Raw genomic sequence first — 59,361 nt, forward strand, 5'->3', positions numbered from 1 at the left:
CTAGGATCGAGTCCTGCCGCTGCAAAACCCCACCCGCATTCACCGTAGCCTACTCGCGAGCAAGCACGCGCGTGCGAGGTGCAGATCTCAGGAAGTCCGCGGGGTATGTAATGAGTGTTTCTGTGCGTGGTGCACGTTTACTCGGGAATAAGCCCCGTTTGGACTTCGGGTTATTATTATTTTCATTCTGGATTTTAGACGGGCTTGCAACTGAGACGGGAGCACGTTGCAAGCAGAACACCACTTACTCGCGAATAAACCGGCAGCCTCCCCGGGACTGTCCCACCGCGAGCGAATTACTTGCAAGCAAGTTTTCCCAAACTGCAATCAAGTAGCGCTTCACTCCCCAAAGCGGGGGTCCTTAGGGCGCCAGTGGATCCCCCACGGGGCTTGCTCCCGAGTAAACCCCTTGCCCGGCTCCCAACCGCCGCCCTGCGCCTTTAAGACCTCTCCCCGTCTTCCCCCCTCCGCCGGGGGTGGCACCGCCTCCCCGCCCCTCATTAGCGCTGACATCAGCCTTAAAAGTCCCAGCTTTGGGCGTGGAGGCGCAACGCAAGACGCGGCTTGATCGACCCGGTGTCTCGCTCGCAACAGCGCCTGCGACGCCCCGGTGGGAAGGTAAGGGGACGCTGCGGCAGAGAGGGGCCGGGGCTCAGCCTTAAGCTGCGCTCGCTCCGTCGGGGAGCTGTGGTCCAAGCCGCCGCGCTCTGCACATGTGCTGGTGAACTCTTTTCTCTCTCTCAGCGTGGTCTGTTCCGTGCCTGAGTTTCCAAGAGAGGCCTCGGTCCTGATTTCAGAGGAGGGGGATATATACTATGCGGTGCAGTTAATTGTGGTTCATTTACCGCGGCACCCAAATAGTTCCCATCCCGGTTTAAGGCGTGGGACGGGTCAGGGGTGGGTGCTTTGGGAGAACAAAAAAAAGGGGGGACTTGGAGCCCCCTTTTCGTGTGGGGAGAAAGAGGGTTGATATCGAGCTATTTCCCCTAATTATGTGCGGTCTTTTCAAATCGATCGCCACCCTTTCTGCTACAGGGGAGGTCTGGTCTGAAAGTAAAGAGTCCGGGTGCGTTTTCCGAAGTTTTAGGGTAAAGGGCGCTCCGGTTTAAGGGGACCCTGTGTAAACGATGTATTTCCCCCCCTCCCCGCCCAGTCTCCCTGTTCTGTTTGGGGAACGGCCAAAGCTCAGTGGCGGAATATTTGCTTTGCTTTCAGAAAGTTCTATTTCCCCGATAGGAGTGGCTCCTGTCTCTCGTCCTAGAGCGCTGCTGCCAGTCAGTGTAGACAATACTGAGCTAGGTGGGCAGCATCTAAGGCATCTTTCAAGGCCCTTTGGTTTGCCTTGCCCCGCATCTAAACGCCGGCCTGTGCGAACATGTGCGTTGCGGGATGATGTCACCTCCGCTTAGGCTCCTTTGCTTCATCAACCGGATTATAGGTATTCACTGCCATAACAGCAGAAACTAGGTGGCTGTGACCCTTAGTCTACTTGCTTGAAAGTGATGTCATAGAATTGTAGAGTGGGAAGGAACCCCGTGGGTCATCTAGTCCAGCCCCCCTGCAATGCAGGGATATTTTGCCCAATGCAGTACTCGAACCCAGAACCCTGAGATTGTGAGCCTCGTGCTCTACCGACTGAGCTGTTGCAGCTGTACGTGTCTTTAGATTACTCCTACACACGTGTTTGTTTGTTTGTGTGTGTGTGTGTGTGTGTGTGTACACTTGACAAAATTTAATCCAAAATAAATATGTTTAGGACAAGAGTGTTCATCCAGACTAAAGCCCATTTGAATTCAGTGGGACTTAATTTGTGAGTAGGCATGGCTGGGATCGGTGCCCAAACTTGGGAGCCAGCCCCACTGAAAGCAACAGGGCTTGCTACTGACTGTATGTAGGACTGCGTTATACGATTTTATTTTGGAGTTTTTAACTTGTTGGATGAAGTTTCTCCTGAGCGTACTTCCACCCCTCTTTGGCGCTTCTTTGCAACCCCCCCCCCCCCGCCAGCCCAATTTGCTACATCTCCCTTCCAATTTTGGGTATCTCTCTCTACTGGGTTTTTCAGTGGGGCCTGCCTCACCCGCGCCAAAATCTGTTATCAATGGGATAGAGCAGGCGGAGGGGGAATGTGGTTTCCTAACTCTGTGCAACTGCTTTTGAGTAATGAGGTCTGAATGAGTAATTGTCTCTATTTATGCAGGGGGGGGGAGAGGAGGGGGGAGAGAGAGGAATTTGAACCGCATCACTGAGCAGACCCTCTCCTGGAAATGAGACAATTTGGCAATGTCTCCTTGCAGACTGTCTTTTGCTTCTTTCAACTGAGGCACGTCCTCGACTGATCTCTGACGGAGGTCGGAATGTAGGGATGACGAAACTGGTGGGGCGGGCGGCGGGGGGCAGAGAAGTTTTCTTCGGAGCCCGCTTCCAGTCTACGCAGGAAAGGACTGAGTTGCCCTGATGATGACTCCTTAGGGAAGGATTTCAGCCGCCCCAGGGCTGTGGTCATGAAACGGAAGAAGTCTAGTTACTTTTCTAGTGGGAGATAACAAGGTGGGCAGAAAGGCATGTGTGGGTTCCGTTGTTACCTTGTGGAACTCCTTGCCACAGGAGAGAACAACTGCGGCGGCAGCTGCTCGGTTATGGCATTGGTATAGCACTGTGGCTGAGGATGAGCTTGAGATCAAGGAACCTTTTCTTTTCAAAACTCTCTCTTTGCCCCATGCTCACTAGGTGGTTTTAGGAGAGTGAAGTATCTTTCATACAATTGAAGCCCAGCCTTGTCCATGAATATTGTTTTCATGGGTTTTGACCCACAATAGAGCCTCCATTGCAAGGCCCAGTGTATCCTGGATTGCTAGGCACTGGCATAGGCCCTAACTCACGAACCTTTCATATCATGGGGAGGCTGTGCCCCTCTGGAAGTTGTTTGATTCCAACTCTCATCAGCCCCAGCTAGCAGGGCCAATGGTCAGGGCTAAGAGGAACCACGGAGTCCAGCAAAAGTTACATGTTGGCTGCTGTCATAGATGCCGTAGTTGAGATTCCTGCATTGCAGGGGGTTGGACTAGATGATCCTAGGGGTCCCTCCCAACTCTATGATTCTGTGACCCTCCCAAATACAGGGTAAGCAGGATGGGGGTGTGGCCCAAAGGTGACCCTCCTGTTTTGCATGCGGATGACCCCAGTTTTGAATTCTGACATGTCTTTTTCACAGATCAGCAGCAGATAATAAGGGAGAAGTTAGGTGGAACCTTGATCTGATTAACAACATTTCAAAAAGTGTTCAGGGCTTGCCTCTGCCTTAAAAACTTGCAAGGCCCTTGACACACTTTCAGATGTTGAAAGGTAAAAGTAATGTGTGGATGCAGCAGACCCGTGTAGAACTCCCCCGGTAGATTTTCATTTGGGAACAGCTACAGCTCTGTGTCTCACCTGGGAAGCAAACCTGGTTTTGTGTCTGTAATGTGGATACTGCTGACAACCTGATAAGACAGGTCAGAATTGCTTTGGGTGCTGGAAGAGAGTTATAAAACTCCAGATGCATATTGAATGTTCTATAGGTGCCCTGACTTTTGTAGTCTTTGATATGCTCACATTGAGGCTGAAGTGGGCTCCTTGTTTTGTGCAGCCTGAATAAGGAACTGGAGTTGGCACACCTCTGCACCCCAAAATAAGCTCTGGGCTAACTTACACCATAAACCTCCATGACCTGGAAGCTGCCTTCTTTCAGCTACACCCCCATTGTCTCCCAAAGCTATGCAAGCAATTGGCACACATATAGAGCTGGTAATTGATGCTTCATTGTTTGAAATGGGTGTGGAACACCCTGATAATAAGGGATAGGACCCGTTTTAATTTTAAGCAAAAGGAAACCGCCCTCTTTCTTGCCTGCCTTCTCTTCTCCAGTACACACACAGCTTCCTTTGTTAGACTTGGGTCAATTCTGCAATGGGATCCTTGGGCCCAGGAAGTCATAAACCAGGGGTGGGGAGCCTTGGGCCGAGGGGCCAATGGTGGCCCTCAAAGCCTCTCTATCCAGCCCTTGGCATTCTCCCCAGGCCATGCCCCTCACAAGGCCCTGAATATTTTTGCTGGCTGGAATGTGCCTGATAATGCTTCTTGCTTCAAGGCTGGGTTGCGGCTTCCCTTCAGGTGTTTTCCTTCAGGTTCTGGAGCCTGAGCTTCATCTAAAATCACTTGTAGTCATGCAGATCAAGGCTGGCTTTGGGTCTGAAGAGGCCTTTGGCAAAGCGTCCCGGGCGGGCAGAGGGCTCTTCCCTAGGTGGGCTTCCCTGTCGAGGGTCTTGGTGGTTGGCAATGAGCTTGGATACCCACAATGCCCTGCTAGGTAGTAGTGCTATTCCCAGGGCATTGTGGGGAATCTTGAAATGGCCGGTGGCACTCAAACCCAGCTGTCCAGTGATCCATACAGGTGACCACGAGGATGGAAACGGATGATTGACACAGCTGGGTGCCTGTGTGATTTATTAACTCGCCTTTTAACATGGGTGCGCATGTCTGTGTCTTGCACATTGGCCTATGTTGCTGTGGTTAGCGGTTGCCTGGTTGAGGCGTGTGTTGGGGGGGGGGCGTGTTGAACACAGCCTAAAAAGCACAGCTCTTGACAGGCTGAGTTGCTGATGGCATAAATCAATCAAGCAGTAAATCTCTGCCTGGGCTGTACCACCTGCAACTGCATTGCAGTCTCCACAGATGGTAGCAGCACTTCCTGTGTGGTGGAGAGGCTGTGAGGCCGAACGTTATCTCTGCTGTTAGATTTCTACATAACAGGCAACTCCCCATTTACGTGGGGGCTGATTTCTGAGCAACTGTATGTTTTAAATGAAATCGCATATATTGGGAACACCATTGGAAAAGCCTGCAAACACCCTCTAAACCTCTGGAAACCCTCAAAAGAACCATTTAAAAAGACCAAATCCCACCATGGTCGCTCCCTCCAAGTCCCCTTGCTCAAACTCCCAACTCTCCACAGGACTCAAAGGTCGATGCAAAGGCTTCTGGGATTGCGAGGTATAATTTTTGCCATTTCATGCTATTTTTAACGCCGTTTTTGCCCCCTTTTGTGCAGTGATATGTGCATGTGCTTGTCTGTACACAAGGACTACTGCTCCCTAACACCATCCCACCACCTGATGGGGCAGTGAAGCATTTAATACTGCCTGGTATACCAGAGCCAGCAAATGTGTGGGGGGGGCGGACACACACGTGGTGGGTGGGCGACAGGTGTGAGCTTTACTTTGCCTGCATTCCAGGGGCACGAAAATTAGAGGCTTGAGGTTTCCTACCTCTGCCTTGGAATGTACAACCTGAGTCTCTGCTTATCGCTTCTGGAGAGTGAGGAAGGGAATTAGCTAACTTGATTGCTACTTCCTGGAATTGGTGGAGCGGCTGAGTCCACCTCCAGAAATGGAGACGGGAGGGGTGGCTGAGAGCAGGCCTTGCGAGGCCTTGCTGTGAAATGGCAGAGGCCTGAATTCAGGAATCCCATGTTTATTAGGCACCTCTCCTTATTACCTTCCATGCAAATGGGGAAGCTTCCTTTCCCATGTCACTAGCAGGTCAGCATTTTTTTTTTAATTCTACTAAACTAAAATATGACTAGAGCTTGATTAAAATAATTAAAGTTGGCTGCAGCAGAGGAAGCCAGGAGCCGCAAGCTCTGCGTGTGTTATCTGTCCTCTTTCCAGGATCAGCGGTTTGGTTTGGTTTGTTTTGGAAAAAGGTGTGGCTCAGACACAAATCCTGGCTTTCTTTTCTTAAATAAACGTTTAACTGACTTTGCTGCCTTGGAGAGTGTGTAGGTCCTAGAGAATCTCAATTCCACCCCCCACCCCCGTCCGCACTCCATTATTATTGCCAAGGTGGGGTTTTAATCCGGTGCCTTTTAGATTCTAACAGCAACCAAACAGGTGGAAATGACCTCTGCAGAGCCCTTACTCAAGGTTTTGGCAAGTGGAACAAATTCCTTGCCTCCTAGGTACACGTGTGTGCAAAGTATGGGCAAAGTAAACTTTTCTAAACCCAGGCAGTGCTCCTGAGCATGTGTAAAGAACTGGGTTGCTTCCAGCTGACCTGTTTGCTGAGCATTCCCTCTGATTTGTTTGCGCAAATTTTGTGGGGAGGTTAGTAAATATCGGCTATATATTGAGCATTCATTATGGTTTGTTCTTGGCGAGCTTTCAATTGCGTCAATTTGCTCTTTCTTGTCCCATTTTCCCTTTCTCCTTTATTGAAAAAAAGTCTGTTTTTAAAAGTTGGGTTAAGCAGTTTTGTTGTGACAAATCAATTACTTGCACAACTTGAATTTGCTGGTGTGTGATTTGAACCCCGCCTGAAAATAGAGACCGTCTGGAAGCACCCTGGATCTCTAGCGTGAAGAACATGCTTGCACATCTACCCAGCACATGCTCTGGACGATTTTCTCCATCCTGAACTTGGGGGGGGGGGTCTTCCAGCGACTCAAGACAGACCTGCAGATGGCTGTGCTACTATGGGGTTTGAATTTTGAGGTATTGCTAAGAGGCTGCGGTCACAAAATAGTTGGCCATGGTGGCGGGGAGCGGGAGCATGAAATAGCGCAGATTAAAAGAGAGAGCTGATTCCGACAGCCTTGTGCACTTACCATGGGGTGCCAGCTGTGTCCTGCTGGTCCTGACTGTGGAGAACTCACAGTATTGATTTTACAGACATGCACACACAACAGCCAGCATCCTCGTTACCAGGAAAAACATATACAAGATATTTGTACCACTCTCTCATTTCGGAAACCGCTTGGAAAGTACCTGAACATTTTACCCCATGGCTTCCTTTCTGGGAGGGTTAAGGACCATTTGTAAAAAAGAAAATGAAAGCTTGAAATCTACAGCACCAGTGAAAGCCTTCCCTGTGTGGCAGATCCCTGATCGAAGGGATTGCAAGGCTGGATTTGCATGATGATCCCAGGTGGATCAAACTAAGGAGCATTCTTGGTAGCTGATCTCATCAGTAGCTAATCTGGGTCCCCTCTGGATAGATGTTCCTCCACTACAACTCCCATCAACCCATTTAGCGATTAGCTTACCTATCTGAGTTTCTGACACTGCAACCCTGACTGCTGTCCATGACGGGTAGAATTGCAGTTCAACATCTGGGGGTTGGGGGCAGGTTAAGATGCCCCTGATTAGACCTGTCGGCAGCTGAGCCTCTGTACTCAAGAGCAGTCTACCCCTGAATGCCAGAGAGCAGCTGCAGGGGAAGGCCACCGCTTTCTTGCTGCCCTGCTTGTGAACTTCCCACAGACACCTGGCTGGTTGCCTGAGGCTTGGTGGGGGTCGTGGGGGTGGGGGCACAAAGACGCTGGAGGAATAGGCCTGTATGAGACTGGCTGAGCCTGTCTGTGGCCTCTTCCACCCAAATTAGGCCTTACGGGACCGAGAGTGCAAGGAAAAGTTTGTATTGCTACAACAGTGCCTTGTATAAATATGAGGAAAGTGTTTGTTGTTTTTTCACACACACCCGGGACCCCATAAGCTGCAGCTCCTGACTTTGGCCTCTTCCACTGCCCTCCCTACTTTTGCAGAGAGAAAAAATGTGCCTTTTTTGGCAAGGGCTACTGTGGCTTCAGAAAAATCTGTACTGGAAGAGGAGGCAAGAGATGGGGTGAGCTGGGGTGTTGGCCGTGGTGCTTAATCACGCTTTTGAGAACTGCCACTTCCCTCGCCTCTTGCACATAAAAGGGAAAAGTAGCTGTTACTTGGAATGCGGGCGAAAAGAGATCTTCTTACTCCTCCGGCATCTGGGGCTAGGCCAGGTTCATGAAGGGGGGAAGAAAGAGGAGGAAACACAGGCTAATAAAATGTTCAAATACCCCTGACTCCTCAGGCTATCTCCTCTCTTCATCCTTCGGGAAGCTTGCGCTGTTAAGCGGCAATGGAGGAATGAAGCACAATCCTGCACCTTAAAAAATACTGTAATAATTGCAGAATTTTATTTATTATTCTTATATGTGCTGGAAGCTGCCCAGAGTGGCTGGAGTGTAAAAAGAATAATTAATGCATTTACACCCTACCTTTTTCTACAAGGAACTCAAGGTGGCATATATCATTCTTCCCCTTCCTCAGTGAAATTGGTCCAAGGTCACCCAGTGAGATTCATGGCAGCTTGGGAATTCGAACCCTGGTCTCCCAGGTCCTAGTCTGGTGCTCTAACCACTACACCACCCTGGCTCTGTGGTTCTCCAATGTGCCCTAGCCTGATGATTCCCCATGGGTTTTCTCCAGCCTGCATTTCTTAGAATGTCTAGGCGCCATTTATTTTGTTCCAGTGAGATTTGCTATTATTTTAATTCTTCATTTCATTTCTACACTGCTTTATATGTTAAAGAAATAAAATCACGAAAGTGGAGATGGAGACGTCGGTCACCAGCCTGGAATTCAGAGATCTACATGGTTGCAGTTTAGACCTGTACCAGGAGCAAAATGCACCTGGCTAATTTCTGACACTGCTTCCAATGGCCACATGACAGTTGTGAGCAGGGCTAGAGGCAAAAGCAGGTGGGATGCTGAATGCAGATTTTAAATTTCCTCAGTAGGCCTGTTCTGAGCCTTTCACACACGTTTGTCTCTCTTTCCTCTGCCATTGTCAGAGTTCAGGGACAGATTTCCAACCAGGCCCAAACCTTTGAGGAATGTACGAAGGTGGGGCAGGGAGGGGTCTGCCCTGGGGAAACGACATGTGAGCTGGGGAGAGCCTCAGGGGCCAGATGGAGAAGCATGGAGGGCCACATATAGCCCTTGGGTCTAAGGCCTCTCAGGTGGCGTGACCAGGGCCAGCCATGGCCTCTACATCCTTTTAAGGACCCGTGAAATGGGTTTTGTGTCAGCGGACCTTGCAGGATCTTTGAGAGCCTTTGAGTACGTAATGAGGCGTGGGCAAGGCTGGAAGAAGATGCTCTCTTCTTACCTCGGGGAGAAAAACCCAAACTGGCAGAGTCGGGAACGTGAGACAGTGTGCCAGGAGACATTCGTGGATGGAAAAGGAATGCTAGTGTGCAGATTAAAATTAAGGCCGTCCTCCTCAGGAGCCTGTCTGTTGCGTTAGTGTGATAAATTGTGCTGGCTTTAGGAACATGGGGATCTGCCTGGCACTGAGTCAGGCCAAGGACTGACATTGCCCACACGGACTGGCAGCGTCTCTTCAGCATCTCCTGCAGGAAGTCTTTCCCAACCCGAATTGGAGATGCCAAGGATTGAACCCAAGGCCTTCTGCAAGCAAAGGCAGATGTTCCGACGCTGAACCTTTCCTCCTGGGTAACTCAGAGGATGGGTAAAATAATTTTTTCCACTCTAAACACACACCAAAGCCAAGCTTCTTCTGGTTTTATAAGATATTTTAATTCAGAGAAAGTCTCTCCCATCAGATGTTTAACTGTCCTAGCTGGGAAGTATCCATATTGGAAAGGAAAAGTTACAATAAGACTTCCATCAAATCCTCTTTTTCTTTCAGAAGCCTGTTATTCAGCGACTTCATTGTTCTGCTGGGACATTTGTTTTGAAAGCACATCATGGCAGGATTTGTCGGCATCACCTGCCTTAGTTAGAGTTCCTTTGCGGTGTCTCTGCTCTGTCAGTTAAACTGGCCCCAGTTTTTCACCCATTTCACAGCTGAGAAAGCAGAGGCTGGCAAATGCCTTGTCAAAGGGTTCACACCTTTTGGGTACAGGCACACTCAGAAGTCAACAGTTGCCTAATAGATCTGTAAGCTGGACCTGACCAGAACACAACAGCAAATCTCCCCCACCTTGCTGTTCACAGGGCTGTGTTTACCTTAAAATTAAGCTGCTTTTCAGTGTAACTTGAAGCCCTTAGGGTGGCTATATATTAACCAAAGGTGTGTTTTTTAACCCCTCGCCAGTTTATTGGTTAAAAACCTGGACTAGTGCCACCACAAAGAATCCTGCCACAGTTGTGAATCTCACAACTCACAGTCTTAAATGACTCTTGCACTTTTTTCCCTGTTGCCACAATCTCCCTTACCTGGCACATCTTCCCACATCTTTTCCTACAGAGCTGGCGCTGCCAGATAATAAGCAACAATCTGAGACTAGGAGGCCCCTGGCATCATTCAGATTTAGCATGTCCAGGCTTGCTTGGTGTCTGTCGGGCTGACAGGTAAAGGACAGCTTAGTGCGGTCAGCAAATTCCAAGCAAGGCTGAAGGCCCGTAGCTTGGTGTTGCTAGCCTGTGCTTGATGCTCAGAAGGTTTCAGGTTCAAGTCCCGGAGTCTTGGAGTGGGCTGAGAAAGACCCCGTCCTTATTATTCAAATGGATGAACGGAATAAACAGCTGGGGCGGAGGCTGGCTGTTGGCTTCAAAACCTGAAATGGAGAGGTGGTTTGCCAGGGTGTTTTCAGTGGGCTCTTTCGCCTGGAAGAGACGCTGTCTGCATGATGCATCCATCCCTGCCTCGCTCATGTGTCACCGTATCAGGGCAGGGAAAACTGGGGTTGCAATATTATACTGCAGGTGGGGCAGCTTGTGGCTGCTGCAGGACACCCCATCTGGAGCCAGAGCAGGGACAAACCTTTCCTTCCTCAGCTGCTTCTGGGGCCAATATATATTTATATATTATCTTGGACTGTGCCGCTGAAATGGAGCAGGCTTGAACCAAACTGTAGCTTTACTGGCTTGGAACATCTATTTGAAAAGGAAGGAAGGCCTTGCAGCAACCTATTTACGAGCCATAATGACAGGCAGAGATCGGAGGCTGGGAGAGTTTTATAGGCAGCCGCAATTGAGACTGAATGGTGGATCTACATAAGTGTAACTGCCCAATAAAACGTCAGCAGCTGCAGCCTTTGTGCTTCATCCAGATGCCCCAAAGGTTTTGGGGAGGAGGTTCGTTCTCTCTCTCTCTCGTAATAGACTCTTCCTTGGCTGACCTACCCTGGATTAGACTTTTTAACATCTAAATCTGTGCATTTGAACATGAACCTGGCAGGGGGTTCTGACAGCTTGCTTTATTCTACTTATATTCCATGTTTCCTCCAAGGAGCTCAAGTTGGTCCAGCACACCGTTCTCCCCTCACAACAACCCTTCGAGGTAGCTTAGGCTGAGAGACAGTGAGGGGCACAAAGTCACCCAGCGAGTTTCAGGGTTGTGTGGGGATTCGAAACCTAGACTTGCCTGGTCCTTGTCTGGTGCTCTAAGCACTAGACTGGCTCTTTAACTCTTACCAGTATACAGTTAACTCCCTGTATTTCAGAAAATGAGAGGTGTGTTCCAGATGAGCCAGTGCAGGACAGTGTGGCCTGGCAGGAGAGTGGGGGGTAAAGAGGGGGATAGTCTGGAGAAAGTCCCAAGAGATAGAGAGATACCTGGGGGGCTGCATTTGGCCCCTAGAATCAAGATCACCCGCCCTCTGCTCTAGAGCAAAACTGTTCCCCTTGGCTCACGGTTGTTGGTATCCATCTGTCTCAAGAGATAATGGAGTCTGCCTCTAGGGGTGAAGTCAAACCGCTGGGGAATCACGGTGCCTGCTGTGGCTGCAGATACCGGTAACTTGTAACGGCTGCCTCCCGCATTGTTTTTGCTGCCTTGGCAGCACCAAAGTGACCTCTCTGGGCGCAAGCCTGGGCAGTGTGTATGGAGGTCGTGGGCTGGCATCTACAGAGGTTGGCTGGTGGGGCAGAAGGCAGGAGGGAGACCAAGGATAGGAGAAGCCGGAGCCAGTGACAGACAGAGGCAGCTCCTGATTGGTTGTAAGAAAGAAGGCAGACCGGTTGGTGGGTCAGCACACTGTTTGCCCTTGTGGACCAGCCTCCATGGGGCAGCTGCCTTCATGGATTGCAGGCTGCCTGCAGAAGCAAACAGTAGCTTTATAGCAGGTTTATGGATAAGTCCCTAAAAGTACTGGCGCATGCAAATCCTTGTCTACCTTGCACAGCCTGGTTGGTCACTCAAGTGGTCCAGATATCTACAGCGTTTCTCTAGCACCATCATCTCATGAACAAAGAACAGGAATAAATTAAAACCAGTGCTTTTTTTCTTTTAAAAAAATGTTTATTTTGGCTGAAGAAAACCACCACTTTATAGTTCAAATTGGGAAAAATAAATACAGTAAATGGACAAAAGGCCGCCATCGTGGGTATGCGTACCCCTGCATCCCCTCAGAAAAAAGCACTAACTAAAACCTTTAAAGTACTGTACAGTGGTACCTCGGGTTGAGAACTTAAATTGTTCTGGAGGTCCCTTCTTAACCTGAAACTGTTCTTAACCTGAAGCACCACTTTAGCTAACGGGGTTTCCTGCTGCCGTCGCACCGCCAGAGCACGATTTCTGTTCTCATCCTAAAGCAAAGTTCTTAACCTGAAGCACTATTTCTGGGTTAGCGAAGTCTGTAACCAGAAGCGTATGTAACCTGAGGTATAGTGATGTTAAACGAGCAATAGAAAGTGGTAGCAATTTTTTATTTTAAGCCTGGGCAACTAAAACATTTTCACCTTTTGCAAAAGCGCTGGAGCACAGGCCGTGAAATGTGGTCTTCCAAGGGCCAGACAGAGTGGCCTGGGGGGCTGCACTGGACCCCCGGCCTGAGGTTCCCCACCTCTGAATTAGGCACATAGGCTTTTTAAAAAAAAATCTACACCAGTTGAGTGGGAAACCTCTGGCCCTACACATGTTGCTGAACTACAATTCCCATTGGCCATGCTTGCTAGGGCTGATGGGAGTTATAGTACAGCAGCATTTGGGAGCCACTGGTTCTGCACTCCTGAGCTATGGGCAGTATAATGGCTAGAGCAACACAGCCTGCTTGGCATACAGACCTGTCCCCAGGTTGACCCCCCCCCCTTTCCTCCTTTCCCCTTCTTAATGGCTGGGAAGGAGAAAGGGTTTCCTGTTTCTTTCCTAAACGTTGTTCTTGCTCGCACACTTGATCTGGCTCCAGAGTGGTCTCTGCTGTAGGTTAACTGCAGGAAAAGCCTTGAGAGTCTCCTCTCCCTCCCCGCAAAGCCTTGCCGGTTCTAGGAATTGTCCCTATCTGAAACCTCCTTTGCTTCCTGATTGCTAACTTGGCCCTGTGCCTGCCTCTTCTAGGGTGGCTTCCGCTCTGAAATCCGGTGGGGCCTCTCGGCGCTCTCTAGATGATTGAGTCTGATCTTTGAGCATTCTGGCATTCTTTTTCCTCCGCTGCATGACCCTGCATTGCCCTCTGCTTGGCAAATGGTTGCTGCAAAAGGACAGGCAAACCTGGCACTTGGTAAAGGTAAAGGGACCCCTGACCATTAGGTCCAGTCGTGGCCGACTCTGGGGTTGCGGCGCTCATCTCGCTTTATTGGCCGAGGGAGCCGGTGTACAGCTTCTGGGTCGTGTGGCCAGCATGACGAAGCCGCTTCTGGCGAACCAGAGCAGCGCACGGAAATGCCGTTTACCTTCCTGCCGGAGTGGTACCTATTTATCTACTTGCACTTTGACATGCTTTTGAACTGCTAGGTTGACAGGAGCAGGAACCGAGCAACGGGAGCTCACCCCGTTGTGGGGATTCGAACCGCCGACCTTCTGATCGGCAAGCCCTAGGCTCTGTGGTTTAACCCACAGCGCCACCCAGACACTTTTTTCCTGATCGCTTGGGCTAAAGGGAAATTGCCTGCAGGTGATGATCAGATGGGGAGCGCTCTCTCTCTCTCTCTCTCTCTCTCTCTCTCTCTCTCTCTCTCTCTCTTTCTCTCTCTCTCTCTTTTGCTCAGCTTTGTTTCCCTTGCCTTCTAGGCTGGGGCTGGGAACTTGTTCAGTGGAAAGCCTCCATGGGCTTCCTTAATAGAAGCACCAAACAGACACACAGTACATGCCCTGAACATAGATGCGCACCAAGGACTGAGATGAGCTTTAGACAATGTATGCCAGGGTTAAATTGAGCTGGGCAGTAGCATACATGGAATCTGACTGTGAAGAGGGCCTTGGACAAATGTGCATTTCTTAACTGCCTCTTGCACACTCCCAACCATTATGCATCTACTCTTTTTGGCAATGCAAATTGCAGGCGTAGGCTGGGGGGGGGGCTACAGGGCTGCAGTGGAGGGCAAAGGGTTAAGCCCCCTCTAATGGGCTCGCAGGGTCCAATTCCCTATTGAAACCCCTTTAAGTAGGTAGCGAGCAGCATTTAACCTAGTGAATTTTGGTTAGAGGGTAGACTTGTTGCAACCATGCACAGAGATGCTGTTGTTTGTGGTAGGATCTGCATTAGGTGGATAGAAAAAAAGGTTTCTAGTACTAGTCTGGAGAAGAACAAGGCAGCCATGCTTGTTCTCTCATAGTTAAAGATAACCTCTAATTTTGAGGTCTAGGATAGAAGTGGGAGGAGGAGGAGGTTGTAAAAAAAGAAAAGCAAAAAGGATGCAACCTGAGTATCAGTCTAAACCACGACAGGTCAGCTGAAGTTAAAGATACGGGGACAGCCTGGGAGTCTTTAACTCTGTCTAACACCATGCAAAGCCCTCTTCTGCAAGCTGAGTTGCACCCTTCTATCCTCTCCATTCCTGGGACTGCATGGTGAAGGGTGGGCAACAAATTGAATAATAATCCAGACTCTGTCCACAACACCTGCGATTTGCTGCTTTCTCCCTCCCTCTTGACTTCAACATGAAGCCTTATTTGGCTACGGACCACCTCTCTCCATATGTGCCTCTTCTGAAGGAGGTTCCAAGGGTGGCAACACGAGAAGGGGCCTTTTCGGCGGTGGCTCCCCATTTGTGGAATGCTCTCCCCAGGGAACCTTCCCTGGCACCTTCATTACATATCTTTTTTAGGCGCCAGGCAAAAATGTTTCCATATAACCTTAGGCTGCTGAACATTCTGTGGCATTCTGTGTTTTCAAAAAGGGCCAGATTTGATGACGGGAACAGGTGTGAGGGACAACCAAAGTTGTTGAGCTTTTTTACAATTTTACCCCAAGGTGGTTGAGCTTTTTAGGATTGAAGTTGCTGAACTTTTTTTAGGGTTTTACCCCAGGATATATACTGCCAGCAGGCCAGATTAGTTCCCCAAAATGGACTTTGGACACGACTGTTCTATGGCCTTTAAAATGTTGGAAGGGAGTTTATTGGTTTGTTCTTGCTTTTATTTTATTATGTGTTTTGTGTTCTCATTTTAGAATTTTTATGTTGTGAGCCGCCCTGTGATCTTTGGATGAAGGGCGGTGTCTTGTGACGACACACTTTGCGGGCCCAGTCACCTAATATAGTGTTGGGCAAAATGAATTTGAACACCTGAATTCAGATTTGATCTGAACAAAGCAGTGTGTACTTATTTAATTGGTTTGAACAGACTTCAATGGGTTGTTAAGGCCCCAGTGTGCCTGCTTATAGCACTAGTGAAAAGGCTCAAAGAATAAACGGAGAGGTTTATTCTCTTTCCCTGAATCTTTAAGTGCAGTCCACCTACACACACATCTAATATGGGATGACAAGAATACCGGCCTACCTTGCAAGGGCGTTGTACCTGTCCCACTTTGATCCTTCACATCAGACCTAACTCTCAGTGCATCTATCCATGGTGCAAAACCCTGATAGATTATGGGTAAATTCTAGCAGAGTCTTAATTCCAGGAATGGGGAAGCCTCAGCCTGGGGGCCAAAGGTGGCCCTCAGGACTCCTCACAAACTTCACACCTCACAAACCCTGCTTTGCACCTCTTTTGAGTGTTTTTGCCTGGCTGAAATATGTCTTTGCAAGCTGATAATGCCTCTTCCTTGTGGGAAGAAAGGATAGAAAGGGCTGTGTGATTGTATACAGAATCTGGCCTGTCGTGCAAAGGCAAATTATATACGTTTCTTTGCCCTTTGCTTTTGCCTCTGAGAAAATGAGAGAATCCAGTGATTTAAGATGTTGCACATAACTTTCGTTGTGATACTACTCAACCTCTCCCTGTTTTCCTTTTTTTTTTTTTCAAAAAAAACAACCCTCCTGTTTATAAAAATAGAAATCAGTTCAGGTCTCAGACTTCCCCAACAAGTGTTCAAAAGTGGGGGAGTGAGGTGGGGGAGAGTTGTTTTATTTCCTAGAAGACTTTGGGGGGCATTAGAAGGTGCCAGGGAGAGAGATTCACATCAGTATGGAAAGCCTGGCTTCAGTCTTGAGTGTGTGAAGAGGAGGAATCTGTGACCTTTCGGTTTAATCCTGTTTCATAACTCCCCTCCCCTTTTTTCCCTGAATTGATGGGTCCCTGAATGCTGCCTCCTGGTGGAGTTTGGGGGCTCAAGGCGAATTTGCTTAAAACTTCCTTAATATTATTGTGCTTCTGGAAGCAAGTCTGGCTGAGTGTGTTGAGGCTTCCTCCTACGTAAGTACGCATAGAATTGCAGCCTGCTCTGTGTTTTTCTCGTCGTGGAACCGCAGTGTTGGAAGGGCACCCCCAAAGGTCCTCTAGTCCAACCCCCTGCAGTGCAGGAGTCGCAACTAAAGAATCCCTGACAGACAGCCACCCGACCGCTATTTAAAACTCTCCACTGTCTCTAACTCCCACCACTTCAGGCCTTCTGTGAAAGGGGTTTGGGGGAACCATATTTTGTTGCAGTAGCCCATAGCTATTAGCTTCACCTGGCTTCACCAGCCTGCTGTTCCATGAGTGTCTTACCTCTTTGCAGAGTAGACTAGGACTGTAGACTCAGGCTCCTGTCCACTCTCCATTTACTGCATTCCTAGTGCTCAGGTTTTAATCTTGCCTTCACACAACCGTTATCTGAAATGCCTGTGTACCCTGTGTAAAATGCTACTATTTGATGCTGTTAGTCAAACCATGTTCCCTCCATTTTGAGTCCTTAAGCCATTTCTAGTTCAGCTCTAGCTCAGGTGTGGACATCTCTGCATATAGGGGTAAAGGCGCCCCAGCGCTTTCTGATGTGGACACGAGCAGAAGTGAATCTGACACTACTGAAGCTATGCTGATCTGAACAGCTTGGGCTGGGGAGGGGCAGCCCTGTGAAACACACTAAGAAAACAGCAGCTTCACAGCACTCTTAAGGCAGTGGTGTGAACATGCCCATGGATCCCACCCCACAGAAATCAAGAGGATTCTGCACACACGGAGCACATGCTTCTCGATTCTCTAATCTGGCAAGCAAGAGGCCCTATCACAGTTCCAAAGACAAAGCACTCAAAGGCTGGGGGTTGGACTAGATGACCCTTGGTGCCCCCTTCCAACCCGACAATTCTATGAGAGGCCTGGCTTTGGGAGCAGGGTCAGATAAAGAAGCCCTGGGGGTCATGTCCCGTCCTTGGGCCTGAGGCAGACAGTGCCAAGCAAGATGGCCTAACGGTGTTAAGATTGCCTCCAATACAAAAACATTTATGCATTGTAGAGGGTTTGGGCTAGATGACCCCGTCCAACTCCACAATTCTGCTTACCTCAGAACCACAGTAGCAAAGTGGTTTGCGCTGGGGGTTGGAGCTTGGTTCCTCGCTCACAGGGCTGTTGTGAGGATGAAATGCAACGGGGTGATAGCATGGGATGAACTATATACAGAGGTACCTCAGTTTTCAAATGTCTCAGAAGTCGAACGTTTCGGTTTTCAGATGCCGAAAACCCAGAAGTAAATCCTTCTGTTTTTGAACACTCCTCAGAAGTCGAACGGCTTCTGCTGAGTGTTTCTCAATTAAATTTGCAGACTGCCCTTTGCACCTCAGTTTTTGAACGTTTCGGAAGTCAAACGGTCTTCTGGAACGGATTACGTTCGAAAACCGAGGTGCCACTGTATATGCTCTTATTTTGAGGGAGGATGCTTTTTAAAAAATAAAATAAATCAGCACTGAGAGTGACCTTGCCACTCCTTTTTTAAAAAATGAGGGTTTGGGGGGAGGCACACTGCACATGCTCAGAGGCCTGAGGTTCCACGTGTTTAAAAACGTGGCAGCCCCTAAGATGTACTGTCAGCCCAGTGTGGTTTGAGAAGGCCTCAGGCGCTCCTCCTTGGCCAGCTTGTGGCTGGCTCCAAATTTCAGGCCTCCTGCGGAGCAGCTGGGGGGCAACCTTCTCTTCCTTTCTCTCCTCCCCCACTCCAGTTTCCCAGACTGTGGCGGGTGGGGGGCACGGAGGGTCTGGAGAGAGCAAGAGACAATGGCTGGCAGTGTTGTCTGGAGAGGGTCGGACAATGGGCTACGGTGGGTGGTTCTGTAAGCTTTTGAGAATTGCTGGGGGATTTGAGGCAGGGAGGCCTGTGAGAATCTGCTGGAGTGTAAAACTGGCTCCTTGGCAGAACAGCCGTTCCCATTTTCAGGGCGCTGTTCCTGGAAGGAGGCTTCTGTTCTGACTACCACCTCCCCAGTCGATCTTGGGTTTTCTTGCAAAATGAAGCTTCTGGCCCAGTGTTCTTTTCAAAGTGTTCTTGCTCTTTCCTGAATCGAATCCTGAAGGCTCAGTTACCGTATACTCAAAAAGGCCTGCACATGCTCTTTTTTTAAAAAAATAAAAATTGTCGGGATATCTGGCTGCAGAATGAACAAGAGTCCGCTGCCTCTTGAGGGAGTCCGTTCCACAGTCAAGCAGCTTTTACTGTCAGAAAGTTCTTGCTGATACTCAATTGGAATCTCCTTTCTTGTACAGTGGTACCTCGGGTTACATACGCTTCAGGTTACATACGCTTCAGGTTACAGACTCCGCTAACCCAGAAATAGTGCTTCAGGTTAAGAACTTTGCTTCAGAATGAGAACAGAAATTGTGTCCCGGCAGCGTGGCGGCAGCAGGAGGCCCCATTAGCTAAAGTGGTGCTTCAGGTTAAGAACAGTTTCAGGTTAAGAACGGACCTCTGGAACAAATTAAGTACTTAACCCGAGGTACCACTGTACTGTAATCTGAATTGTTGGTTTGGGTCCTCCCCTCTGGAGCAGCAGAAAACAAGCTTGCTCCCATCATCCCTGTGGCAGCACTTCAGATCACTTGAATATGGGGAAGAAGATGCTGTAGCTCAGGGACAGAGCATTTGCTTTGCATGCAGAAGGTTCTGGGTTCGATCCCCATTGCTAGTCACTGCGGACCATAAAACGCTAGATGGACCAATAGCTTGACCCTCTCACACCGTTTCCCTTGTTCCTAGTTTGGATAGTGCATGTAAAAAACAACAACGGTAAGACATGGGAATTTGTGACCCAATAGGAGGCAGGGGGAGTTGCAGGTTGGGGTTTTGGTGTGTGTTTTCTTTTAACATGTTCTCTCTGATCACTTGAAAGCAACTTCTGATCACCCCAGGCGAGTTGTCTGTTTACAAGCCTGATCTAACCACTCAGGCCTTGCCCTTGCTTTGCATCTTGGCACAGATCCTGCCCTGCAGGCAAAGGCAAACTGGGGTGTGCCTGGCCTCTGAGCAAGCAGAGATTCCCCACCTACTTGTAAAACAGCATCCCTTGAAAGGGAACTCTCCAAAGCCCCAGGAGAAGGGATTTAACCGCCTCCGCCCCCATACAACTGCCATTCTCCCCCTCCTCTTGCAAAACAATATAGCCTTTGGGCTGGGTGCTGTAATGGTTTATAAAGGGCCTGTGTGCTCTCCAGGGATTTATTGAGGTATGCAGTAGCTGGCATTGCTAATCCTCAATGGTGGACCATAGAGTATCTGCCATGCATACCAAAAGTCCCAGGTTCAGCTGGGAGAGACTCATGTCTGAAATCCTGGAGAGCTGCTGCCGATCAGTGTGGACAATACTGAACTAGATGGACCAATGATCTGGCTTGGCATCAGTGTTCAAAATACGCCAGGCGCTTTTTGCACCAGGCTGTCGACCAGGTGAAGATGCCTGAGTGCCAGGGTGGTGCCTGACGTCTCCACCATCTGGAGGTGCATGCCTGAGGATCCTTGGATCTGAACTGTTTACACACACTAACAACACATCCTGTAGAATTCTACCAGTTATACTTCTATCTGCACAATCAGAATGAATTTCAGGAACCAAAATGCTTCGGCTGGGCAGCCTGAGCAGGAGCTGTCGCCATTCAGAAAAAGAGGTCGGATTAGGCCAGTTTATATGTGGACTGGTCCTGGATCAAGGGACTTTCATTCTTTAAGTTCTCAAATTTCTTAACCTAGGCTCATGGCTGTCATCTGAACTAGCCAGATGTTTAACTGAGAAACCCATCATTTGAAAAAGACGACTTTAGAGCCGCCTGGTTGAAAAAAGGGCAACTAGACATTGGAGCCTAACACTGCTTGTTTTAAAGCAGACTCCGTGTTCCTATTTAAAGCCGGCCTTTATTTAAAGCCATGAGGACTGGAATCTTTATTTTTAAAGGAAGAGCCGTAGCTCAGTCATAGAGTGCCTGCTTTGCATGCATACGGTTCCATCTTTGGTGTCCACAGGTAGGGCTAAGGACATCTTCTGTCTGAAATCCTGGGAGGCTGCTGCAAATCTCAGTGGGCATTTCTGAGCTCAATAGGCCCAGGGGTATAAGGCAGGTTCCTTTGCCCTTCCTATGGAAACGCTTCTCCGTTCTGCAGTTACTTGGGTCATCCGCCGCCTCCTTCCTTCCTGCCGGTGCCAGTTTGCTTACTGAGCTTCCTGTTTTGAGCATGATGGCTCTGCGCTCTGCCTGCACAGTCACAATGCTTCTGAATGCTCCTTGCTGGAAACGGCAAGAGGGGAGAACGGGTTCTTGTGCTCAGAGGTCCTGCTTTTGGGTTTTCCACCCCGGGCATCTGGTGGGCCACTGCGAGAAAAGGATGATGGACTCGATGGGCCACATGTCTGATCCAGCAAGCTCCTCTTTATATCATTATGTTTTGTGGGTTGTTTTCATGGTCTGGCATACTTAAAACTTTTTCTGGCTTTTCTAGCAACCCAACGACTTGTGGGTGCCAGGGCTGTTGCAGTCTTCTATTCCATTCCTGCAAACCCTTGTCTAGGGATGCTTAAGGTTCTTGTAAAGCCACATTCTTTGTGTGTGTGTGTGTGTGTGTGTGTGTGTGTTTAAACCAACCTACCTGATTTGCCTTACCAGAATGATAAGAGTCAACCGGGGTTGGTTGAAGCAGTGGCGTAGCGTGGGTTGTCAGCACCCGGGGCAAGGCAAGTAATTTGCGCCCCCTAACCCGTGGATTTGCGCCCCCTAACCCTAACCCCCAGATGTTGCGCCCAGTGCGGCCGCCCCCCCTGCACCCCCCACGCTACGCCACTGGGTTGAAGACTTAGCTGGCTTGTGTCAGTGTTAAAAAAAACTGCTGGAACAGGAGCTGCGCTAGGATGCGTTTGGGAACGGCCACCACTCTTTTGTCTCCACCTAACCATCTCTGGGCCAAGGAAGACGGCCCGAGAATTCCCGTGTAGTTTGCTAAATGCTCACTACCGCCTGCTCTGCTTGTTCTGCAGCAGCTCATCCTACTTGCTCCTCCGCTGGTGCAGCTTGTTCCTGGGAAGGGCAATTTCTAAAAACCACCTATAATGGGTAATTAGCACAAGCCGTACGCCACAGAGTGTGTCCAGGGTTCATTGCAGGCAGGCATTTACATGCAAGTGTTCTGGAAGTGCAAAACAGCACACACACACACACACACACACACACACCCCACTCCAATTTATTGCATGGGGCTGCAGCTCAGATACAGATATGAGATCACGGTCTTCTCCAACTGAATGCATGTCCTTGGCTGAGACATTAGAGGGTTAGTGCCCGTTTCATAAGAGAAAGATTCTCCCCTGACTTTTTGTCTGTTGTGTTTATATTATTTCAGAAAAGTCTCTATTTTTCTGGTTATGATAGGATTATATTGCCTTGACGTTTAATAAAATAGTTTTGATTTTTTTTCTTTTTAAAGAAACCACTTTTATTTCAAGCTTTCGCTTTTGTCTTTATATTTTTTTTTTCTAAAAACCTCTTAAAGTCTAGAGAAAAATGAGTACTATAAGTTGTACGCTGATGTTAATCTTTCCTCAGAGTAAACCCACTGGAATTAATCAACGTGACCAACCTGGGCTCATTAATTCCAGTGGGTCTACTCTTAAGTAGAACTTAGCTGTCTGCCAAAAAAAGCACTTCAAACAAACCGAGCGATTTGTAAGAACCTTCAGCATATGGATTTCTCTGTAACGTTAAAATTTTAACAAAAAAAGGAGGCAGCAACATGGTACCTATGGTATTTTTGGGAGTTCAAATTCAGCATGTGCTCCTGAGGTTTCCCAGGCTGATGCTCCTCCCTCATGTTCCCTTCCAGCACTACAGATCTATGATTCTATGATTCTCTTTCTTTAGGTCTGTGTGTCTTTGCTCTATCTAGCCTTCCGAGGTACACGAAACCCCCCCACAGCCGCCATGGCAAACAGAGGCCCCGCTTACGGACTCAGCAGGGAGGTTCAGAACAAGATCGACAAGCAGTATGACGACGAACTGGAGCAGATTTTAATCCAGTGGATCGTTGCCCAGTGTGGGCCGGAAGTTGGGCAGCCCCAGCCAGGCAAAAAGAACTTCCAAGAGTGGCTGAAAGATGGAACGGTAAAGAGTTTGGTGTGGCTTCGTTCAGCCTAGAAGGTTTGGGGTCCCTCTGTCGTTACAAAAAGGCAATCTAAGTCATGCAGTGCCTTTGAGGAGAGGCTGCAGGTATTCATTGGTGTGGGCTCCCATGGGCTAGAGCAGGCAAGCTTCAGGTTTGCCTGATCTATTCCATTTCGTACAAGATCTACTAACTGGAGCCTAGTGCTGCCGCTCAGAGCAGCGTTCGAAATTCGCCAGGCACATTTTGCATCTAACTATTGGCCACTTGCGGCCAAGCGTTGCCAGGATGGCGTCTAACGGCTCCACCATCTGGAGGTGCCTGCCTGGGGATCCTTGGATCTTGACTGCTTTCACGACACTCGCAACATGCCCTTTAGAATTCTGCCTGATATATTTTATCTGCACACAATCGGAACGAAAGGTCGTATTGAAAAATACAACTTCCGAGCTTCCTGGCCCCCAAAAATGACAGCTGAACATTTCGTTTTGGCAGCAGTAACCCTGGTTTAAGAAACCATTTGGTGCCTAGCTTATTTATCCGAGTTTCTAACACTGACTCAGAGTGTTAGACCTTTGAAGCCCTAAACAGCCGCGGTCCAGTATACCTGAAGGAGCAACTCCACCCCCATCGTTCAGCCCGGACACTGAGGTTCAGCGGCGAGGGCCTTCTGGTGGTTCCCTCACTGCGAGAAGTGAGGTTACAGGGAATCGGGCAGAGGGCCTTCTCAGTGGTGGCGCCTGCCCTGTGGAACGCCCTCCCATCAGATGTCAAGGAAATAAGCTACGATCAGACTTTTAGAAAACGTCTGAAGGGCAGCACTGTTTAGGGAAGTTTTTAATGTTTGATGTTTTATCGTGTTTCTAATATTCTGTTGGGAACTGCCCAGAGTGGCTGGGGAAACCCAGCCAGATGGACATGGTATAAATAAATTATTATTATTATTATTATTATTATTATTATTATTATTATTATTATTATTATAACAGACTCCATTTTCTTCCTGGCCCCTGATTAGGTGTTATGCCACCTCATCAACAGCCTTTGCCCCAAGGGACAGAAGCTGGTGGCGAAGATCCAGAGTTCTAGTATGGCTTTCAAACAGATGGAGCAGATTTCTCAGTTCCTGCGTGCAGCCGAGCAGTATGGCATCCAGGCCACAGACATATTCCAGACGGTGGACCTCTGGGAAGGTACAAAGTATTTGCGGCGGAGGGCAGGGAGAAGGAGGGAGGGCAGAGGGAGCATCTCTGAGGGGAAACCACGTGTGATCTAAAGCAGGTGTGGGGAGCCCATAGGCCCCCTCACCTGGCTCCCAGCCTTCCCAAGCCTAGCCTTGCCCAACTCCTCCCTGACTGCAGTTAGGGTTGAAGGCTGTCCCTCAAAGCCTGCCTGCTATGGGGCGGCAGTCTTCCAGAGGAGCGCATCAGGGCTCTGCAGTGTTAATGCTCCCTCCCACAGCTGCAGTCTCCAGGAAAGTCTCCCCATTCCCTCTTGGCAATTAGGGATGGAAAGGAAAAGAAACCTAGATTGCTTTTTTCAGCAAGTAAAGGGCAGGCATGAAGTCGCCTCACCACTTTGACTTGGGGGGCTGGCATTCTGCTTGGAAATGACATTTCTGATTTGAGCTGGTATCTGGATCATTGAATTCTCCATTTCTAAAGGGTCGAGGGCAGAAAAACAGAAGCAAGGCCAAGGAAGTGTCTCTTTTGGCACAACTTTTAAAAACAACGCAGATCTCTGCCAAATCGGTCCACTTTATAAAATAAGCTCCTGGACGTTTGGAGAAGTTAAGATCAGAGCTTCCATTTTTGCCTAACCTGCATTGCGGGATGAGGGTGGATTCTTAATGGCCTGTTTGGTGTTTGGTAGAGTGCTTTTACTTAGCAACATTTCTATCTCACCTTTCCTCCAAGGAGCTCAAGGTTGTGTAGATTGTTCCCCCCCTTCATTTTATCCTCACAACAACCCTGTGAGGTAGGCTGTGAGACTAAGAGGTCTCCCAGTGAACTTCTTTGCTAAGTGGGGATTTGAACCCAGGTCTTCCTAGTCCAAAACTCTAGCCACTACATTACACTGCCTCTTGCTTTAGGTAAAGGTAAAGGGATCCCTGACCATTAGGTCCAGTCGTGACCGACTCTGGGGTTGCAGTGCTCATCTCGCTTTATTGGCTGAGGGAGCCGGCATACAGCTTCCGGGTCATGTGGCCAGCATGATTAAGCCGCTTCTGGCGAACCAGAGCAGCGCACAGAAACGCCGTTTACCTTCCCACCAGAGCGGTACCTATTTATCTACTTGCACTTTGACGTGCTTTCAAACTGCTAGGTTGGCAGGAGCAGGAACCAAGCAACGGGCGCTCATCCCGTCACGGGAATTTGAACCGCTGACCTTCTGATCGGCAAGTCCTAGGCTCTGTGGTTTAACCCACAGCGCCACCCACGTCCCAGACTCTTTCTTTACCCAGGATTAATTCCCAGCCATCTCCAATCAAAAGGGCCTTGGGTGTAGAAAGTAGTGTGGAAAAACTCCCCCTCCCCCAGAGAGCTGCTGCCAGTCTGTGCTGAGCAGACTGCGCTGGACTTGGTGGTTTCACCCTTCTTGCAAAGCAGCTTTTTGTGTAACTGTTGCTGCTTCTTGGTGATGGTGAGCCGAAACAGGAAAAAATTGTGGGGAAACGATGCAAGATCGCCTTGCCTAACTTGTAAAAGGGAGTGGCCTTTTGCAGTCCTTGGCTTCAGCACTTTAGGGTCTCTGCCAGACTGTAAAAGAGCACAGTGCTCCTGCTTGATCTTGAGAATGGGCTTAAGGTTGGACATGGTGCATATATTTGATCACTTTCTGAATTCTTCCAACCCACAGCTAAACACATGGCCAGCGTGCAGAGAACCTTGATGAACCTGGGAGGCTTGGCGGTCTCTAAAGGAGACGGCCTCTTCGTTGGGGACCCCAACTGGTTTCCTAAGTAAGTGCTGTGGCAAGAGGTGTGTGTGTGTGTGTGTGTGTGTGTACTAACTCCATATTGAGTTCAAATTTGTAAGGGAAGAAAATAAGGGAAGAAAATCACTGTTCACCGTAGGGTTGTTCTGTAACAATCCCAGAAGTTGTTGCATTATAATGCTTCCAAAAAGCACTCTGTAACATTACAGTGGTACCTTGGTTGTTGAAGTTAATCCGTTCCAGGAGTCCATTTGACTCCCGAAAACCAAGGAGTGGCTTCCGATTGGCTGCAGGAGCTTCCTGCACTCAATCAGAAGCCCCGTTGGACGTTCGGCTTCCGGAAAAAGTGCACAAACCGGAACACTTGCTTCCAGGTTTGTGGCATTTGGGAGCCAATTTGTTCTGGATCCAATCCATTCGACAACCAAGGTACCACTGTATTCAGTCATCACTGGGACAACCTTGTTGGGTAAGCCAGTATTATTCCCATTTAGCTACTGTGAGAAGAGGAAGGTTGAGTGACAATGGCAGGAGATGAGAGGCTGTTGCTGCACATTAAAAACATTTTAAAACTTCCCAATACACGGCTGCATAACGTCATTTATCCATTGCACTTCAGCTGGCGGCTCGGAGTCTGCTGCTGCACAGGTGATGAACTTGTGGTCCTCTAGACCACAGCATATCTGGCCCTATGCCTTCCAGATTTAACTCCTAGCTCCCAGCCTCTGTGGCGAATGATTGGGTATGATGGGATTTGTAGTCCCCAACATGCAGAGAGCACCACATTGGCCATCCCTGCTCTGGATATTGTTGGACTCAGCCAGCATGGCCAGTGGTAGGGGATGCTGGGAGGTACAGACCAGAAACATCGGGGGGGGGGCGGTCTGACAGGTCAGATTTCCCCCCTCCCCAGGCACACGCTGCAATGCTGGATCACAACCGAATTTGGACGGCGGGGGATTACAGGGGGGTGTTTTAACTATTATCAATTTTCATATGCTATTGAATAACCATAAAACACCTGGGAGCCAAGAATGAAATTGCTCCATAATGAAAGTCTCAGGCAAAACCACTATTTTACAAGAAAATTAGGTCCTATGATACAGCCTTTTGTCTTCCTTGAGGACCTAGTGAGGAGAGGAATGTAGATATTACTGTAATGTCACCTTTTCAGTTTCTGTAAGCTTGGCTTGCAGAAAAATTACAAATAAACAATTCATGGTAAAAGCAGCATAAAAACAAAAGTCAGAATGGACTTTCCAAATGGTCATAAAACTGTGTTAAGTTTCTTGAGCGGAAAGGTCTGGAGAAAACAGTTGCATGTTTTTGAAATCTGGTGCTCAAAAAATTGTTGCTGGAATAAAGCCCACTGGGGTTCAGTCCTCAGGATCTGCAGGGAGGGAGACCTGAGAGAGACTCCCGTATCCAACCCCAGAGAGACTAATGGTCTGATTCAGCGTAAAGCAGCTTCATATGTGATTGGATGGTGCTTTAGCTATCTAGATCCTCTAAGCCACGGTTTCCCAAACTTGGGTCTCCTGCTGTTTCTGGACTACAATTCCCATCATCCATGAACACTTGTCCTGCTAACTAGGAATGATGGGAGTTGTAGTCCCAAAGCGGCTGGAGACCCAAATTTGGGAAACCCTGTTCTAAGCCAAACAAAGATAAGCAATACGAATGGACCGAGTTATAATTTTTTAGAATATCCTGTTTTAAAAAAACAAAACTTCCTAGGCTATGTTCTCTGCAATGATGTGTGTGCTTGTTTCTAACCCTCACTTCCTGCCTCCCCCCCCCCCGGACAGGAAGTCCCAGGAGAACCGCCGTGCCTTCCCAGAGGACAAGCTCAAGGAAGGGCAGAGCGTCATCGGTCTGCAGATGGGCACCAACCGGGGAGCATCACAAGCGGGCATGACGGGCTACGGCATGCCACGCCAGATCCTTTGAGCCGGGCTGCCCCACCAAGCGATGGCTCCTTGCTTTCTGACACCTCATATCCCCAAGAATATCTCTCTCTCTGTCTCTCTCCAAATTGTGCTACCACGAGAAGCCTTAAAGGCAGACCAGGAGGAGAGGGGCCTTATGGTGCCCACTTTCCCCCTGTGCCAGCCCTGGTCTGTAACCTCCTCTCTTTTTTACTGCCCCCCTTTTTTTACCCATATTTTTCCTCTTAAGCACACACGACTGGAGTGAGTACACTTTCTTTCCTTCTCCCTGCCTACTCTTGATCTCATTTCTCAAGAGCTCTTCAACCCCCCTCCGGGGGGGGTGTCCTCCATACAACACCTCCCCTCTTCCCCCCCCCTAAATATAATGCTGGGGCCAACCAACCACTCATCTGGAGAATACAGGGACCAAAAAAAAAAGGTGTGTGTGTCTCCTTTTTCTCCCCACCACCCGTCATAATGCCAATGTGGTTTTTCTAGTGGCCAAATGCCCCTCCTACTGCAACATTTTATTATTATTATTTTTATTAAACTCACTATTCACATTCCAGAATCTGGCCCCTTAAACCCCGCTTTCCTTTTACACTTAACTGGACCAAAACAAAAAGTAAATAAATGCCCGTTTCTTTTTTGGACACTGTTTTTGGCAGTCTTAACTCAGCAACTTGCCAGCAAAGCAGTCCTGGATAATATCTAGAATCTCAGCACTCTGCACTGCAATGTCTTTTTTTTTCCCCTTGGTGCGCGTGTGAGGGGAGCAGGGCAGCTAACCTCTTCCTGTGGTGTCTACCTAGCAAATAACACTCACACCCACAGGGTAGGAGGATCTCTTTGGCTGGCACAACCTCCAGAGATCACAAGGTGACCATTCCTGGTGCTGGGTTCAGATTCTCTACAACTACATTCCTGGGTAGCTGTTTCATTTGGGGTGCTTTTAAGGGGGCAAAGGGGGGATTTTTAACTTTTCAGCCAGTCTCTCCCCACCCTGGAAATCCTCTCATTTTTGTCTTGCAGTGGAAAACCTCATTCTCTGCTGCTAATTCCTACCCATTTGGGTGCTCCTGCTTGCCTGCCAGGCTTTCTTTCTTTTTCTTTTTTTTTACTTCGGGGGGGGGGGGCTGGTCAGAGCTGTCTTGCCATTCCAAATTTGCCTCTTCTCCAGGGCAAAAAGGCACAGGGCTGAGTCTGAACTCTTAAAACTGTGTGGCATTCTTAACTGTGGAATGTACTCTGCCTCAAGATCACTGATAAGGAATAAACATTGCTCAGTCCTTTGTTTATAACCCCTGCCTATTTCTTATCTGGGTTGGGATGGGTGGAAAGGGCGGGGCGTTTTGTTTTGTTTCTTGAGGGGGTAGAGCTTTTTAGCAAGCACAACTGGATCAGGAAGACCCAGCTGTCACAAAGCCTCTCTACCTGTGCTGCAGCCCGACAGCAGTTTGCCGGGGCTTCGAAGCGCCGCACACACTTAGAATCATAGAATCATAGAGTTGGAAGAGACCACAAGGGCCGTCGAGTCCAACCCCCTGCCAAGCAGGAAACTTCTCTGCAAGCCCCGATGATCCCGTGATGTTCTAAGTCTTGCAAAAGAGCCGCACATCGACCTTTGCAGCAGTCCATTTCCAGGTTCTGCTGATGGGCCACTTGGCAGTGCCTGAAAACTTGTTTGTAGCCCAGCTGTGTCTCCATCTGCCCCACACCTAAGATCTTGTAGACAGGTGAGCAGGTGGCTGCTTGACCAAATCAATCTCAGGGGTCAAAATGGGGAGGCCTGACAGGACTAATTAGGCTTGTGGGGCCACAGGCTCCCCACAGCTGCTTTAGTCCAGCTCTAGGGCCTTTTGTCCTGTTCCCCACCTGGTTATAAAACGGGAGCAGAACACGAAAAGCGCTGCAGGGGAGATCTTCAGGGTCAAAGACATGATGTGTTTTGGGAGGGAGTGCGGTACCAGGTTGGACAATGCCATGGATTTTTAAACTAGGCCATGTAGAAAAGAAGTATTCATAGTCTGCACCTCCCCACTCCTGCCCACCCCCAGCGGATCTTGAGAAATTCTGCCTGAGTGGACCCAAGCAGCAGCCAGGGCACAATTCCAGCTTCTGGGCTGTTCCAAGAAACTCTGTCCTCCTCAACCAGGAACCAGAGGTTAATTTCTGTTAGCATAACTCCGGCCGCTGTTTCCTTGGCAACAGAGATCTTTTGTTGTCAAGCGGGCTCTCCTCTGCCAAAAGTCCACGGAGAAATCGCAGCATGTTTCATGCCAAACTTTTTGCCCACAGGGCAAACCTTTTCCACCCAAGTGTGTCTTTATCATGGAAACTTGCCTGCCCCACAAAGAGGATTCTGGGTAATGTTCTGAGGTGCACACCTCTGGCTCTTGTGAAGCCCAAACTGGGACCGTTTTGCCACTCATCCAGGGAGTGTACAGCGCAAGGGCGCACAGAGGTTTCCTACATCACGTGGGAATCCTGTTTCTTCCCAAGGAAGCTTATCTGCCACTTATTAGCCTTATCGTTGAGAAAGCGACGCCTAGGGTGCCTCGCTAAAGTTAGAAGCGGGACCTGCCGCAGCGTTGCGAGGTGTAGCCTTCCTGTTTACTGTCTGAGTCAGCCATGCATTTCTCCATAACAGCCCACGCCAACTCCTTCCTAATTTTCCATTCTCCCCACCCAAAAGCCAGCCAGCATTTTGTTGCCTCCACGGAGCATGCTCAGCCCTCATTAAATGCAGGTAACATTAAGTTCCGGTAACAAGTCAACAGCTTTTGTCCCAGACACAGGAGCCAACTCCTAAACTGAGGTCTATTTGCCACCTGCCCAATAAAATATTTGATGTGGCAGGGGGCCCCCAAAGCCGATGGGCATTGTTATTCAAATGGTGTGCTTCGAGGGTGGGGCTTACCTGTCCCCCATCCCCCATATTATATTCAAGTTGGCACCCCTGGTCCCTGGGGATCAGGTTGAAAATGCCTTTTTTGTGGGAGTTCACGCAATGTAAGTCTACTTTTGAGTATAACTTGGTTGGATGCAAACTGCAGTTTTAGCAGTCAGTCTCTCTTCCCAGGGAACTCTGGAAATTGTAGCTTGGTGTGGAGAATAGGGGGTCTCCTAACATCACTCGGCGCTCGGCGCCTTTATAAACCACAGTTCCCAGGCTTCTTTGCGGAGAAGCCATGACAAAGTGACGCAATACTGCTTTAAATGCAAGGTGCAGATTGGGCCAAAAATTTGGCTGCCACTATGCCTTTTCTGGGACGCGGGTGGCGCTGTGGGTTAAACCAGAGCCTAGGACTTGCTGATCAGAAGGTCAGCGGTTCGAATCCCCGTGACAGAGTGAGCTCCCATTGCTCTGTCCCTGCTCCTGCCAACCTAGCAGTTTGAAAGCACGTCAAAGTGCAAGTAGATAAATAGGTACCGCTCCAGCGGGAAGGTAAATAGCGTTTCCGTGTGCTGCTCTGGTTCGCCAGAAGCGGCTTAGTTATGCTGGCCACATGACCTGGAAGCTGTACGCCGGCTCCCTCGGCCAATAAAGTGAGATGAGCGCCGCAACTCCAGAGTCAGCCACGACTGGACCTAACGGTCAGGGGTCCCTTTACCCTTATGCCTTCTCTACATGGAATGGGGGGGGGCACCACCTTGTCCTTTGCCAAATTGTTTAGGGCCAGCCCTGAAGGGGAGAAAAAGAAAGAACTGTTTCGAGGAGGGTGAAAGTAGCTCCTAGCAATTCCAAGTGGAGCATTACGCTTACGCCCACCTGACATTTGTGCTACTTCCACGTTGCCGTGTATGTGTGTGTCTGCCCCCTAAGGGTGTGTCGGTATTTGCTCTTAGTCTGTGTGTGTGTGTGTGTGTGTGTGTGTGTGAGCTGGGCTGGGCTGGGCCTCTGTACTTGCAGCAAGACCCAAGCTCCCTATGTTTAAATGTGGGGCGTACACCCTTATTTCTGTCATCTTCCATGCATTCCAAAGAGACTGTTGCATCCTGGGCCGTAGTCCTCAGCCAAAGTTTCAGCCACTGAACCAATGGCACAGTCAGGTAATTTTTAGACTTGGGGACTGGAGGTGGAGGAGAAATTCGAGTCCGTCTGCATTTAAAGAGCCACTGTGATGTGGTGGTTAGTGTGTCAGATGAGGACCCAGGAGACATCAGTTCAAATCCCCACTGGGCCATGAAACTCATGGGGTGACCTGGGGCCAGTGCCCTCTCAGCCTAACCTAACACTCAGGGTTGTTTGAGGAGGGGAAGAACTATGTATGCCACCTTAAGCTCCTCAGATAAAAAGGTGGGATATTATGCCATTAGGGACGTGGGTGGCACTGTGGGTTAAACCAACAGAGCCTAGGACTTGCCGATCAGAAGGTCAGCGGTTCGAATCCCCGCGACAGGGTGAGCTCCCGTTGCTTGGTCCCTGCTCCTGCCAACCTAGCAGTTCGAAAGCACGTCAAAGTGCAAGTAGATAAATAGGTACCGCTCCGGCGGGAAGGTAAACGGCGTTTCCGTGCACTGCTCTGGTTCGCCAGAAGCGGCTTAGTCATGCTGGCCACCTGACCCGAAAAACTGTCTGCAGACAAATGTTGGCTCCTTCGGCCAGTAAAGCAAGATGAGTGTCACAACCCCAGAGTTGTTCGCGACTGGACTTAACTGTCAGGGGTCCCTTTAGCTAAATGGCATTAAGAAGCAATAATAATAACAGCAAACTTAATTAATTCACATGTTCTAAAACAATAAGCGAACCAAAGCACAGCTATGCTTCAAAATTTGCACTTTTCTGAATTTTGCAATGCAGTTCTCCCAAGTACTGTGTACAAAAATGTACCTGCTGTGTTAAGTTGTACATATAAATACAAAGATCAATGAAAACAATGGGCACAATACATTCAGTAGGGCAAAATTGCATACATTAAGCCTGAAACGTACATGGGAGTTACATTCCAGGGATTGATCCTAAAGCCAAAACTGTGTATAAGTCAAAACATTTAAGGTATATATATGCCAAGCATGTGAAGCTGAATGTGCACAAGTTAAATGCAGAGTAAGTTGTGGGCTTGCTGAATATTAGGATATATTATTATAATTCCGTTTATTACCCTTTCTTCACCAGCAGGTCCCAGGGCAGGTTATAGCAATTCAAGTATTAAAACCAGATAAAATAAAGTTGCAGTCACAGGAATAGGGTGGGTCCTGGAAATTAACACCGAGGGCCATATTTCCTTCTGGGCCACATTCCAGTGGCATGCAGGGCCAGAGGCAAAAGTGGGCAAAAGAAAACGAATGTAAATTTTACAAGCAAACTTGAAAGCCTTGTTATTGCCTCATCCGCATGCTGGAGCAAAGGTGAGGTCTGTCATTTCTACTGCTGCCCTGGCACATGACGTCATTGCTCCTGCCCTGGGGCGGGGGAGTGCTGTACCCATACTCCTTTTCCGCTGCCCCAAGGTGTTGGGTAGGTGAAGGAAAACCTTTCGCATAATCTGATACTTCTAGCTCATGGTTAGAGAACATCTGGGCCTCTAGATCAGGGTTTCCCAAACTCAGGTCTCCAGCTTGTTTTAGGACTACAACTCCCATCATCCCTGGCTAACAGGGCAAGTGGTCAGGGATGGTGGGAATTGTAGTCCAAAAAAAAAAAACACAGCTGAGTTGGGAAACCCTGCTCTAGATGCTTGGCAGGGGGTTGGACTCGATGGCCCTTGTGGTCTCTTCCAACTCTATGATTCTATGTTGCTGGATTTCTTCTGCCTCCTATCAGCCCCAGCCAGCATGGCAAATGGTCAGTGGGGATGATAGGAGTTGTAGTCCAACAACTATAACTGAAGGGTCACAAGTCCCTTGTTCCTAGGAATACAGGAGTTGTATTATGACAGGTTTATCTATTTTGACTGATTTGAGCTCTCCAGGGTCTCATGCAGAAAAGGGGTCTTTCCCACAACTTGCTTCCTGATCCTTTTAACTGGAGACGCCAGGGATTGAAGCTGGAACCTTCTGCTCTCCTGCTGAGCTGCAGTCTCTGCCCAGCCTCTCATTCCTGCAGAGCTTGGCAGTTAAGAGTTTGTGGGTGCTTTGACTCTCCTGAATTCCTGGGTCTGATGAGTGTTGAAGTTAAATCAGTGCTTGGAGTATTGGAATGGGGCTGCCAGACGCTGGATTTAGCAAAGTGCTGAAATACAGGCCAGACCAGTTCTTCTGTGATCAGGAAATCATCTGGGAGAAGACCATTAAAAGAGGAGAAAAGCCATTAGGAAGGTATAGGCTGTGCCAAAAGGCAAGCAGGTGGCGCCCCTCCTTCTACTGAGAGATAGCAGAGAAAAATCAGTGTTGGGTTTAGGATTGCAATGGGGATGATATGACCTGGGGGAAAAGAGGTTGCAGTTTGTTAAATGCGGCAAGCTGGCGACGGGCGTCAGAGCACAATGTGGGCTGACAGTTGGAATCAGAGGCTGCAGGTAGAGGATAAATGGAACCCTCTTGGAGCGTAATGCTGGGAGTCCATCCATCGTAAACTGAGGTTGTACATAAGTCTAAAGAAATCATATGTCATAAAGACACGACAGTCTCTGCTGTGCCTCAATGCCCAAAGGCAAATACAGACCCTGGGTAAGTGCCTGGAACTTCCCGGAATCTCACAATCTGCTTTTGGGGTGTAAGCCGCCTTAAACTGAGTCTGACTGCCGTTCTTCTGTCTTGCTCTGTACTGCCAGTACACCAGGTTTGCTCAAAACTGTTGACCTCAATTCAAATTCTTAGGAATGCAAATGAAATATGAATACTGTATGTCATCAACATTTGATCCATTATTAGGAAGCATAAAATATATAAAAAATAAGGCTTACAAGTGAAAATAATTATGATATCATGCAGAGGTTCTGCAGTGGCAAGGGAGGTGCACTCTGTACATGCCCATGCTCTTTATTTTTGAGGATCATAGTTCCAAATTAAAAATTTCACACTATACCCCATAAATCTATTTTCCACCCTTAGGCCCTTTTTGATCCCCAGGTTTTTATTCAGCCCCCCGCTCCCAGACCCACTGATACTAGGGGGTTGATATAAACCACTTCCTCCATGCAGCTGAGGACCATCTAATTCAGTACTGTCTACACAGGCTGGCAGCGGCTCTCCAGGCTGAGGCTTTTTTCCAGCCCTATCTAGGGACGTTGCCAGGGATTGAGCCCGGAAGCTTCTGCATGCAAAGCAGATGCTTTGTTGTTGAGCCAAAGGAAGGGTGAGAGTACCACTGAGCATGTGCGGTGAGCTTTTTCCTCACCTCACCCCACACTCCTGGCATTCGGGGGGGGGCGGGGGGTGATGTTGTCATCCTGCCGGAGGATGTTGCTTTAGCCTCTGTGCTTTCCCCTCTCTCTGTCAAGTACATCAAAGGAAACGCTCGTTAGCTTAATGGAGAATCCAGCAGCCCAGTGGCTTGAGGCCAAGATGGCTGTCACACACCACCAGAAAAGGAGATTGGCAGGGGAGCCAGTGCAGAGCCTCTAAATGAGTCACTTCCCGCCATTTGTATAGTGGAAAATCACAAGGCAGTGGGGAGGGGGGATATGATGGGGGGCGGGATGAGAAAGAGGGGCTGCTTTGCTGAGAAAATGCTGCATTGCTGGAAAAGTGTGAGAAATTGGACATGCTGGCTAAATTTCACTTGCTTGTGGTATTCTCAGAGTAAGTGGAAGGAAGGGGGAATATGAGGTGGACTTTTTAGAAATTGCCCAGTCAGAACCTCAGAGCATTTTTCTCCCAGTTTCTCAATAGGCTAGAGCCCAGTCTGGATTTGTTAGAAGTCTTGATTTAACCCAAGTTTTGTTTTGTTTTTAGAAGAGAGGTTATGAAAAGCTTTGCTTTTTTTTTTGGGTGGGGAAACCCAAGGGCCACATTCCTTTCTGAGTGATCTTCTGGGAGCCACATGGTAGGCAGAGCCAGAGGCTAAAATGGGCGGAGCAATGGATGCAGATTTTATGCTTGTGCATAGACAAATTTCTACAGACACTCAAGCACCCCTCTCTACCATCCAACTTAGCAAGCACAAGACATTAATCAGTATTCAAGTCCACATTCAGGACAGGCAAAATAATTAAGGTGCAAAACAGGGCTGAAGGGGCGGTCTGGGGAGAGTTTTGAGGGCCAAAAATAGAGGACTGGAGGTCCATATTCAGCCCCCAGGCCTGAGGTTCCCTACCTCTGGTTTGTATCTCTTAACTGTACTGCAATCTCATACTTCCTCAAGCGGCAAGAGAAGAAGAAGAAGAGTTTGGATTTGATATCCCGCTTTAAACTCCGAAGGAGTCTCAAAGAGGCTAACAATCTCCTTTCCCTTCCTCCCCCACAACAAACACTCTGTGAGGTGAGTGAGGCTGAGAGACTTCAGAGAAGTGTGACTAGCCCAAGATCACCCAGCAGCTGCATGTGGAGGAGCGGGAAAGCGAACCTGGTTCACCAGATTACGAGTCCACTGCTCTTAACCACTACATCACACTGGCTCCCAGTGGAGGTTCCAGTGGCAAGATATGGAGCAGTTTCCTTTGAAAGGAGAGTCTGTCCACTGGTTCTTTGTGATTTGGTTTATTCTTGCAAAACCTGCCTCTTTGTTTTAGGCCTGCTGACCAGTTGGAAGGGTGTGCTTGTTCACACAGCTGATCACCTGCGTTGGAGCATTTGACTGGCAGCTCCTTCTTATCCCTGTTGACCTGGCAACTTTCCCTTTTCTGTTCCAGTGCCAAAAGAACGCCCTTCAGCCCAGAAAGAAAACAAGAAGCTGAGCTTTCAGCCCCCCTCGAGGCAGGCTATGGAGCTGGACTTGGCTTGCTGTCCCAAGCAGCTGTAAAATATCTGGCAAAACTGTGACAAGCTGACATGAAAGTTGTTTTTCCACTTCTTATTTGGGATCTCCATTGCGGATATGAAAGAGCAAATTTAACCCACCCAGTTGCTGAAGCAGCCTAAAACCTGGTGCCCTCCGGATGTTCAGGACTAAAACTCCCATCAGCTCCAACCAGCATGATGGGAATTGTAGTCTGAAACGGTTAGTGAAGGCTGTGCCAACGAGAAAGAACTGGCACTTCACCTTTCTAGATAACTCCCTCTGATGCAATGACGTGTCCCTCTTAATGCTAGCGCTGCCAAACAAGGATTGCAACGACTTGGTGACAAAAGGCACTCTGCACATGTTCTATGATGCTCTTTTGTCTTGTGGGTACATGCTCCCACAGACTGAGCCTTGGAACTCTGGACAAAGATTCTAGGGTTCAAGTTAATCCACCCCCCAACCCCTGCATGACTTTTATTCTCCCTCACCCCCACCCCCGAGGGGGAAATGGTTTCCTTGGTGGGGAGGAATTTCCCGCAGATGCCTCCTTCAGCTCCTGGGGAACGGCAGCTGTGAGCCACTGCTGTGAGAACCCAAGAGGAATGTGGCAGGCAGCTGTGCCAGACAAGGCTGCTATGGTTTCATAATCTCTCAACTATCCTTTGCGCTCAATTGTGTTGTTGCCGTAGCTAGAGAGTTGCACCCCCTCCCTCACTTCTGATTTCTTTTCTAACCGCTCCTTGCAGCTTCACAATGGAGAGGCCTGACCCTAGGAGGGCGGGAAGCAGGGAAGCGGGTGGTGGCATAACTGATTTGTTTGGCAGGGCTCCCAAAAACAATGTTCAGTAGTAGCAGGCCAGGGGGGCTACCTCTGTCTAGCTTTTGTGGCGGATTCAGCCGGCAGCCTCTCCCTCTTCTGGCTAGCTGGGCACTGTGCCATGCACATAGCAATGGTCAGGACTATGGCAAGAACAAGCTGGGCCGTACGTTAAAAAAAAAATGTGAAAAATAAACTTTCTGTGACCTCATTGAACTCTCAATTGAAGTCGCTTAAGAAACAAATAGCCCTGCTTTCTTTTTCAGCTTTCAGGCCTACCCTGCAGTTTTCTAACCAGTTCGGTGTTGCTGTTCTTGTCGTTCTGATTCCATTTCAGCTGCCAGGGTTTGCCAACCCTCCACCCATGGGCGCCAGGGGGCTCTCCAGGAACTCCTGTGGCGCCCGCGAAAGGTCCCTGTAAATATCCCCTCAAAAATTGACAGTGCAGAAGCGACTGTTTGCTCCTCCTGCTCAGTCCCTGTTCACGCTGGCTCAGCTTCACCGTGAAACGGAAGCCTTTAAACATTGCCCACATTTCACTGGGTGTCAGGATTGGACCCCCTCCCTCCCTCCCTCCAGTTCTGAACAGAGGAGACACACAAAGAACTTCTCTCTGTCAGCAAATGCAGCAAAGACTGATGTAGGCACCTTTTCTTCCCTTGGTGTGAGGGGGCAGGCCAGCACCATTTTGTGCCCCTTTCTCTTTCTCTCAAACGTCATGGCCATATTGGGCTACGCCATGCATCTGTGCTTGTCATTTTGTTATGCCAAAGACGTTATGGCTGCCATTTTGTGACTGGCGCCCTCATCACTTTTTCAGATTTCCAAATGTGTCCACTGGCCCACAAAGGTTGGCTGCCCCTCAGCTATAGAATGGGTGCTGCTCCAAACATGAATTTCCTATACAGGAAGTCACAGATCTGCAAGACAACTTCCGTCTCACCCCCTACTTGATATAATTGAGTGTGAACTACATAGCGCTGTCCGAAAAGCGTACAAATTTTGTTAAGAAGGCTCCCAGTTGCACAGACATATTTCCTATTACCTTGTGTCCATTTATTCAATTGATAAACTCGCATGGGCAAGAAAGAAGACCCCAAACCATAACTCAAAAGTTATGGTTGGACTCAAGGGGCCACTGAGCACCGAGACAGAATTTTTTCAACCTTCTTTTATTGCAAAATTATTATCTATACAGAAGGCATCATGTAGACCTCTATGTTGTTCTGTTTGGTTTCCATTTACATGTTACAGTGGTACCTCAAGTTACAGACTCCGCTAACCCAGAAATAGTACCTCAGGTTAAGAACTTTGCTTCAGGATGAGAACAGAAATCGTGCTCTGGTGGCACGGTGGCAGCAGGAGGCCCCATTAGCTAAAGTGGTACCTCAGGTTAAGAACGGACCTCCAGAACGAATTAAGTTCTTAACACGAGGTACCACTGTACTTGTCTTTATATATATATATATATTGCTGGTAAAAATAAAAAAAATCTTCCACGTGTTTTAGAAAGCTGTTTGTTTGCAGTGCATTTGGACCTTTCTGAAGATGTTGCTACCAAATTTTGCAGGGTGGTTCCTGAGATCAAACCAGCAGGCTTTATGTCTATGCTTGGATACAATGAGGCGCCATGATGAATCAAGAATCAAGAACTTGTCAAAACGGCACCGATTTTGACCGCTGCTTTCAAAACAGCAATGATTTTTTTCATTTCTTAGACTTCCTTATTAACTGTGGGTACAAGGCTGTTGGTATGATGATGACGGTGATGATAAAAATACAAGTTAAGAGCACTCTCCAAAGTTTGGCCACACTGCTTTGTATCCAGCTATCCACACTGCCTTCAGAAACTGCTGAACATGTCAGGAAAGGGTCCAGACTATTGCAATGGGGATGGAGGATATTACCATTGCTTTTCAGCCCCCAGCACCTCCTCAGTAAGCACACATCCAGCAGTTTCATGCATTCCAACTTCCTGGCACTGGATACGCTGAGGAAAACTTAGTAAGGCCACCTCAGTGATTCAACAGCCCTGGTCTACATGGTGAGCAGGGGGATGGAATATTTTGACAGGTAGAGGAAGAATAATATCCTTCATACAAACACCCTTTCTCCTCACCAAAACCTTTAGGTATGTGCTCTTCATTAAAAGGTACTGTACTGCAAATATATTTGTGTCGGGTTGTGGTGTCCATGTGCCACCTTGTGGCCACTGCATATGGGAACAGGAGAATAATAATTGGTACTGTATAGCGTTTTTGAGAGTTCGAAAGCCCATCACATGCATTGACTAGTTATCCTGTAAGGCAGGGAAACCCTTTTTGGGGCTGGGGGCCACATTACCCTGGTGGAAAGCTGTTAGGGGCCACATTCCATATGTGAATGAGGCCACACACACACACACTGAAAACATAGATACTTAGCCAAGGCTGCATACACACCATACATTTAAAGCACTACCACCCCAGCAAGAATAATGGGAAACGTAATTTACCCCTCAAACAGACTGTATTATTAATGGATTGCTATTTTAATTTTCTGTTATTTTCTGTTATTTTCTGTTATTTATTGAATTTATAAACCACCCTATGCTTGCTTATTTATTGAATTTATAAACCACCCTATACCCGGTATTATTAATTAAGCACTTGGCATTGTCAGAGTATTTTTATTATTTCATATTTATTTCCTGTATAGGTACAGTGTTTTTTTCTGGGGGGACACAGGGGTACACATACCCCTAAACATTTTGTGAATCTAAGTTTGGCCTCATTGAGGGGCAGTATTTCAATGTGAGTAGGAAAATGAGAGTACCCCTAAACATTTTTTTTAGAAAAGAAAAGCACTGAGTATAGTTATAGATATCATGCCATCCCAAAGGCTCTGCACAATACAAAAGGCCCACTACACATGCTTTGCTCCGATGGCATGGGCATCTCTGACTGGCCTCTAGGCGTCACTAGACTCCCATCACAAATGGCCTTGCTGGCTTGGGGATGATGGGAATTGGAGTCCCGCAATTCCCTTCCTACTCCACAGCATATTTCTGCTGACTCTTCTTTAGGAAAAGCCGAAGCTCAAGGACACCACCGGCAGGCAGCCACCTCCGCAGTGCCATAGGGCCAGGGCCCGCTTTGCAGGCAGAAGGTCCCAGGTTCAAATCCCCGATGGGGCAACTCCGGGCAGAACAGGGAATGTGACCCTGCAGAGCAGCTGCCAGTCAGTGCGGACAATGCTGAGCTAAGTGATGGGTTTGATTCAGGGGGAAGTCGTTTTCCTGCGTTCCTCGTTAAGTAGGTACATTGCATTAAGTAAAACGACCCCTGGAAAAAGCGCCCCCCCCCCCCTCAGCCGGGGCTGACTTCTGAGCAGGTCGCTCGTGACGTCACTTCCCCGCCCCGGGGAACCCCGCGCTCCTCCCTTGACGACATTCCCGTTGCCAAGGTGAGACGTGGCGGGCAGGGGAAGGAGGAGGGTTCGGCTGTTTCCATGGCGACGGCTAAACAGGAGGCGGAGCTTCCCGGAGCCGGCGGCGGAGGGCGAGATGGTGAGCGCGGGGCTGAATCTGACCCAAAAAGGGTGCCGGGGCGCAGGGAAGCCCTGAGCCCCCTAAGGTTATGTCAGCGTGGCCACTTGATCGGGAGGCGGAGGGGGGAGATGCCTGTTGCTCTAGAGAGGCCTCGTTGGAGGGGTTTTAAAATACTTTTATTAAGGCTAGTTTATTTACACGGCAAATAATGCAACAGCAGTGTCCTGGCTGCTTAAGGAAGTTTAACTGGGTTTTTTAAAAAATAAAAACCCCCAGTTGAAATGGTTTTTATGAATATAGAAATATATCTCACGTTTAAGCCAACTAATATATTTGTTTAGGTGTCTGCAGAGGGTATATCCTTTTACTGTTTTTCCAAGACATTTGCTTTTATTTTCCATGCTGTTTTTAACGGGTTTGATTGTGTTGTGTACATCACCTTGAGACGTATAGGTGGAAGGCAATACATTCATCATCATCAAGTGATAAATAAATAAATTTAAAAATGTAAGTGACTAGCCAGACGGGCTGTGGCTCTGCGCTCCACAGTTGGAGGCAATTATTATCATCATTATTAGTAGTAGTAGTAGTAGTATACTGCCCTTCATCCAAAGATCAAAGAGCAGTTCACAACATAAAAAATACAAAATGAGAAGACAAAATCAAGTACATGATAAAAACAAAACAAAAAATCCCCCCTCCCACAATACATTTAAAAGGGCATTGGATGTCCATCAGCCAGAGGCCTGGTTGAAGAGGAATGCTTTTGCCTGGTGCCTAAAAGTATGCTATGAGGGTGCCAGGCAAGCCTCCCTGGGGAGAGCATTCCACAAATGGGGAGCCAGCACAGAAAAGGCCCGTTCTTGTGTTGCCGCCCTCTGGATCTCTTGTGGAAGAGGCGCATGAAAAAGGGCCTCAGATGATGTCTGTGGGCCTGGGTCAATACATATGGGGAGAGTCGATCCTTGAGGCATTGTGGTCCTGAGCTGTTTAAGGTCAAAACCAGCACTTTGAATTGGGCTCAGAAACTAACTGGCCGCCAGTGCAGTCAGGCCAGGCTCAGTGTAATATGCTTAAACCATCTTACCCCCGTGAGCAACCCGGCTGCCGAATTCTGCACCAACTGAAGTTTCCAAACCATCTACAGAGGCAGCCCTACGTTTTTGGCCAGCTAAATTCAGTTTAGGATCTCGCAGTTTCTTAAGAATGATCTTTCTGAATGGGAAAGGCCTGCAAATCATCACACACGAATCCCTTGCATCATTCCTTTCAGCTCCCCAGCACGTATAACTCCAAAAATCTGCCTCTCTTTCCTTCCTGCAGCCGGGCAGTGTATGCTCCTTGGGTGCTACCTCCACCAGCTCCTCGGGCCGGTCCCGCTCACGCTCCCACACCCGCTACAGAACCAAGGCTGCCAGCTCAGAAGTGGACGAGAGCCTCTTTGGGCTTGCCAAGGTGAGGACAGAAGGGAGCAGTGGCTGCTTTGGGCTAAGAGCATCGGCCTGGCATGCAGAAGGTCCCAGACCTTCAATCCCTGACACCTCCATTTAGGGCTGGGAATATCCCCAGCCCGAAACACTGGAAAGCTGCTGCCACTATACTGAACTAATGGTCTGACTCAGTAGAAGGCAGATTCCAATGTTCCTCTTTAAATCAGACCTGTGTTTAGAACCAGGAGGACTGAAATAACACTTTATTTTTAGAGGGAAAACATTAAAGCACCTGTTTAGCCTGCAGATGCTCTAGGTTTCATCTCCAGAATCTCTGGAGCTGCTTCCAATCTGTGTAGACCAGGTGTTATGTACTGAGTTGAATAGGATCCAAAATGCAGCAGTCTGATTGGTCCTAGAACAATAGGATTCAGAATGCAGCAGTCTGATTGGTCCTAGGACAATGCAGCAGTATCTGCAGGAGCCACCCAATCCAGCTCCAGATGGAAGTGAATCCACAACCTGATTGGCCTACAGGAGAAGTCCGGAATTAGCCAATCAAGTGCAGCCCATTGTGTAAATAATGTATATAAAGCAGATACTTTGAGGGGACTTCAATTCCTCCTCACCACTATGAGCTGAATAAAGAGCCTGAAATCCACTCTCGACTCTGAGTATATTTCACCAGGGATAGCCAATGTGTTGCTCCTCAGAGGTTGCTGGACAACAGCTACCATCATCCCTCACTACTGGCCATGTTGGCTGGGGCTGGTGGGAATTGTAGGCCAAGACGTACAGAAGGCACCGTGTTGTTTACTGCTGATGTAGATAATTCTGAGCTAGATAGACCAATGGTCTGACTTGTTAAAAGGCAGCTTCTTTGTTCTCTGCAAAATCTCTCCTTTTTAAAATCTTGAATGATGCTCTTCTTGCTCTGAAATCTCCCCTAACAGCTTAAGCAAAACAACCTTGTATAAAACAGTAGCAATCAGCCATAGAAAAGGGAACAGTGCCAACACAAAGTGGGAACAGTAGCATACAAAGCATCACAATGGTTCATATCCAGTGTTGGCACTACTCAGAGTAGCATTGAAATTAATGGGCAACCCCAGCTTAGTGCCATCAATTTCAGTAGGTCTACTTTGAGTGGAACGAACAGTGAGTTGTATTCAGCTGAATCCTACTCAAAGTAAACCCACTGAAATTAATGAACCTAAGTTAGATATGTCCCTTAACTCCAGTGTCTAGTCTGAGGAGGACAAACATGGAATACCACTCAGTGTACCTGTATCCAATATTTACTGGAGGATTTTGAGAAATATGATATTGTAGTTATTGGGGTTTTCTATATTTTCATGTGTGGAATCTGCCTTGTGGTTACCCTGAAGGTGGTTTATAAATATTTTAAATAAAATCAAATAAAGGAAGACTTAATGGTTGGTTTGCTCACGATAGAAGGAACTTGGTTGCTGCTAAAAGACTCATCCATATCTTGGCTTTTAAACTGGATTATGATTGTCCAAGCACCGCCAGAAGAAGGAAGCCAAAGCGGGAGGGAGAGGGAGGCTGGTAGCATTCCTGCCAAGCATCCGTGAATATTTCTGATGCCACCTTCCTTCTTGCAGAATGTTAACCTGTCCCGCACTGGCAGCCCCATTGTGGTCCTTCGAGATGTGGACTCGGCCAGGAAGTCCCTGGGCTGGGGCCACAAGCCGGAGACGATCCGTCTCATCACTCGGGACCTCATCCGGGACCTCATGTAAGCTCTCTAGAACAAGGGCTAGGCACTCCCCTCCACAGTTGAAGGCCCTGCCCCTCTGAACGGCAGTTGCCAGGAATTCACTAAATATCACATGGGGTGCAGTCTCTACTGTCTTTCCAGTACCTGCTGAAGACCTTCTTCTTCCAACAAGCCTTTGATGTTGAGTTCTTCCCCAGCCTGCATCTGTATTGGAATCCTTTAAAAAATGTTATTTCAAAGACGTTTTATCACCTGTTCTTTGCTGCCCTGGGATCCTTTGGGAGGAAGGGTGGGATATATGTTGAATAAACAAATACACTGGTAGGGTGGAAGGCAGGGAGATCAGCAGTGGATGGAGCCAGTGGATGAAGTTAATAATAGGCAGAGTCACTCCCTGATTGGTTGTAAGTCAGACAGGTAGGGACTTGCTGAGAGCAGACAGGTTGGTGGGGCAGTGCCCTTTAACCCTAACAGACCAGCCTTCAGTGGCATAAAGCAGGGCCCGTTCAGTGGCATAAAGCAGCCCCATCGTTCAGCCTGGACACTGAGGTCCAGCTCTGAGGGCCTTCTGGCGGTTCCCTCACTGCGAGAAGTGCAGTTACAGGGAACTAGGCAGAGGGTCTTCTCGGTGGTGGCACCCTCCTGTGGAACACCCATCAGATGTCAAGGAAATAAAGAATTATATGACCTTCAGTAGACATCTGAAGGCACTCCTGTATCAGGAAGTTTTTAACATCTGATGTTCTATTGTGTCTTTGTATATTCTGTTGGAATCTGCCTGAAGTGGGTGGGGCAGCCCAGTCAGATGGGAGGGGAACCAAAATTATTATTATTATTATTATTATTGACCAAAGGGTGCTTGGGGTGAGGCTAAGAGCTCCTCCCCCTTTTCCTTTTTTAAAATGAAAGATGAAATTATTTACCCGGTATCAGATTTGGCAGTTCTGTGGAATCCTGGTCTAGTCCAGCTTGCGATCACCCTTCCAAATGTAGAGATGAAATCACCATCTTCTTCCTTTCTCTCTCTCACATGCCCAGTGTGCCCAAACTCGACCCGTCTGGAGAGTCCCTGATCATAAGCCCCGAGGACTTCCAGCGCATCAAAGACTCGTCCCGTGTCTTCACCAAGGAGGAGCGCGAAGCTCAGAAAGCAGCCCTCAAGGCAGAGCGAGAAGCCACCATCGTACGTAAGGCTGTCCTCGTCATGGCAGAGAATGTTGTTCTTTTTTAATTGCATTTATCTCCGGCCTTTCTTCTAGGGAGCTCAGAGCAGTAGACGTTAAGCTCCCCGTTTTATTCTCACAGCACCGCTTAGAGGTTTCGTCGCAATCAAGCGGTATATAAATTTTGTTAAATAAATAAATTGAAAGTCCTGTGAAGCAGATAATGCTGTGTGTGTTAGAGAGCGACTGACCCAAGTGCACTCCGTAAAGCTTCCCGGCTGAGTTAAGATTTGAACCTGGATCTCCTCAGTGCTCTGAACCATTTTACCACGCTCCTTCTGCCCCCAGAGTAAACACATCTGCCCCCTTAACGCAGCTGTTCCCGTCCTGGCCTCAGATCATCATCCGACAGACTTCTGTAACAAATCAGCAGCGACATTCTATGCTCCCTCAAGGTTCTGAACAGTCTCTGGGGGGGGGGCAGTCCCACAAAGGTTTGCTGCAGTAGTCTAATTAGGAAGTCACCGGTGCACGGGGGTCACTGCCCAGGTCTCTTGGTTGTCTCCACTGTTGGTCCTACTCAGAGTAGGCCCACTGAAATTCATCAGCAGGAGTACCTTGGGTCCATCAATATCAATGGATCCACTCTTAAGTGGAATGTAGGTAGGTACTGCAGATGTAACTGACATATCAGCCAAAGTGGATTTGACTTATTTGTTAATTAAAAACAATCTTCGCTTTTTACAAAAGGGGCTCAGAGCACCTTACAAAGGTTTAAAATACAAAAATGTCATTCATACATCATAGTAAAAGCCTTTTCCCAGCCGGAAATTTCAGGTGGGCGCCATTGCCATTATAAGAGAATAAGGGAGGCGTTCATGGTGAGTTCTGGCACCTCTTTTTCTCAGAAAAATAGCATCACTAAAAGTTCTTCATCCTCTGAAAACATAGCAAAGAAATACACGTATCCTTCCCCCACCATACTAAAGGATGGATACCGGGATGGGATAATAAATAAATCTCTATTTAAAAACCAAAAGCCTGGAAGAGCAAAAAAATATCTTGCCCTGGTATTGAAGAGCTAAAACGTTGCTGATTCCTCTTTTTATTTGTGGCATAAAACAAAGACATGAGAAATGACTATGTTTGCGATTACTTTGTAAGCCACCCTGGAAAGATTTTCTTGACAGGCAGTGTATAAATCTTTAAGCCATGCGGGTGGAACCTCCAGGCTGTGGTGCAATCTTGGCCAGCCAGGGGGTCCAGTTTGGCCCGCAAGGCTGTTTCTCTCAAACCATGCCCATCTGTCAATCACCTGACATCCTCTGGTGATGTCAGTTGATTGACAGGTGGGCCTGGGGGTTCAGTACTTCCAGGCGCTGTCTTGCTAGCACATTCCCTGTGGTACCATGATGATACCAGATGACTGGTGGGTGGGAGGAGATACAGTCATGGCCCACCCAGGACCCCACCCCCGTGTTAACCTAAGTAAGTACCGTATTTTTTGTTCTATAAGACTCACTTTTTCCCTCCTAAAAAGTAAGGGGAAATGTGTGTGCGTCTTATGGAGCGAATGCAGGCTGCGCAGCTATCCCAGAAGCCAGAACAGCAAGAGGGATCACTGCTTTCACTGCGCAGCGATCCCTCTTGCTGTTCTGGCTTCTGAGATTCAGAATATTTTTTTTCTTGTTTTCCTCCTCCAAAAACTAGGTGCGTCTTGTGGTCTGGTACGTCTTATAGAGCGAAAAATACGGTAAATAAAGAGAGAACCATTTACAGCCCCAGAGTGGCCTGCCCAACCCCGGGTGGCAAGATGCACCCCGTCTGCTTCTCCCTCTCATCTTCCCTTCCCCCAGGTTGCCGTGAATGAGCGGAAGAAATCCATGAAGCTAAAGGAGATCTTGCGGAAGAAGAATGAAAAGCTGAACGACCTGGAAGAGGAGGCCAAGGAGAGGGCCCAGTACCTGCTGCAGCGAGCCGCCAACATGCGCATGGAGCAGGAAGATGAGATCAAAGCTCTTGGCGAGGTGAGGCAGTGAGAAGTGGCGGTTCCCCTTAGGGCAGCCTCGTATTTCTTTTGTTTTATTTTAAAAATTTTATTTATACTTTTCAGGTTTATACATTTCATTAATTTACAATCATTTTAACATTTCAAAGCTTGACTACCTTCCCCCTCTTTCTGCGGTTCCTTAAATTTATTTTCAAATATCTTCTGCATATCCAAATTCATTCAATTTGCTCATTATCTACTTTAAAAATATACTCTTATCAAACTGCAGGTTGTTATAATAATCTTGCCAATGTTTTTATCCGTTTGCAATTTATCTGTAAATATTCAATGAACCATTTCCATTCTTTTATAAAAAGTTTGTTATCTTGATTTCTTATGCTTTTCCGGTAAGTTTTGCCATTTCTGCATATTCCACAAGTTTTTGTATCCATTCTTCCTTTGCTGGGACTTCTGCTTCTTTCCATTTTGGGGGCAAGTAGCATTCTTGCTGCTGCTGCTGTAGTAAGGTAAAGGTAAAGGGACCCCTGACCATTAGGTCCAATCATGGCCGACTCTGGGGTTGTGGTGCTCATCTCGCTTTATTGGCCAAGGGAGCCAGCCTACAGCTTCTGGGTCATGTGGCCAGCATGACTAAGCTGCTTCTGGTGAACCAGAGCAGCGCACGGAAACACTGTTTACCTTCCCGCTGAGCGGTACCTATTTATCCACTTCCACTTTGACGTGCTTTCGAACTGCTAGGTGGGCAGAAGCAGGGACTGAGCAACGGGCGCTCACCCCGTCGCGGGGATTCAAACCACTGACCTTCTGATCAGCAAGTCCTAGGCTCTGTGGTTTAACCCACAGCGCCACCCACATCCCTGCTGCTGTAGTAGCATACATAAATGAATTTCTATACAATTTAGGTAGCTTTGTCCCTATAATTCCCAAAAGAAAAGCAGCCTCCTATTTCACACCTCTCCCTGTTGGCACAGGGGGACAGGAATTCCATGTAGGGGAGTGAAGCAGAGGCATATGGGGCTTCTCTGCCCCTCCTTCATGGAAGAAAGGGCTGCCAGTGTCTACCAGCCATGATGACTATGTTCTACTTCCCACAGGAAGTAGTGCTTGTCTGCCACCGGATGCAGTGATGGCCACCAACTAGGATGGCTTCAACTTGGATGGAGGACTGGGCAAATTCATGTCGATAGCTACTAGCCAGAACAGCTATATTCTGCCTCTGCTCTCTGCAGCTGCATATTGGTTGCAGGTGGAGAGAATACTGTTGCGCTCAGGTTCTCTTCCAAGAGTGGATTTATTTAACCGCTGGCTTCTGCGCCTTCCAAGGTGGAACTGCTGGGATCTGGGCAAAAAGAGGTGCTGGAGCTCAGCTCCAGATGAAGCCCCGCATGTGCATTTCGGCCCACGGCAGCAGCTCCCTTCCGCTCTTTGCAGATCATCCTGGAGGCCAAATGCCACGCCATCCGCGATGCCCAGATCCTGGAGAAGAGGCAGATTGAGAAGGAGATGAACGAGGAGGAGATGCGGCTGGCCAAGATGATGGAGGCGGAGAGGCAGAAGGTCGGCATGATGCAGGATGAGCTGGAACGGAAGAGGAAGGAGGAGAAGTACAGGTGAGAGCCCAGACTTCTGTGCGGCTTCTGGCCAAGGGGTTTCGTTGTAGCTCAGTGGTGGAGCATCATTGCAGTGTTGCCTTCCCTGCACCGCAGGTACAATATGCATGTGTGCAGCAGCATGAGTTAAAAGGGGCACACCCCTGGAGAATCAGAGCCTCCTTCTCAAACTGTATAAGAGGCCACTGAGCTGTGAATCAGGAAGTCCCTGGTTTGGGTCTCACCTCTGCTGTGAAGTTGCTATGTCGCCTTAGGCACAAGCAATGCTGACACAAAACCCCACACATACATTAAGTAAAATAGAAACATCACCACCCGACCCCCACCCCCACCTCTTTCCCCTTTTTTCCTTCCTAATGTAACACTAATGTCTCAACAAATGAAACTGATCTGTAGAAAATGTAACTTGAAAAAAGAGACATTGCACATACTTTTGTAAACCAAGAAATCTGTAATAAAAATAACAAGTAAATGAAAAAAGGAGACCTGCTTCTCTAAAGACACTGGTCTGAAAGTTGTCTGCAGTGTCACCATATATGGAAGAAGGTTCCTTTAAGCCTGCAATCCTGCTAACAATTAGAATTAGAATCAGAGTCACTTGAGATGTGGGACAATCCCACTGGCATGAAATGCCACCTAAGAAGAAATTTAGTGAGGTCTCTCTTATCCTGGCAGAGACAGATTTCAAAGGTTTCTTTGTGCACAAACAGTTCCATTGCACGTTGATAATGTCATATCCAAGGTCAGAGGGCCTTACAACTCAAAATATTGCCACCCTCAGCTTCTATCCGTGACCTACACAATAAGGAAACAACATTGAAGGAACAGAATAAGGAAACAATTGAAATAACTTTAACAAAGGTTCCTTCAGTTGTGGCCAAATTTTTGCATACCTGGGAAATCGTATCTGGCTTCAACAAGAAATACGTCAACAGATTAACGTGATACCACAACTACCTAAGATTGGGAACCTTGGCCACAACTGGTTCCCTGCACAGAGGAATACCATTCATTAGGCCTCTCTGTGCCATCAGAACCCATTTGCTCCAAAGGAAAATTCCTCCTTCACCTGATTCTCAGGGGGAAGCGTCACCTCCTTGAGCAGATACAGAAGAACGAAGAGATGCGTTCCGTGAAGTCCGAGCAGCGAGACCAAGAGGCGCAGGAGATGCTGGAGTACCTGGAGAGGCTGCAGTTTGAAGACGAGAGGGTAAGGGGGCAGGACCGTAGCTGAGGGGCAGAGCATCTGCACCAAATGCAGAAGACTCGCAGTTCAGTCCCCAGCAGCACCTCCAGTTTAACAAAAAGGATCAGTCAGCACAGAAGAGTGAGATTATTTCTGTCTGAGATCCTAGGAAGCTGCTGCGAGTCTGAACAGACAACAATGAGCTAGCTGGACAAAGAGCTTGGGACAGGGCAGCAGTCCTTCTGGTAAGAACTGGGGAGTTACACATTTGGAAGAGCCCATAGGTAGAGCACCTGCTTTGCATGCAGAAGGTCCCAGCTCTCCAGGTAGGGATGGGAATGCCCTCTGCCCCAAACCCTGGAGAACAGAAGTGCCAGCTTCTCCATATGATTGAGGGGGCCCCACATGCACAATGTTTCTCAGTAGGTTTCCAAGCACAATTCAAAGTCTTGGTGCTGACATTTAGAGCCCTAAACGGCCTCAGCTCAGTATACCTGAAGGAGCACCTCCACCCCCATCGTTCTGCCCGGACACTGAGGCCCAGCTCCAAGGGCCTTCTGGCAGTTCCCTCCCTGTGAGAAGTGAGGTTACAGGGAACCAGACAGAGGGCTTTCTCGCTAGTGGCGCCCACCCTGTGGAACGCCCTCCCATCAGATGTCAAGGAAATAAAAAGAGCTATCTGATTTTTAGAAGACATCTGAAGGCAGGGAAGTTTTTAATGGTTGATGTTTTATCGTGTTTTTATTATTCTGTTGGGAGCCACCCAGAGCGGCTGGGGAAACCCAGCCAGATGGGTAGGGTATAAATAAATTATTATTATTATTATTATTATTATTATTATTATTATTATTATCCTGACATTGTGTGCTGGGCCCTCTGAATATTGAGGGCCTATATTGCCTCAGCCCCCAGGAGCAGGTGCCTTTGCGGAAGAGCCACATTGTAGACCAGTCTTTCTCTACCTTGGGTCCCCAGATGTTCTTGAACTACAACGCCCATCATCCCTGGACATCTTGGCTAGTAATGATGGGAGTTGTAGTCCAACGGCATCTCAGAACCCAAGGCTGAGAAAGGCAGACCTCAGAAGCATGGGGGGACCACCAAAAGCACCTCAGTCAAAAGATCTCTGTGACTGAGGAGAGCAGAAGGAACCGGCGGTATTTCAGGCTCACGTTTTATCCAACATTAGTCTAACTCCAAGTAGACCCCTCAGGAATCACAGACATGGCCTGACGTAGCTGGACCCAACCCACGGTTAACGAGGATGCTTAATGACTCTTCCGGCTCTCCTCCAGGAAATGGAGCGCAGGAGGAGGGAGCAGCTGCGTTTGCAGGCCGAGATCAGGCGCGTCAACGACGAGAACGAGAAGCGCAAACAGGAAATGTTGGAGCAGGAGAAGATGGCCGACCGGCGGGTGCTGGAGTACCAGAGGAAGAAGATGGTATGTGGTGGTGGCAGGGCATGTGGGCCAGGGAGAGGGCACCGCTGGGGAAGAAAAATCACCTGGGCAGATTTCGGGTACAGCGGAAAACCTTCCCAGAGCCAACTCCCTCCTGCCTCGGCCTCCTCTTGGCTAGGGATGGGCTAGTCAGGCTGGGTCAGTTTCGCGTGTGTTCATAAGTCTGCTTGCACCAACCTGTGACTTTGTTTAAATATATATTTTTAAAACTTTGTGAAAATTTACATATTTTATTTAATTGTACCCTGCCAGGAACGGGAGGCCGAGTTTGAGGCTGAGCAGGAGAAAATCCGCCGGGAAAAGGAGATGGAGACGGCCCGGCTAAGGGCGCTGCAGGAGAAAGCCCAGGATCACCAAGCAGAGCAGGTGTGGCTCAGGGGTGCATTCTTAAAGCACGAAACAGGGCCAGGAGTGCAGGTCATAGAATCGTAGAGTTAGAAGGGACCCCCAAGGGTCATCCAATCTAACCCTCTGTGATGCAGAAATCTCAGCTTAAGCATCCGTGACAGGTGGCCGTCCAACCTCTGCTTAAAAACCTCCAAGGAAGGAGAGTCCACAACCTACCAAGGGAGACTGTCAAACAACTCTTACTTGTCAGAAAGCTGATGTTTAGTCAGAATCTCCTTTCTTGTAATTTGAAGCCACTAGTTCGAGTCCTACCTTCCAGAGTAGGAGAAAACAAACTTGCTCCCTCTTCCACGTGACAGCACTTTAGAGATTTAAAGACGGTTATCGTATCTCCTCTCAGTCTCCTCCTTTCCAGGCTAAACTTCCCTAGCTCTTTTGACCAGTGAATGGATAAAGTGGACAGCCCACAGTTAGACGATGCTGTTCATTTATTCACCTGTTCATTCTGAAGTATCGATACCAGTGGCAGCATGGTGGTTAGAGCAGAGGAGGAAATTCCATTTGGCTGTTTGACAGTGAACTGCCTTGGAAGGTGGCAAACTCTCCTTCGCTGGAGCTTTTCAAACAGAGGTTGGATGGCCAGTTGTCAGGGATTCTTTAGCTGTGATTCCTGCATTGCAGGGGGTTAGAATGGATGACCCTTGATTCTAACGATAACAATAATAAATACAGTGGTACCTCGGGTTAAGAACTTAATTTGTTCTGGAGGTCCGTTCTTAACCTGAAACTGTTCTTAACCTGAGGTACCACTTTAGCTAATGGGGCCTTCCACTGCTGCCACGCGATTTCTGTTCTCATACTGAGGTAAAGTTCTTAACCCGGGGTACTATTTCTGGGTTAGCGGAGTCTATAACCTGAAGCGTCTGTAACCTGAGGTACCACTGTAGTAATATATTACAGGGAAGCACAGTGCTCCTCTCCCTGTCTCTCTTCTGAAATATGATAAGAGTCTCTCCCAGGCATCGCCACACACAGCACCTCACGGCCCAGCCAACGCCCCCACTTCCCTTCCATCCCCTCCAGGACGCCCTGAGGGCCAAGCGTAACCAGGAGGCCACCGAGCGGGAGTGGCGCCGGAAGGAGAAGGACGCGGCACATAAGAAGGCCCAGACGGAAGCCATGCTGAAACAGAGCCGCTTGGAGCAGGTGGCCCACAAGGAGCACACCTTGGCTGTCCAGGTGCAGCGGGACCGGGCCGAGTTTGAGAGGATCGTCAGGTAGGGAAGCGGGCTGCTTGGCAGTGCGTGGAAGGGCCGTGGCGCAGGGGTAGAGGCCCTGCTGTGAAAGCAGGCATACAAAACAGACGCCTTTTGGAATAATAACTTTCCAGACCCATGAATACAGTTCAAAGCTTTACTAACCAGAACTTCTTCAAAACAGGTGCAAGACAATCAATGATACACCCAGAAAGTTGTATAAAGCATATGCATATTCAAGCATGGGTTTTTTCTTCTTCAAAACAGAACATAATTACAATCAGAACAAAAATCAAAGCTCTGTTTCACTCCTAGCCTGCATTAGCCTGCATCCAGCTTAAGGCTATTTGCTCCTGGAGAGGCATCATTATCACATCCTTTGTTCTCTGTGGCTTCCAGAGAATAACTAACAGGCAACAAACACCCATCAAGATGGAGATTTTCAACTAAATACGTTACTCACATGATCTAAGGTTAAACACTCACGTGAAAGAGCAGAGAACGCCAGCAGCTAACTATCAACCTTTTAGAGCTCAGAGAGCTTCAGTATGCTTCAATAGAATTTTTCAATATTAAACTCTTAGCAATATACATACAAGTATTTCTCTTTTTCAGTGTGTAATTAAACAATTATACTTTACAGGGTCTTTCTTGCTATAAGGCAGCTTCCTATATTCCTATTTGCAAGATTATCTTGTATAGTCATTGTGGACTCCCACAAGGCAGTGCTTGCATCACAAGCTTCCCCATCCCTGCTCTGGCCTTCTGCAGATGGTTGCACTGCAACACAGCCAGGATCAGGACAGCAGCTCCCTCTTCCCGCAAGGTGCCTGAATCCTGCTGCCAGAATTCCCAGTTTTAAGACAGAGCTGGGGAATAGGATCCAACCAGCAGGCAGACCCTCCTGCGGGCCATTTTGACAGGTGGATGCAGCCTCCCACCTGCCAGTCACCTGACATCACAATGATGTCAGGTGAGCCAAAACACAACAAAATTTACTGGTGGGCATGGCGGGGTACAAATAATAACTATCACTATTATTATGGCTCACACTGAACCTACAAAGAAACACCCTTTGCGCTGCCTCCTTCAATTCAGGCTTAAGATGGCAGGTATTGGACGGTAGCAATATGTGATTTTAAGATAAAATCACACACCCCCAACACACATTCTCGAAATTTGCCCACCTCCGGAAATCAATGCAATCTTCTTCTCATTTTTTTGATGGGGGTGATTTGCCACATACTAACCCCTGCAATTGGCCGGGTTAAATGCTTCCAGACTTAGCCAAGCACACTCACTAACTCATGTTGTTGCCTCCCTGCCCCAGAATCCAGCAGGAACAGATTGAGAAGGAGCGGAAAGAGCACGAGAAGCGTGTGGCTCTTCAGCAGACCCACGCGGACGAGATCCGGCGCCAGGTGCGCGAGCACCAGCAGAAGCAGGTCCAGGAGCGCATCGCCATCTTCGAGGAGGGCAAGAGGCTCAAGGAAGAAGCCCGCCGGCGCAGCGAGCGCCTCAACGAGATCAAGCGCAAGAAGCTCGACGAGCTCCGGTGAGACTGCGCGACGACCCTGTGACTCATTGTCTGAATCTCTGAATCCATGGCACTTTGCAAAGTCTGGTTCCCTCAGCTCACACTCTCCCCCTCCCCACCCCTGCTATGATTGCATCATGCACGAGGTGCAATTTCAACCGTACGTGGTTGCTGGTTGTAATTGCTCAAGTTAAATCCTAGCAAAGTGAAGGGCTTAAAAGCTCTTTTTGCGTCTGGTCTGCTTGGTGTTACCCAAATAGCTTTTATACCATGGGTAGGCAAATTAAGGCCCGGGGGCCGGATGTGGCCCAAACGCCTTCTCAATCCGGCCCATGGACGGTCCGGGAATCAGCATGTTTTTACATGAGTAGAATGTGTCCTGTTATTTAAAATGCATCTCTGGGTTATTTGTGGGGGATAGGAATTGGTTCATTTATTTATTTTTTTCAAAATATAGTCCGGCCTCCCGCAAGGTGTGAGGGACAGTGGACCAGCCCCCTGCTGAAAAAGTTTGCTGACCCCTGTTAAACTATGTGCTTTGCTTGGTGGTCAGCACCTGGGCTCTGGGAGTGCAGGGACATCTCTGTCTGTCTCTCTGTCTGTCTCTCTCTCTCCCTCTCCCCTCCCTCACCTGTCAAGCACATGAGCGGACCCAAGGGTTTGGGTATACACAATTTTCATGTATACATGGAACACTTGGAACTGAACCTCCACATAATATTCAAATGTGCTACACAGGCAGCGACCGATTTACACTCATCTGGTTGGCGTTCTTGCACAGCACTGACGCGAGGATGGACTGCGTGCCCTCTAGTGACCAGCATTTCCTTCTTCTCTTTCTTCTTTGCAGAGCCGCCGGCCTCCCCGAGAAGTACTGTGCCCAGGTGGAGCGCAAGGCCTATGTCCAGTCAGTGCACTGAGTGGGGGAAGAACCTCTGTCACCCACAACACCTTTGTAGACTGTCTACGTGTAGCCTAGATTTTCTATTTTCTTACTTTCCAAGAGTATTTTATGAATAGACCTATTTCTGGATACATCTGTGTGGATTTGTGTTTTGCTTTGTTTTGTTTCCTCCCTTCCCTTTCAGGGCATGACCCAGAAGTTCACGGAGCCATTGGCCCCTTAATTAGGAAGGGTCGAATCTGTCATTGTCAGTTTCTAATCCCCCCACCCCAACCATTGTAAGCGTATTTCTCCACATTTCCACCTCCGTTTGTGATTTATTTATTTTGTAGGGTGTTATCCAACTGAACCTAAGTTAGTCATGCTTATTAACTGCAATGGTTCTACTCTTAGTAGGACTAACATTGGATACAGCCCAGGAAGTCCTCGTGAAAATTCATAGGCATTTTAACGCACTTTTCTCTTTTTGCATGCAATTTTGCCAAATAAACACTTTTTTTGTTAAGTGATTTCCCCATATACAGTGGTACCTCGGGTTAAGTACTTAATTCGTTCTGGAGGTCTGTACTTAACCTGAAACTGTTCTTAACATGATGCACCACTTTAGCTAATGGGGCCTCCTGCTGCTGCCGCACCACCAGAGCACGATTTCTGTTCTCATCCTGAAGCAAAGTTCTTAACCTGAAGCACTATTTCTGGGTTAGCGGAGCCTGTAACCTGAAGTGTATGTAACCCGAGGTACCACTCTAAACACATTTTTTTGTGAAGCGATTTCCCCATATATAATGCATTTCTGCATATTATTTTTGCTAACATATGCGCACTTTACCCTGGTATGTACATTTATCTGACATTGTTCGGCTGGAGACCTGTGAGAAGTATGAATTCTGAAAGTATTTCAGTTTCTGTATTGTAAATCTGGTTGGCTTTCCTTTAAATGCAAACTGCATCTGATTTATTCCTCATTGCCATTCTTTATCCAGAGCTTGAATAAGAAACCCATAAAAGTTTATCACCCCTGCCCCAAAATTCTAGCCGCCTCCTCTGCAGCCTGCATAGAAACACTGGCTAAGAGCATTTTAGCAGGTTGTTTAAAAATAGGTTCTACCAAGTAGGAGTCCTTTGTGGGATGACTTCCCTTCCTCTGTGCCAGGCACAGAAGCCAAGTGTGTTGGCTGAAGCAGAGAATGGATGGAGAGATCCACCCTCCTCACTCACCTGCGTGAAGTCTCCTCTTTCCTTTGGCTTCCAAGCAACCATTGGATTCGGGGTTGGGGGGGGATTTTCTCACCTGAGAACCACATTTCCTCTGAGGGAACTTTCTAGGGGCCACATTTCTGGAGGGTGGGTCCGGAAGAAAAAATGGGCGGAGCATCATCTGTGACTAGCAGACAGTTGCATTTTTACACAGAAGTAAACCTACTGGCACCCCCCCCCCCCAACTACAAGTTTTCTGCTCGCATGTGGCTTTGTATATGTGTTGTGCTGGGTACTTAATTCGATTCATACCCAGAAATGGCAGGAGAGAGCTTGAGAGTTCTTGTGGCTCACAAGGAGACCCTCTCCTGAGCCCAAAAATGACGTCAGGCCAGAGGAAGCCCCGAAAAGACCAGAGGGCTTTGTTTAAGCTGCTCCGCCTCCCCGACTAACAGCTGGTTTGCGGGGTAGCGCAGCGCACCCTCCTGCCTCCTGCCAGCCCCAGAGCATCAATTCTAATTGTGGATATTTTTGGATACAGTATTTTTGGTATGGATCAAAGAGGGCATTTAGAGGGTGCTTCCCACTTTTCACAATTTCAATTAAGTGTGCAGGGCTCCGGATCGAAACCCAAGCATAAGTAAGGAGCGTCTGTAATGCATCTCTCTATCCTGTCGAGAGGGAGAGCAAAAGGCAGCTTTTATAACCTCTAACCTACTTCTCACTGCCGTCATAACAATGGGTATTTTATTAGCTGGAGATAAATGCCAGGAAAAATATTTGCAAATATTTGACAAATAAGGCAGCTGGTTTTAAGGACTTGAGATGATGGATAGGGTTGTGTTGCTGCTGACTTTTTCCTTCTTCTTGTTGCTTTAATTGTTTTTATATGTGGTAACATGCGCTGAGCCCTTCTAGTGAAGGGCGGGTCAGAAACACAATAAATAATAATTAGACAATAACGATGATCTCGGCTGTGCCGAAAAGCCTTGGCTACAAACCAGGAAGTCCCCACTTAACATTCCAGCTAAGCCACGAACTCGCTGGTCAACCCAAAAGCCAAACCAGATATTATGCTCCTGATGTCTCCCAAGGCTTCCCCACGTACAAAAATATGAAAAGCAGCCTCAGAGGCCATGAGTTTCAAGGGAGGAATGGCAGAGCCAAGGGGAAATATCAGGCACCTCAATCGTCCTCTCCCTTGTCAGTGGGAAACAGCACAGGAAGTTGCCTTATACAGAATCAGACAATTAGTCCATCTAGCTCAGTATTGTTTACACGGACAGGCAGCGACTTGCCAGGGTTTGAGGCAGCAGTGGGGAGAGAGGGGAGCCTATGGCTATGGATGGTTTTATTTTATTTATCTCTGTATAAGCTGCACTCTTATACGCAGGTGGCGCTGTGGGTTAAACCACAGAGCCTAGGACTTGCCAATCAGGTCGGCAGTTCAAATCCCCATGATGGGGTGAGCTTCCGTTGCTTGGTCCCTGCTCCTGCCAACCTAGCAGTTCAAAAGCACGTCAAAGTGCAAGTAGATAAATAGATACCGCTCCGGCGGGAAGCTGAACGGTGTTTCCGTGCGCTGCTCTGGTTCGCCAGAAGCGGCTTAGTCATGCTGGCCACATGACCCGGAAGCTGTACACCGGCTCCCTTGGCCAAGAAAGCGAGATGAGCGGCCGCAACCCCAGAGTCGGTCACAACTGGACCTAATGGTCAGGAGTCCCTTTACCTTTACTTAAGCTGCACTCTCTTTTTTTTAATGATTTTTATTAATTTACAACAAAAACAAAAACACATATTAATTTGACATCCAATTTGTCACAATTTTTCTGGACTTCCTTCAGCTTTTCCATAAATCATCCATAGTCATTATTTAAATTACGCATTCCTTAGGTTTATATTGACATTATTTATATCTTTCTTTTCTATTCCCTTTAGACAATACTTCTCAATTTTTCACAGTGCTTCTTTAAATCCCTCTGGCATTATCTGTCCCTCATTTATACTTTCCAGATATTCCACAAATTTCCCCCATTCCTCGATGAACTTTTGGTCTCTTAAATATCTAATCTTCCCTGTCAATTTGTCCAACTCCGCATAGTCTAACAGCTTCATTCTCCATTCTTCCACTGTCGGTATTTCCTGTTTCCATTTTTGGGCCAGCAGCACTCTTGCCGCTGTCACTGCATATTGAAGAAATTTACAGCCCTTTCTTTTTATCTCATTTCCTACTATTCCTAACAGAAAGACCTCTGGTTTCTTTATAAATCTTTTAAAATCTTCTTCAATTCATTATATATCCTTTCCCAGAAGTTACTTTCTTACATTCCCACCACATATGGTAAAAAGTACCTTCTTTATCTTTACATTTCCAACACTTGTTGCACTCTCACTGGAAATATAACAAGGAATGTAGCTGGGGGAAATATGCAATATTGAAAACTTCAGTAATGCACCAATAAAAAGCGGCAGGCATAGCAAAATTCATATGCCAAAGGACTGCCTGAAAAATAGTTTTAAAAGATGTCTGAAAGAAGCCAGACACAGCGGCTGCCAGGTTCTGGTAGCAAGGAGTTCCACAGGGCTGGGCCTGCTACACTCTGATAAAGGCCTGCCAGATCTTGGGGGATGGAGGGAACAGCATCCGACGATCTGGATAGTAAGGAATTAGGCAACCCATAAAGTCCCCTGGTCCCAAGTTGTTTGGGGCTTTGTGAATTAGCACCCGAATTTTGTTGTTGTATCTGGTGCTAGTCCTACTCAGATGAGACCTGTTGAAGTTTACACACACGATTAATGCATGGGGTAGAGAAACTGGATAGAGAGAAATGCTTTCCCCTGTTTAGTAATTGTAATGGTTATAGGGGTTGCTCGTGCGTAAGTTGCCGCCACTCCTGGCTAGGTTGCCTGGTTAAACCTTTTCTGTCTGGACAGCCCTTCACTTCATGGCTGTTCAGTCGCTAGCAGAATCCGTCAGTGGGCGTTTCTTGAACCTCTTCCAGCAAAGAAGTT

At 48.1% G+C, this 59,361-nt stretch overlaps 2 protein-coding genes across 2 annotated transcripts; both read left to right on the forward strand.

Annotated features, from left to right (window-relative positions):
• The first annotated feature begins 471 nt into the window (after window positions 1–471).
• TAGLN2 (transgelin 2) lies at window positions 472–28,634 on the forward strand. Its single transcript, XM_081892017.1, has 5 exons — window positions 472–618; window positions 22,228–22,467; window positions 23,484–23,658; window positions 25,325–25,427; window positions 27,211–28,634. Exons 2-5 carry the CDS (start codon window positions 22,288–22,290, stop codon window positions 27,350–27,352), a joined length of 600 nt encoding a protein of 199 aa, XP_081748143.1. The 5' UTR covers window positions 472–618; window positions 22,228–22,287; the 3' UTR covers window positions 27,353–28,634.
• An 11,785-nt stretch (window positions 28,635–40,419) lies between these two features.
• On the forward strand, window positions 40,420–55,283 carry CFAP45 (cilia and flagella associated protein 45). Its single transcript, XM_081891601.1, has 12 exons — window positions 40,420–40,524; window positions 41,830–41,961; window positions 43,562–43,695; window positions 44,716–44,860; window positions 46,697–46,867; window positions 48,283–48,461; window positions 49,542–49,671; window positions 50,943–51,089; window positions 51,360–51,473; window positions 52,539–52,732; window positions 54,042–54,266; window positions 55,099–55,283. The coding sequence occupies exons 1-12, from the start codon at window positions 40,522–40,524 to the stop codon at window positions 55,166–55,168; spliced, it is 1,644 nt and encodes a 547-aa protein (XP_081747727.1). The 5' UTR covers window positions 40,420–40,521; the 3' UTR covers window positions 55,169–55,283.
• The last annotated feature ends 4,078 nt before the right edge of the window (window positions 55,284–59,361 follow it).

Source organism: Podarcis melisellensis (assembly GCF_964234715.1).
Source record: "Podarcis melisellensis genome assembly, chromosome: 16".
Taxonomy (NCBI): domain Eukaryota; kingdom Metazoa; phylum Chordata; class Lepidosauria; order Squamata; family Lacertidae; genus Podarcis; species Podarcis melisellensis.

Excerpts from the sequence above, each read along its gene's own strand:
- TAGLN2 (XM_081892017.1), top strand. The coding sequence starts at position 22,288 with ATGGCAAACAGAGGCCCCGCTTACGGACTCAGCAGGGAGGTTCAGAAC. Across the intron at positions 23,659-25,324 it reads GACGGTGGACCTCTGGGAAG|CTAAACACATGGCCAGCGTG; the intron begins GTACAAAGTATT and ends TCCAACCCACAG. Across the intron at positions 25,428-27,210 it reads GACCCCAACTGGTTTCCTAA|GAAGTCCCAGGAGAACCGCC; the intron begins GTAAGTGCTGTG and ends CCCCCCGGACAG.
- CFAP45 (XM_081891601.1), top strand. Across the intron at positions 51,090-51,359 it reads AGTACCAGAGGAAGAAGATG|GAACGGGAGGCCGAGTTTGA; the intron begins GTATGTGGTGGT and ends GTACCCTGCCAG. Across the intron at positions 54,267-55,098 it reads AAGAAGCTCGACGAGCTCCG|AGCCGCCGGCCTCCCCGAGA; the intron begins GTGAGACTGCGC and ends TCTTCTTTGCAG.